Source organism: Ochotona princeps, chromosome 2 (genome assembly GCF_030435755.1).
Source record: "Ochotona princeps isolate mOchPri1 chromosome 2, mOchPri1.hap1, whole genome shotgun sequence".
Taxonomy (NCBI): Eukaryota; Metazoa; Chordata; class Mammalia; order Lagomorpha; family Ochotonidae; genus Ochotona; species Ochotona princeps.
The window spans coordinates 76,261,002-76,332,389 of NC_080833.1; the positions used below are offsets into that span (position 1 = coordinate 76,261,002).

A 71,388-nucleotide genomic window follows, 5' to 3' on the forward strand; every position below is an offset into this window, starting at 1 on the left:
AGAGAATGCAAAACAGACGCTTTCTGTTAATAAAGATACAGGGAACCTTCCCTTAACACAATCATTTTTGGGATCAGTGCTGTGGTTCAAGAGGTTAAACCGCTACCTGCAAAGCCAGCATCCCATATGCATGCCAGTTCAAATTCTGGCTGTTCCACTTTCTATCCAGCTTTCTGTTAATGCACTTAGGAAGGTAGCAGAAGACAGTTCAAGTGCTTGGGGCCCTGTCACCCATGGGGAAGATCCAGATGAAAATCTTGGCTCCTGACTTCAGCTTGGCTCAGCCCCTACTGTTGCAGGCATTTAAAGGGTGGACGGGCAGGTGAAAGATCTTTCTCTTTCTGTCTCTTCCTCTCTCTCTAAATTTGTCTTTAAAATAAGTGAGAGAGGTCCATTGTTAAACCTAATGAACATGTTTTAAAACATTACCATCACTTAAAGTGCACACCTGACCCACATTTCTTTAGTTGTTACATAATGTCTTTCTATTTCAGGATACCACACCACATTTAAGTATCATGTCTTACCATATTCCTTTTGGTTGTAACAGTTTCTCAAACATTTCTTATGTTTGATGATTTTGACATTTTGAGGAATACTGGTTATGCATTTGGTGGACTCTCACTTGGGATTTGTCTGCTATTTTCCTTACAATTAGGCTGGTTTTGTAGAGGACTACAAGGGTGAAGTGCTATTTTTAAGGGTATGTAGGAGCAACCTGACTTCTTGTTGATAATGACCTTGCTCATTTGATTCAGCTAATGCTTGCCAGATTTCTCTAATATAAAGTTATGTTGTCCCCGCCCTTCCTTCTTACACTCTTTAGAAGAAAGTATACAGGTTTTACTTTTAAAGTAAACCTAGAGACTAATTTTCATGATTGAAGCATACAATTCAACTAATGATACTTTTTTAGTAAAGTGTAGCTTATTAAAATGGAAAGGGCAACAGGGACAACATTGTGGCATAGTAAGTAAAGCTGCTGCCTGCAATGCTCTCATCCCATATTGGTGCCGGTTCGAGTCTGCCTGCCTTTCTTTCTTTTTTTTTTTTTTTTAAAGATTTATTTATTTTTATTACAAAGTCAGATATACAGAGAGGAGGAGAGACAGAGAGGAAGATCTTCCGTCCGATGATTGACTCCCCAAGTGAGCCGCAACGGCTGGTGGTATGCCGATCCAAAGCTGGGAACCAGGAGCTTCCTTCAGGTATCCCACGCGGATGCCGGGTCCCAAGGCTTTGGGCCGTCCTCGACTGTTTTCCCAGGCCACAAGCAGGGAGCTGGATGGGAAGTGGAGCTGCCAGGATTAGAATTGGTGCCCATATGGAATCCCGGGGCACATTCAAGGCGAGGACTTTAGCCGCTAGGCCACACCACCGGGCCCAGGCTGCCTTACTTTCTATCCAGCTCCCTGCTAATGCACCTGGGAAAGCAGTGAAGGATGGCTCATGTGCTTGGGCACTTACACCCACTTGGGAGACTCCGGAAGAAGCCTCCAGCTCCTGATTTCTGACTAGTTCAGCTCTAGCCATTATGACCATTTGAAGAGTGAACCAGCTGTTGAAAGATCTCTCTCTCTCTGCAACTCTGCCTTTTAAATAAATAAAATAAACCTTTATCTTAAAAGTTAGTTTATAGGGGCCTGGCGCGGTAGCCTAGTGATTAAAGTCTTCACCTTGCATGCCCAGGATCCCATGTAGGCACCGGTTCTAACCCCTTGGCTGCATCATTTCCCATCCAGTTCTCTGCTTGTGGCCTGCTAAAGCAGAAGAGTATGGCCCAAAGCTTAGGGACTCTGCACCTGTGTGGGAGACCCAGCAGAAGCTCTTACTTCCTGGCTTCGGATTGACTTAGCTTCAGCTGTTGCGGCCACTTCAGGAGTGAACCAGTGGACTAAAGATCTTACTCTCTGTATCTCCTTCTCTCTGTATATCTGCCTTCCCAATAAAAATAAATGTATCAGGCCCAGTACGGTGGCCTAGTGGCTAAAGTCTCAGATGGGATCCCATATGGGCACCAGTTCTAGTCCCGGTGTCCCCACTTTGGACAAAGGATCTTCCTCTCTGTCTCTTCTCTCTGTATATCTGACTTTGCAATGAAAATAAATAAATCTTTAAAAAATTGAAAAAAAGTATCTATTTTTAAAAAGTTAATTTATGGGCGCGGTGTGGTAGCCTAGCATGCCGGGATCCCATATGGGTACCAGTTCTAATCCCAGAGGCCCTGCTTCCCATCCAGCTCCCTGATTGTGGCCTGGAAAAGCAGTCGAGGATGGCCCAAAGCTTTGGGATCTTGCACGCACATGGGAGACCTGGAAGAGGCTCCCGCTTCAGATTGGCTCCGCTCCAGCTGTTGAGGCCACTTGGGGAGTGAATCACTGGACGTAAGATCTTCCTCTCTTTCTTCCTCTCTGTATATCTGACTTTCCGATAAAAATATGTCTTTTTTAAAAAGTTATTTATGGAAAATGCGTATTGTAAAAACTGTGCTTGAATTTCATTTTTTGAGTTAAATTTTTTAATTTCCATTTTATTTCTACTTTCATTTCCATTTCCACAAATTTTTGACATGCCCTTTATGTGCTTAGTTTGTGAAATCAGCTGATGATGGTAATCTGATGGTAAGCTCAAACTGGTCAGTTGGTAAAGTAAGAAGCGGCACACAGAGTGCAATGAACACCAGACGATTTTATCCTACAGGAAACAATGGTGTCTTCAGACAGACTGCAGATGACTGAGCAAGAGCAAGGGACGGTTCTTGCTTTCTGTTGGGCGTTCTTTTCACTCTGCGATTTATCACGTGCAATATTTATTTGCTTTAAAACAAAAGACAATGGGTGCAGTGGTAAGAGGACTCCTACTGGACCACCTCATGACCTTAGCACTTTTAGCCAACTGCCTCAATTTCTTCTACATTAATCACATGACAACAGTGTATTTTGTTCAAGCCGGAGTCTCCCTTCTAAGACAGTGAAAGGAGTGAATCACCTCAGGTCTTTGATTTGTAAGAAAGGCATTAATAACAACAACAACAACAAAAACGAATTGCTTTTGCTTTCCTTGGTTTAAAGGTGCAGATGATGTCAGTGGCAAAAAAGAAACTGGCTGAAAGATGCATCTAATTGTTTCTGGTTGAAAAGTGTTGTTAATCAGTGAAATCCTGTTTCCTGTGTTTTGCATTTGTACAGTATGTTACAAATTTAAAAGCTCTTTACTGTCATTAGTTAATTATCTCCCAAGGGCAGTAAGGTAGTTAGAGGGAGTACGGGAAGGAAGGCAGCTTTTAGAGTACAAGATGCAGCTGTGTCTACATTAGCCCTGACTCAGGGCGTGGTGGTGACACCATTCCCCTCACGAAAATGTTCAGTTAATGTGTGGCTTTTCAGTTTCTAAAGTTTTCTTTATCTAGTTTTGATATTTTCTCAAAGCATACAAGCTACTGATGCAGAAGAGAACTTATTCCAATCGTGTATCTTGTGTCTTGAAAATAATTAGGCGCTGGTGCTATGGCCTAGTGGGATAAGTTGCTGCTTGCAATGTCTGTATCCCTTATGGTCCCGATTTGAGTCCTGGTTGCTTCATTTATAAACTAATTCCCTATTAAATATGCCTGGGAAATAAGCAGAAGATGGCTGAAGTGTTTGAGCTCCTGTACCCACATGGGAGACCTCAAAGAAGCTCTTGGCTTTTGGCTTTAGCTTGGCTGAGCACTGGCTGTTGCAGCTGTTTAGGGGAGTGCGGGAGGGGTGGTGAAGATCTTCCATCTGATGATTCACTCCCCAAGTGAGCACAACGGTTGGTGCTGTGCCGATCTGGAGCCAGGAGCCAGGAACCTCTTCCGGATTTATATTTCCACTTTATTTCTATGTTTTGTCTTAAAAATTGCATGGACATAATGGTGTCTGATTTTCTATCAGATTATATATCTTAAAAAAAAGACAAATTGTATATCTTGCCTTTTACACTTATCATCCTAAGAAGCATTTTCATTGTTTTGTACTTTAAAAGTCATTGATAAAACTTAGCTCTGGGTATCTCTCTCCTTCTGGGAGATGCCCCATCTCCCGACTTCTGGGAGGTGTCTTTCCCTTCCTATTTCTTTTCATGTTCACTTGTTCACTTCACAAATAAAACTCTATCTGCAAAAACAAAAATAAAAACCAACCCCCCCCCAAAAAAAACCAAACCTAAACGCAACAAAAATCTAATGTAATAAGGCACTGGGGAAAATTTATGATTATGTAAAAATGGAAATAAAGGTACTTACAGGGGACCCTGGGGGAATTTTCTACATTAATTTCCATTTAGAATCTTTCAGATTAACAGAAATTAAAGTTTGTGCTCCAAGTTCATGGCCATGGCTTGATTATCATTGGTTTATGCTGCCCTCTACTGGCTATTTATGGAATCTGCATGTGGTGAACAAGAGCTTCCAGGAAGAATGGTATGTGAGGGTATTTGAATGCTCTGTACCTGCATTTCTCTTTGTAGAAACTGGTATTCTTAAATATGTATTTTTTCTAAATTAAAAAAAATTGATAATGTTTACATAGTTGATCAGGGTGGGAAGGATCAAGGGTTAGGAAAAAGTGGGTGTGATCACTGTATTGAAAATTGCTATTTCTTCTTCCTGTTTCTAGGGAACGGCAGGGAAGGGATAAAGTGAAAAGCCATACCCAGCCTTCCAACAATTCCAGTATCTGGGGATGGGAAGCAGCCATCCGATATCAGCCCAGGGTCCCCATGCGGCACACACTCTGAGGATTCTGCTCAGTGGTTTCAACAGATCTGCAATGCTGTGGATCTTGCTGATCCAAGAATGAGGAAATCCTTCCAATGTCCACTGCCTAACATAATCGATCTTACAATCTCCATTCGACCAGATTGTTACGGTCATTGTTTGGCTGGGGTAGTTGTCCAATTTGTTCTGTTTTCCTTCCTCTGCTATGGTACCACATGTCCTCTGCAGGCCCCAATCGGCTGCCATCCCTCCATGTTAACAGGGCCTGATGTCAACTGTTCCATCTTTTCCACTGAGGAGGAACAATTCTCGCAGGTGAGCGCCAGGACCTGGGCCGGGAGAGCTCAGCCTGGAGGGGTAACCACCCCGCCAAGTCGGATATCACAAGGATTTGACTCCTTGTAGACTTGTATCCTTTTTTATCGAGAAAAATCATTCCCTCCAATGCATCACACAGCTTTGGGAAAGAAGCATGAGGCAGAGCCAGGAAGAAATGCTGTGCTTTTCCAGCAGAATAGATCCATCACATTGATTCTGGCAGTCAGTGGGGCTGACAGCTGTCATAGCCGCCTTGCTCTCAATTAACTTGGTGAATGAAAATCTATGAAGGACTATAATAAATTAACAAGAGAAAATGAATGGCAATAATTTTGAGTCCCAATGAGGAAATAAACTTTATTTTATGGATCAATGTACTTGCATAATATGTCATGAAGGAAGATAACTACTGGATTTTGAAAACATCTTTCTGTTTGGAGCTTTATCTAGTTCTCTTGGTGAAAGAATTCTATCACACTAACTGGTTTTTCTAATCTGAGGAAGACTTGGTGCACAAGGCATTCATGATCAGTTCTTTTTTCTTTTTTAAAGATTTATTTATGTATTTTATTGGACAGTCAGATTTACAGAGAGAAGGAGATACAGAAAGATCTGTCTGCTGGTTTATTCCTCAAGTGGCTGCAATGACTGGAGCTAAGCCACCCCGAAGCCAGGAGCCAGGAGCCTCACTGTGTCCCTCACATGGATGCAGGATCCCAAGGCTTTGGACCTTCTACTGCTTTCCCAGGCCACAAGTAGGGAGCTGGAAGGGAAGTGGAATCAGAACTGAAGTCCAGGGCCTCGCGTAACCTAGGGGTTAAAGTCCTTACCTTGCATGCACTGGAATCTCATATGGGCACCAGTTTGTATCCTGGCTGTTTCACTTCTCAAAGCCTTGGAACCCTGCACCCACATGGGAGACCCAGAAGAAGCTCCTAGCTCCTGGCTTTGGGTCAGCTAGGCTCCAGCCGTTGTGGCTACTTGGGGAGTAAACCAGTGGATGAAAGATCTTTTTTTCTGTTTCTCCTTCACTCTGTAAATCTGACTTTCAAATAAAAATCTATTAATTTTTTTAAAGATTTGTTTATTTTTATTGCAAAGTCAGTCATACAGAGAGAGGAGGAGAGACAGAGAGGAAGATCCTCCACCCAATGATTCACTCCCCAAGCAGCTGTAATGGCTGGTGCTGTGCCAATCTGAAGCCAGGAGCTCCTCTCGGTCTCCCATGCAGGTGCAGGGTCCATAAGTCTCGGGCCCGTCCTCAACTGCCTTCCCAGGCCATAGGCAGGGAGCTGGATGGGAAGTGGAGCTGCCAGGATTAGAACTGGCACTCACATGGGATCCCGGCGCGTTCAAGGTGAGAACTTTAGCCACTAGGACACCGTGCTGGGCCCAAAATTTATTAATTTTTAAAATATATTTTTATTTTGAATTTTGAATTATATGGTACAATTTTGTTTAGACTGGGATTCCTCCCCCAAATTCCTATCCCCGGACAGATTTTCCCCATTTTACTACAATGGTATAGTCCTTCATAAGGAAATATAATTCTATCAGTCTCTTATTTAAGTGTATTCCGGCATTGCTGGTACAGACAATGTCAGACAGCCCAGCATCCCATTGTCTACACATTTCCAACAGTTTCATTGGGAATCATCTTCCGTGTGAAAGCAGAGATGCATGTTCCAATATTCACCCGCATCTGTATATGGTAGACCCCAGTACTCCATCACTATACATTTCCACTGGTATGAATTGGAACAGCCACAACAACAACAACTACAACATCAACAACAAATTACAGCTCCGTGAAAAAATGCGCCACTGAGTGACCAACATATGAGTGAGAAAAAGGAAACACAAAAGTCTCTTTAGAAAATTTGTAAGAAAAGAAAGAAAATGTGACAGTATTTCTTTAAAAAAAAAAAAAAAGAAAGAAAGAAAAGAAAAGAAAAGAAAAGAAAAGAAAAGAAAAGAAAAGAAAAGAAAAGAAAAGAAAAAAGAACTGGTGCCCTGTGTGATCCTGGCCAACGCAAGGTAAAGACTTTAGCTACTAGGCCAAGGCGCTGGGCCTAATCAGTTCTTTTGATATATAGTTTTCTTTGACTAGAGAAAGCATAATTTTGTAAAATCATCTATGATTTAGCAAACTATTTTTTAACCTGAGTATCCTTTTGATATATTTATTGGGTCCAGCACCATGGCATAGCCAGCTTAGCGTCAACCTACAGTGCCAGCATCCTATATTAGTGCCAGTTTGTGTCCCAGCTGTTCCACTTATGATCCAACTCCCGGCTTGTGGCCTGGGAGAGCAACAGAGGATGGCTCAAGTTCTTGGGTCCCTGAACCTGCGTGGGAGATCTGGAGGAGGCTGCTGTCTCCTGACTCCTGCCTTCAGATTGTCTCAGCTCCTGCCATTGCAGTCATTGGGGGGTGGGGGGGGAGTGGAAGAGAGAGTGAACCAATGGGTTCTGTAAATTTTCATTTCAAAAATAAAATTTTAAAAATATATAAAAATTACAAAAAACAGTTATCACAGATTTAGAGCCAGAAACTGCTGGTTGTGTGATCTTGGGTGAGTAACCCAAGTTCTCTTCTAGTTTTTTTTGCTTGTTTGTTTGTTTATTTTTGGGTTTTTTTGTTTTTTGAAACGAGAACAATCTATTTGACTGTGAAGATTAGAAACAAGGCATTTAAGAGTGAAATGGTTATCTTTCCATTTGATAACTGTTCATAATCCTTGCTTATATTTATGCTGAACTTGGGTCTTTTTGCTTGTTGAACTCTTGATTAAATGGAGCACTAAGCCCTTGACTAGAACTTTAAAATATTATTGCCAACACTAAGGAAGGAAGGGAGGGGAGAAGGAAGCAAAGAGCAGAGAGGGAGCGAGGAAGGGAATATCGTACTCTTAGAATTTTGTCTGTAATCTATATTAAAGCTGTTAAAAACTAATAACTTAACACTAGAAAATACTTTTCAAAACAATAAGGCACTCAAAGTGTGAAGAGTGATTTGAACATCTCATCTTGTACCAGTGCAACTTCCTGCTTCCCCATTCCCACAGCTCGCCAAGTTCACACCATCGTGGTTATCCACAAATGAGATGCCAACCTCATACTTTACCTGAGAATCCCACTGCCCAATCTCTTGTGGCCCCTCCTCCTCCCAGTTCCCACCTACCTACCAGTGGCTCAGGTAATCTGAGTCACCAGTCCCTGGGGCCAGCTTGCAGCCCCTCGCCTTGCCCCTCCCACACCTCACAGGCTCACCTGTGTGTGTAAATGAGCCTCCCTTTCTCCAGCCCTTTCCTTTTCTTCTCCTTCCCTTCCCTTTTAGCCTGGTTCTCCTGCATCCTCCATCTTGTCCTGGCAGCCTCCATCCTGCCACCATGGCAGGAGACATGTCCCTTCCACTTTTCTCCCCCTCCACTCCATCTCCTGTTCCTGCCGTGCTAAAATAAAGGACCTACTAAGCAAGCGCCTCGTTGTGTCTGGGGTTTGGCTTGCGGTAAACTTACCATGAAAAGAGGATTTGGCTGCGCGAATTAGCTACACCTAGCAATGTAAGAATTTTATGAATCATAAGAACTTTAAATGCGTTCAAAGCCTAACACAAAAGCTTTCTAGTTAACAAAGTGAAAAAGCAACTAACAGAATGGGAGAAAATTTTTGCACACTACACAAGTGATAGGGGACTAATATCCAGGATTTACAAAGAGCTTCAGAAACCCAGGGACAGAAAAAAAAACCTGAAAAATGAGCAGACATTTTTCAAAATAAATAAATCTAAAAAAATGTATTTTATTTACATGAAAGAGAGAGTGCAACGCAGAGCTGATCTTTCTTTTGCTGGTTCACTGACCAAATAGCTGCCGTGTTTGGGGTTAGGCTAGTCTGAGGTTAGGAACTCCACCTGAGTCTCCCACATGGATAGTAGGGGCTCAAGTACTTGAACCATCTTGGAGCTTAATCAGGAATACTGGGTTGGAAGTGGAGCAGCTAAGACTTGAACTCGTATCCTGACATGGGAAGGTGGCATCATAAGCATTAGCTTAACCCTCAAAACTACAATACTGGCTCCTCTCCATATGTTTAGAATGTGTTCTACTCAACACTTACAAGCTGTCTTTAGCTATTTTCGACTGTGGTAGCCTTGGAACCAGCTCATCTTTTTTTTTTTTAAGATTTTTTTTTATTGGAAAGTCAGATTTACAGAGAGAAGAAGAGACAGATCTTCCAACTGTTGGTTTGTTCCCCAAGAGGCCTCAATAGCAGGAGCTAAGCCAATCCAAAGCCAGGAGCCATGAGTTTCCTCCAGATCTCCCACAGGGTCCCAGGGTCTCTACTGCTCTCCCAGGTTACAAGCAGGGAGCTGGAACGGAAGTGGTGCAGCCAGAATATGAACTGGTGCCCATATAAGATCCCAGGCATGCAAGGAGACAACTTTAGCCACTAGGCTGGCGTACTGGGTCCACCAGCTCATCTTTGATAAGACCATAGAGCCCTCAATATGAATAAGTTTGTTCAAGCTTACTATTTTGCTAAATATTAATTCATAATTTTTTAATATTAAGAACATTTTAAAAATCTTAAATAAAGATTAATTTGAGAGGCAGAGAGAAAAATTAGGTTCCTATTTGCTGGTCTCTCTTGTTCTCTCTCCAGGACCCGACAATGGTCGGTAATGGGCCAAATCAAAGCTGATTATTAGAAACACTATTTGGGACCTGACGTGATGGCTCAATGACTAAATCCTCAGCTTGCAAGTGCTAGGATTCCGTATGGGCACTCCACCTCCCATCCAGCTCCCTGCTTATGGCCTGAGAAAGCAGTAGAGGATATTCCAAGGCCTTGGGCCTCTGCAGCCAAGTGGGAAACCCAGAAGAAGCTCCTGGCTCCTGGCTTTGGATTGGCTCAACTCTGGCTGTTGTAGCCACTTGGGGAGTGAACCAGCAGATGGAAGATCTTTGTCTCTTGTAAATGTGCCTTTCCAATAAAAGTAAATACATCTTTTTTTTTTAAATTTTATTTTGCATTATGTGACAGTTTCATAGGCTCTGGGGTTCCCCCCACCCCTCCCCATGCCCCTCCCCCACGGTGGACCCCCAAAAGTAAATACATCTTAAAAATAGAAGAAAGAAGTACAGTCCAAATATCCTAAATAGGTGTCAGAGACACAACCATTTGAGTACTCACCAGGGACTACATTAGCAGGAAGCTGGAACTTGAAGTGAGCTAGCACTTCTGTTCGTATGGCGTGAGGTGCAGGTGCTCCAACCTGCTTCTTAACTGCTAGGCCCAATTCATGCCCTGTCCTTCTTAGAGCTTGACTCCCTTTTCTTAAGTGTACATGGATTTGTCAAAGAACATGTGAAGTGCAAATGATCTGGAGGTAAACTAGGAAAACACTGTAAAGTCAAGACTCTCCTTTGCAGCTCCACTATTGCTTACTTAGTCTCCAAAATACTTGTAGAGTTAGAATGGCTTTGCACAGATGAAGCTCTATGCACTCACTTATAGCCTGATTAAGTCTTTTCTTCAGTGGTGACAATGTGCGACATTTAGGCCACTGCAAGGGGTCCAAAGAAGGGTTTGCACACCCTGAGTATGAACAACGAGCTAGATCAGGGTAGAACCCACTAATTACAGCAAGAACCCAACTGCGATAACTGCTGAGAAACTTACACAGAGGGAAGGAGTCTCCAGGATGTTACAGGGAGGTTTAGCAACAAGCAACACTAAAGAATGGAAAAAGGAAAGAGGTGGGGGGGGGAGGAGCCACACAGACAATGATTGCACCATCAGCAGAGGCAAGGAAATGTGAAAACACACTGCTGGCTCAGAGCATGGCAGATGCCCAGTGTTGCTGGAGCAGAAGGTACATTGGCGGAACTGAAGTCATGAGGAACAAAGGTGCCTGGTAGTCTACTCACCCAGAGCTTTTCCAATCTGAGTACGACTTCTCTGACACCTGCTTCAGGAGCAGATCTTAGGTGACCTCCGGTTTCCCCTGCAGTCTGCTCTTGACCTCAAGCCCCATTTCGTCCTCCCCTCAGCCTTTTTTTTTTTTTTTTTTCATTTTCCTGTGGACTTTGCCAGTTTGGCATGAATTCACTTGCCCCCTGTTGTAAAATACATAGAATATGAAATGCATAAGATTTCATACAAAGCGTTTGTGCCTTAGGGTTAAAATTTAATTTCAGCCTGCAAAGTAGGAATAGACCAGGTGGTCTGACAGGCTAGGTGGGGAGACAGATAACAATGAAGCAAGACAACAATGCTTGGCACATGGGTGGGGCTCAATTAATATTTTTTGAATACACCAATCAGGAAACAGCCTGATGGACTCAGGCACTGTGAGATATCTATGGGTCGTGGCCCCTGTGCCTGTCAGAGCACTTCCTACTCAGGAGATGGAAGGAAGGGGAGAAGCGATGTGTGTATTGTGGTTCTTCGTGTATCTGCTGAGAGTTCTCTTCTAGATTTTTTAAAGATTGTTTTATTTCTATTTGTTATTATTTTATTTTTAAAAAGCATTTTATTTATTTATTTATTTATTTATTTATTTATATTGGAAAGGCAAATATACAGAAAAAAAGGAGATACAGAGAAAGATCTTCCATCGCATTGCAGCCCCAAGTGGCTGCAATGGCCAGAGCTGAGCCAACCCGAAGCCAGGAGCCAGGAGCTTCTTCCAGGTCTCCCATACAGGTGCAGGGTCCCAAGGCTTTGGGTTGTCTTCTATTTCCCAGACCACAAGCAGGGAGCTGAAAGGGAACTGGAATAGCCAGGATCATAACAGGTGCCTGTATGGGATCCCAGCGTGTGCAAGGCGACGACTTTAGCCACTAGGCTATCATGCTGGGCCCTATTTTATTTTTATTTGAAAGACAGAGTTACAGAGAGTGAAGGAGAGAGAGAGAATCTTTCACTTTCCAAATGGTTGCAACAGTTGGATCAGGAGCTTCTTCCAGATCTCCCACATGGGTGTAGGGGCCCAAGCTGGACTGGAAGTGGATCAGGCAGGACATGAACCATCACCCATACAGAATGCAGGCACTGCAGGAGGCTTAGACCGCTACACCATGGTGATGGTCCCAACTTTTCATTTTTAGAGAAGGAATGGGTTGGAGAAAACACTCTTGGCACACAAGTACAGTGACCCAAATGCAGTTTGTCTTGTCAAAACCTTAAGACCTCTGGTTACAGAATCAGTTCTTTGCTAGAAGCAAAATAGGGAGAAACAGGATAACAAGAAAATTACATTACAAACATTCAGGGAAAGTTCAGGGATTGGCAATAACAAGACTAAGACTTCAGTGCAATCACAAGGAGCTTTTACTGTGGAGAGGTAGCAGGCTCGAGTATGTAATGCATGGTAGCATAGCCTGAGGCCTGGTCGGGCTATCTGTCCCGAGTTGGTCAGAAAGGCAGACTCTGCTGCCCCACCCCAACCGGCCAGGAGGCGAATCTGTCTTAACAGGTCCTAGGTGAGTCACTTGCATTTTCATGATCTACTGACCTAAGGAGTGGGTTGGGATTTGGAAATGTTTCTTGGAAAAAGTCAATTCTGATCTGTTTTGAGGATGAATATTGGCAACCTGGTGGTGAACCAAATACAAGGAAGCATAAACCAAGTTTCGGGAACCTGAACAGACATGGGGGTATTTTGGCAACCAGTATTGTTACATTGGTGAGTAACAAACAGGGAGAGTTTGGATGAGAGGAGGCGGAGTGCAGGCAGAATGGTGGAGGTCTGGCCGATTCCTGCTGCAGGTGCTCCAGGGTAAGGGCATGTGCCTAAATCTAACTGATCATAGAGACACCCAGTGACCAGTGTAGGCTGGGATTTACATCAGTGCAGCTGAAAAACCGGAGGCTGAAAGGGGGGGGGAAGAGAACTAATTACAGTGTTAAACAATTTATAGGAAGAGCTAATGAGTTTGTACACTAAAATATTGGCGGTGGGGATGGAGAGTGGAAGGGTGGGGTGAGTCTTGACTGGATGACTGGCAGGCCTCTGGGTGGGATTAGTGGGTCCAAACTGCCACCTACAGACAGGAAGGAATTCAGGAGCCGCAGCGGGATTAAGGAGGGGAAATTGTTGAGTTTTGCTTTTGACAGGTTCAGGTTAAGTGATTAGAAGGCATATGAAGCAGGTGAAAGAAAAAAAAAAAAAGAAAGAAAAAAGAAGGAAATAAGAAAATGTTGGGGGAGGGAGTGATGCCTAGCTCAGATTTCTGGCTACCCACCCCCACACAGTTAGTGTTTTTCTTCCTAATTGTATTGCCTCCTTAAAGCTTGGTTTCAGCAGCTGGTCGAATCCGGAAGAATAGCAAATAACTTAGTTCATTGTTTCCCGTCAACTCATTGTCGCCACCATTTGCTTTACGAAAAAAAAATTTCTTAACCCCGTAGTTCAAGCCGCTGCAGGGTCAGCATAACCAGAAAGTTTCCTCTTTTTCATATTGCCCATTGTTCCCAGCACTGTCTCAAAAGTGGACACAATGCAAAGCCAGTGCGTGTGTGTGTGCGCCTGTGAACTTGTGTGGCTTTTCATAAACGCCTTCACATTCAGAACCGTGTAATAACCTGTCTTGGACTAAACCCATAACTGTTTCTCATCCAGCGATCCGTTCCCTACTCGGAGTTCTAAGGACGTCCCAGCCTGCCCCGCCTTCACACATGCTCAAGCTTTTTCTGGATCAGTCATCCGCAGCCAATAAAAAGGAAAAGGTCGGCACGTGATTTGATTCGTTTGAGCAGGAGGAAGATAACCCTGCCAGGTTCAAACATGGCGGGCCGCAGCGGCCCTTCTAGAACGTCCGGCTCACTTTCCCTCAGGCGTCGCCACTCGCCGGCGCGCCTTCTTTACCTTGGGTGCCGGCGGCGGCTCCCGAGGGTCAGGGCGGTGGAGCGGGACGCACGCCGGCTTCCCGCCCCCCACGCGAGGCACGCCCCCAGCCCGCTCCAGCCAATCGCGGGTCGCGCTGCGGCGCCCGGCAGGCCCGGCAGGCCCCGCCCCCAGCCTCGCTGTGGCCTGCGGTTCCGGGCCCTTAGCGCCGCTTTCGGTGGAGCCGAGTGCTCGTGAGGAACCGCGCGCGGTGTGGGCGCTCGCCGCCGGCCGAAGCTCAGCCCCCGTCGCCGTCAGCCCCGAGCCTCCGCCATGGACTTCAACGACGGTGAGCGCGGCCTCTCTCAGGGTTCCGCAGCGCGGGGAGTGGAGGCGGGAGGCCTGTGCCGGGGGTCCGCTGACCGTCTCAAGATGGCCGTGTGGGCTTTGTTCTGCGGGCCCGGAGGCCGCCCGCCGCGGGCCCAGCTCCCGGAGCCGGCCTCCTGGCGGGCCCCGCGGGTCCCATTCCCGCCGGGACGTGGGAGCTCGGTGCGGGGAAGGACGGGCCCCGGGGCTCGGGCTGTCCGCTGCCTGGCTTCCGTGCGTGGAAATTGCCCACGCTTGCGTCTTGCCGGTTCCGCCGAACGGGCCAGCGGGGCCTGGCGGCTTGTCGGGCCTCGGCTCTGCTGGGAGGGCGGCGGCCCGGGTCGGTCCGGGGCGTTAAAGCTCGGCCCCTGGCTTCTTCCCGCTGGGGAGCGCTTTCGGAACTTTTTTTTTTTTTTTTTTTAACGCCGTGATTTTGACTGCCTCTAAGATGGGTTTTAAAGGGAAGCCATCGGCGATCGGCGTGCGCGGAAGGCGAGGTATTTCCTGGTAGCACAGCGGGCCTGCCCGGTCGTGGATTCCTCCTTGGAGTTGCTCTCCGAGCGGCAGAGTGCTTGTATTTGGGGCCTTGTGTGTGGACGCGCGTCCCGTGCCCTTCACCTTCAGACCTGTTGTTTTCACTGATGAAATAACACCGTGTTGGAACGGTGCCTTCCAGGCACCCCCGTCTCCAGTGCCTCAGAGTGTTTCACGGGGTTACAAGGTAGAATTCACAGAGGCTTCGTCTTTTCTATCTTCAGCTGTTGCCCAACTTTTAGAGAGATTGGTGTCAAGGGAAAAAAAGGGGTGGTGGTGGTATATGGCGGAGCAGTCGGGAAGCATGGGGAAGGGCTTGATTAATTAAACGGGGTTTAATCCCGGGGAGCCAGGCGTTTCTAACTAAAACCCGTGCACTAAGCAGTTGTTAAAGACTCTTAACGCCACCAACAAGTCGTGTTTGACATTGAGTTGGGTGTGATCTCAGCATATGGATGAATCAGCTTTTGAATTTTGATTGCACAGAGAGTAAAAGCTGCCGAAGGGGACCCCCAATAACCTTTCCATAGATGCTATTCAGTCGGACATAGGAAGTTCAGCTGGTAGGAGTATCTGATGTTTTTGTCTGTTTTGATTGGGCTTTGACTCATTTTGGTATAAATACCTTTAAACCATGAAATGCTTGAAATGGTCAAAGTTTAGGATGGAAATTCAAAAACCTTTTAGTAAGTTTTCAGGCTACCTAGACCCAGGTAGCAGCAGGGGTCAGCAGGTGGAGCTCGGTACAGTAAGGGCTGTTTCCTCCACCCCTCCCCCCAACCATTAATATGACTTCTATATCTGAAAAAAGTTATAAAACTTAAAATTCTTTTTTATTATCCTCATATTCCTACAGGTCTAAGCAATGTTTGTGATAAAATATTTCCCTCTCTGTCCATTCTCGGCTAGCATTTTTTTTTTTTTTTTTTGGGAAATGCAGTTTGACCAACGGTGTATTTGTACAAGTGTACCTACACTTAATGTGTATAGTGTAACACGGTACTGTTGTACACAAACGAGTACTGTATTAAATCCCATTCTTTCAGTATTTGTAAAATTAACTAGGTGAGTTAACATTGGTTAAATTGGTTTAACAAGGAAATTGACAATATGGTTTCCATATCTGGATGGATTTAACCCACACTCATAACCTTACATATATATGCATCTTTTAGATTAGATCTTGAACTTTTAGATAGTGAATTAAGTGTCAAGTATTAACTTTGAAAAAATGTTATATTACATAGAACCACTTCTCAGATGTTTCTGTTTTTTGCTTTTTTTGGCATACAATTGAGTCTCTCCACTTTTCTCCTAGTGCCTCACTAGATCAGTATTAGATCCCCTGTTTTAGCAATTATGGATCAGGTGTTATTAGCTAAACCTTCCATTTCCTTAATTGGATGATGAACCTGCTCTTGGCGAGGATAGTCAAAATAAAGGAGACATGTGTTTTCCCATGTGGAGTACTGTTGATTATTTGTATCTCGATTTTGTGAATAATTGAGTTAATGGCATTTAAGAAACTTTTGAATAGATGCTTATAAAAGTTTGGAAACTTGATGCATTTTACTAATTCTCTGTTAAATGTGTCTTCATAGATTACATACACAATCCTTGCAGGAATACTTTCCAGGGTTTTAATGGTGAGTATCCCCCCCCCCTTTTTTTTTTTTACAATTAGATGGTTTGATTTAGTGTATTTAGATTTCCCCTTATGTGCGTCAGGTTGAATGCAGTTCTACTTCATTTCGGTTGTGGCTTTTGCTCTTGATGTGTTACTTCTCATTGTTTACTGTTATAGCCAATGAAGTATTTGAATTTGGAATCAGAAAATTTTCATATTAATTTGATTTTCTGTTCATTTGGATTATAATTTTAAAATTTCTCACAAACTCTGGGTGACTATAAGTAATGTACACAACACTGAGTTCTGTGTTGAATAAACTCTGGTATTGAGTAATATAGCTTAAGTGGTTATTGGCTTGTTTTTATATAGCTTCTGTTGTAATGCATTTTGACCTTGAGTTGAGGTCGTTTTCTTCAGTGTTTCCAAATATGTTAGTGTATAAAGAACTGGTTAGAGGATTACATGAAAAACTGATTATTGGCATAAACATGACATTGAACTTGTGACTATAGAGTTAGATAAAATCACAAGAGATCCACATCTCTTGGATGTTATCTTGATTGTTATTAGAGCTAAGTCCCTTTCATTGGATAATGACCCGGGGAAAGTGCAGAACAAGTCAAAGAGGTTACAATGGGATTTAAGGGAGTAACATCCCTGATTTCAACAGAAATGCAAAAACCCAGTTACACAGTATAGTATATTCACAAGATAAAACTAACGCAAACTAAGGAAAATGTTTATTTTATGGGAACTATTATCATTTAGTTAATTTTTATGGATCATTTATAAGGATGAAGAGAAACTTGGAATTTGATGTAGGTTAAACTTACAGAAACAGTCAATGCATTTTTAAAAAAATTATTTATTTTCTTAAAGATTCATTTATTCTCACTACAAAGTCAGATATACAGAGAGAGGGGGAGAGACAGGAAGATCTTCCGTCCGATGATTCACTCTCCAAGTGACCACAAGGGCCTGTGTTGTGCCGATCCGAAGCCAGGAACCAGGAACCTCCTTCGGGTCTCCCATGTGGGTGCAGGGTCCCAAAGCCTTGGGCCGTCCTCGACTGTTTTCCCAGGCCACAAGCAGGGAGCTGGATGGGAAGCGGAGCTGCTGGGATTAGAACTGGTGCCCATATGGGATCCCGGGGCATTCAAGGCGAGGACTTTAGCCACCAGGCCACGCTGCCGGGCCTATCAATGCATTTTTTTTTTAAAGATTTATTTATTTTATTACAAAGTCAGATACACAGAGAAGAGGAGAGACAGAGAGGAAGATCTTCTGTCCAATGATTCACTCCCCAAGTGACCACAAGGGCCGGTGTTGTGCCGATCCAAAGCCAGGAACCAGGAACCTCCTTCGGGTCTCCCATGTGGGTGCAGGGTCCCAACGCCTTGGGCCGTCCTCGACTGCCCTCCCAGGCCACAAGCAGGGAGCTAGACGGGAAGGAAGCTGCCGGGATTAGAACTGGCGCCCATATGGGATCCCAGCGCGTTCAAGGCGAGGACTTTAGCTGCCAGGCCGCTGGGCCCAGTCAGTGCATTTTTAAAAAGTATTTTATTAATTTGAAAGGCAGTTAGAATTATACAAACACACGCGTCTTCCATCTACTGATTCACTGCCCATATGGCTGCAACATCTAGTGGGTGGCACTTGGGCCTTGCATTGTTTTCCCAGATGCAGTAACAGGGAGCAGATTGGAATTAGAGTAGGGGGACTCAACTGGTGTGTATATGGGATGCTTAGCAGCATTGCTGAACCAGCTGGGTACAGAGCTGGCTCCAGTTGATGTGCATTGAAAGAGTGCTAGTGCGGGTTCCGTGGCCCTCTGTCTGTGGCACCATCGTTCTAAAGGTATTGGTTTGTGTCCTGGCTCTGGCTGTTCATTTCTGATCTAGTTCCCTGTTTGTGACTTGGGAGAGCAGCAGAAGATGGCCCAAGTCTTCATGCACCTAAACCCTTGAAGAAGCTTATGAGGACGGCTCAGCTCAGCTCTGGTCATTGTGGCCATTTGGGGAGTAAACTATCAGATGGATGAAAGACCTCTCTATTTTTGCAACTCTGCCTCTCAAATAAAAATAAAGGGCTTGGTGCGGTAGCCTAGTCCCTAAAGTCCTCACCTTGCACACACCGGGATCCCATATGGGCGCCAGGTGTAATCCCAGTGGCCCTGCTTCCCATCCAGCTCCTTACTTGTGGCCTGGGAAAGCAGTTGAAGATGGCCTTTCCTGCCTTCCTAACTCAAAGCCTTGGGACTCAGCACCTATGTGGGAGACCCAGAAGAAGCTCCTGGCTTCAGCTTCGGCTGTTGTGGCCACTTGGGGAGTGAATCAGCAGATGGAAGATCTTCCTCTCTGTATATCTGATTTTATAATAAAAATCTTAAAAATACAAATAAAATAGGTCTTTAAGTAAAAAGAATGCTGAAGAATTTTTTAAGGACTTATTTTTATTGGAAAGGCAGCTATACAGAGAGAAGATAGAACGATCTGTCCACTGGTTCACTCCCCCAGTGGCTACACCTTGGTTGGAGCTGAGGTGATCCAAAGCCAGAAACCAGGAGGTTCTTCTGGGTCTCCCACGGGGGTGCAGAGTCCCAAGGCTTTGGGCTGTTCTCAACTGCTTTGCCATGCTCAAGCAGGGAGCTGGATGGGAAGTGGAACAGCTATGATTAGAACTGGCGCATTCTAAGCTAGAATTTAACTACTAGGACATCTCGCTGGGCCCAGAATATATTTTTGATTTGGATAATGACATAGTATAAATTTACCAAAGGAATTATATTGTTTCCATGTGTAGTTTAGGTTGAAAACTGCAAAATTTGGGGCCTGGGCTATGACCCAGTGCTAAATGCTCACCTTGTATCCTCTGGGATCCCATAGGGATATCAGTTGTGTCCTGACTGCTCAACTTCCCATCCAGCTCCCTGTCTGTGACCTGGGAGAGCAGTAAAGGACGGCCCAAAGCCTTGGGACCCTGCACTTGTGTGGGAGACTCAGATGGTTCTAGCTCAGCTCTGGCTGTTGTGGCAGTTGGGGAATGAACCAGTGGACGCAAGATCTTTCTCTTCATTATCTGCTTCTCTGTAAATCTGCCTTTCCAATCAAAATACATTTTTATTTTAAAAAATTGCAAAATTTGCTAGAATGTCATTTTATGAATTTAGAGGAATTTTAAAGCCCAACCCAGAATTGAGAAATGACAAAAGTAATTTTCACGGTAATATTTTCTGATGAAAATTAGCTCAATTTACAGGCAGTCTGGTAATAGGTAGAAAAGTTTTTTTATAGAATATTTTGACAACTATCCTGTAGCAATCTTTTTTAAGATTTATTTTTATTGCTAAGTCTGAGAGACAGAAAAAATCTTCCGTCCGATGATTCCCTCCCCAGGTGACTGCAATGGCTGGAGCTGGGTCGATCCAAAGCCAGGAGCCAGGAGCGTCTTCTGGGTCTCCCACGGGGGTGCAGGGTCCCAAGGCTTTGAGCGGTCCGTAACTGCTTTCCCAGGCCACAAGCAGGGAGCTCAATGGGAAGCATGGCCGCCGGGATTAGAACTGGTACCCATATGGGATCAAGGTGCGTTCAAGGCGAGGACTTTAGCCACTAAGCCACCGTGCCGGGCCCAATAGGTAGAAAATTGAGAGGGTTGAATAAAAATGAATCTAGAGTTTAGACTGGAGTAAGCAGCAGGCAACTATCACCTGCAATGCTGGCATCTGATTTGGGTGCCACTTGAAGTCCTAACTATCCTGCTTCTGATCCAACTCCCTGCTAATGTGCCTGGGAAAGTAGAGGGGAGATGGCCCAAATTCTTGGGTGCTTGGACCCACTTGGACAACCTGGGGAAACATCTGGCTGCTGACTTTAGACTGGCCCATTCCAACTGTTGCAGCCAGTTGGGGAAGGAACCAATTGATAGAAGATCTGTCTCTCCTCTCTCTGTAAATTCTTTCAAATAAATAAATGCACAAAGAAACAACGTAGAAATAGCTGTAGTGAGTAGGACTGGTGCTTTTATCGAAGGAGGGGAGATAGAGAGATTGAGATTGATTTGGAAGAGTAGAAATTCATGATATCTAGTAGAATTTACTGGAAAGTTGGATGTAATGTCTCAATGTAGGACTTGAAATGCAGAATCATTCCTGGCTAAAATTTATTTCGTTATTATATAATATGTTATAAAAAATCTTAGGATTTTTATTTTACTTTTTAAAAGATTTAGTTGGAAGGCAGAGTTAGAGTAATAGAAGATAGCTATGATACGTTGGAGAAATTGTTTCGTCTCTTTGTACTTTGTTTAGTATCTAACTCTAAAATAAGAAGACTGAATGTAGTCATTTAAGTGAGGTTTTAAGTTTCAAGATTCTGAGGAGGTTCTTAGTTATGACTAGGAATGTTAAATGATTGTAAATAAAAATGTTCAAGATTTATAAATTAAGGTATTTGCTCTTAGTATACTTGTATTTGTAAAATTTAGGATGGTAGCAAAAAAAAATTCTCTCTTTTTTTTTTTAAAGATTTTTATTGCAAAGCCAGATATACAGAGAAGAGGAAAGACAGAGAGAAAGATCTGTCCAATTGTTCACTCCCCAAGTAACCTCAACGGTTGGAGCTGAGCCAGTCCAAAGCCAGGATCCGGAGCCTCTTCCGGGTCTCCCATGAGGGGGCGGGGCGGGGAGGGTGCTGCAGGGTCCCAAGGCTTTTGGTCCACCCTCAACTGCTTTCCCAGACCACAAGCAGGGGCCCTATGGGAAGCGGGGCTACCAGAGGTAGAACCAGTGCCCATATGGAATCCCAGTGTGAGCAAGGCAAGGATTTTAGCCTCTAGGCTACTGTGCTGGGCCCAGGAATTTTGTATTTTTAATTCTTTCCTTGTGTAATATGCTGTAGTGCCTAACCCAGGGCCATATAGTAAGCATTTTTCTAATCAAATAAATACTGGTTAACTTACTTACATGAAGTACAGAATTAGAGATATCTGTAGTCTGCCCCTTTACTCCCAAAATGGCCACAATGACCAAGGCTGGGCCAGTCCAAAGCCAGAAACCAGGAGCGTCCCCTGTTTTCCACATGGTAACAGGAGCTTGTCCTCTGCTGCTTTCCCAGGTGCACTAGCAGGGAGCACCATTTGCCCTGAATAAGGTATTTTAACTACATCATCACACAGCACAGCCTCCCTCCTTCCCCACCCCCATGCCCACCCTGGAATTCCTACATATAAGCTTTTATTGACTATGTGTTCTTTTTGAAATATGAGACTTTGTAAGCAAATCTGACATTTTAAATTATTATATTTGTTTTTCTTCTCATGGCTAATGTGATTGAACTTCAGTGTTTGATTTATTAGCATAATTGATATGCAAAATCGTATGTTAAATTTTCTGGATAAATAGGGCTTTTTACTGAGATGTTCTTATTGATTGTCTTTTAGGAATGGATCGTGATTATGGCCCTGGATCTTATGGAGGTCTGATGTACAAGGATATTTATCTAAAATTTATTTTTGAGTACCACTGAAGGTGAGCTTCATTTAATTTTTTTCTGTTTAAACTCTTGTAGGGATGGATCGAGAGTACGCCCATGGATCCTATGGGGGTCAAAGATCCATGGAGTCCTACCTAAACCAGTCATATGGCATGGACAATCACAGTGGTGGTGGTGGGGGTAGCAGGTAAATTGCTTCATCACTTTGCCAAATAATTAAATAACTAAGATTCTGGATATATTTAAGAATTATTTAGGATATGTAATTATACTTGAGCTTCACTGTTTAGTGTTGAATAATTACTTTAAACATTTAAATATGCTAATGGTATAAAAATATTATCTCATGGTCATTGGCAGACATTTTAGGAAAGCTCGTGGTAGCTGTTGTCATTTCATTGTAGTAAGAGTAAAATTTTAGCAGTGAACATTTTTTTTTACTTTTGATTTAACTCCTTTTTGATAAAATGTCCACAACAAATTACCTAAAAGTATTTTATTGGAAATAATTACTTGTATAGGTCATTTAAAAATTTTTTCCTAATATGGGTGTTGTATAAGGCAGCGAAAGCAGTCAACCAGAGTGGATTTAAATGAACCAGTCAAGCAGTGTTTCTAAGAAACATTTAAGAGAGTCTTTTAATTTGAAATAAGTTGAAAGAGCATATAAAAATGTTCTTTAAATCATGTCTGAGGTTATTTATTGCTAATTGGTTCCTAACCCAAAACACTGTGCTCTAAGGTAAGAGCATTGATTCAAGGTCATGGATACAACCCTTTTGACTGTCTCCATTCTTTTTATAGTTCATTTTTGATACTATGTCAACTTTAAACCTACTTAATTTCAGGCTTTTGGATTGACCATATTTCCAGAAAAGGGGGCCTGCTTTTTGATGCACAGAGATTCCTGTTGAACATAAGTAGAGCTAGATAGGAGACATTTGAAACTGTTATCCTTCTTCGTAAAATTGAAGGATCTGGATTCCTTAATAATGGCTTGAATGATGCTTTCCTTTTTTCTGTTTTTAAGTGTGCCTGCCATTAAAATTCTTGGTAGAGAAATATAAAGGAAAATAGTTATATTGGTTTTGCTTCTATGATAGAAATTTTGAAACACATAGTATGATTGCTATGGTTTAGAATTAAATATCTTCTATTTATGAATGATTGAAATGTGACTTGTAAATGTTTTATCAGTTACTGCTGTGTTACATTGTAAATGTGATATGCATAAACTATTTCTATAGATGTTATAATTTGTAATTGTGGGCCTTATATTGTTACAAGATATTTGACTTTTGTAATCCTTGTTTTGGGTTTGTGAGAAGTAAGATAATTTATTTCTTCTGTTAGTTAAAATCTTGAGGAGAATGTGTTTTTCTGTAGAGTAGTTTATATGATCGTTTCCTGACAGGAAACGGTTTTTCTAAAGTAGAGATATTATAAAAATATGTTTTCATCTGCCTTGAAAATTCATATGCAAAGGGTATGCATTGGTGATCTTTTATGTTCTGTTTGATGTGTTTATCCTCTTAGATTTGCTAGTCTATAAGTAAAAAGTTATGTAAGATTGATTATTGACACTGGCTGAAGTTTGGTGTAACTAGAGATAACTTCCTAAATTTTGACTGTGACAGACACAATGAAGCAGTTTTGTGATATAGATTATTGGGGTGCAAATGGATCTCTGTATCACAAATTAGCCTACATCTGTGTAGTCTTCAATTTGAGTTCCAGCTGAAAGCCAAAATACTGTAAATGCTTTGTTATTTTCACTATTAGCAATGAATTCAATAGTTTGTGAACTTTAGCAGATGAACATTTTTCAAGACTAGGGCTGGGCATAGATTATGACAGTCAAATCTTAATAAAATAAGAGCTGCTAACAAGCAGATTTTTAACCTGAGGCTTATAAAATTCAATTTCTGTTTAGAAACTGACTCAGATAGCTTTCTGTCTGGTCTCATGGTGAATTGCCCAGCCCTAATCAAGTGTGAACAAAATTAGAACTGTATAAACCAGAATGATATAAATGAATTTTAGTTGATAAATGTCATCTTATAATTTGTCTTTTGAATTGTCTAACATTAGTAAGCTTACTTTTGTTTTTTCCCTCACTGTGCAACTTTTCCAGGTTTGGACCTTATGAGTCTTACGACTCCAGGTCTTCTCTGGGTGGGCGAGATCTGTACAGATCTGGCTATGGTTTTAATGAACCCGAACAAAGCCGCTTCGGAGGTAGTTATGGTGGTCGATTTGAGAGCTCCTACCGGAATAGCCTTGACTCTTTCGGAGGTAGAAACCAGGGCGGGTCTAGCTGGGAAGCACCTTACTCCCGTTCAAAATTGAGGCCTGGGTTTATGGAGGACAGAGGAAGAGAGAATTACTCTTCCTACAGCAGTTTTTCTTCACCCCATATGAAGCCTGCACCTGTAGGCTCTCGGGGGAGAGGAACGCCTGCTTATCCTGAAAGTACGTTTGGAAGCAGAAACTATGATGCTTTTGGAGGACCATCAACAGGCAGAGGCCGAGGCCGAGGAGTAAGTACAACAGAATCTTTTCAGATTCTTTTCACTAGTCACTCTTTTAAACCCTTTCAAGACCATGTTTTTTTTTTTTTAACTAGCATAAACACTGTTGATCCCAGTGTATTTTAAGCAAAAGCTGACTCATAAACATAATTTTTAGGTTCACTGTAAGTTTTTCTAGCACCTCAGTAAGTGGCAGTTTAAGATGATTGATTATAAAATTGTGCCAAAGCTCCCTTTTTTAAAAAAGGTGAGGATATTAGGTTTGGTCTAAAAGGGGTTAAAAGGAGTTGCATTTTTCCTTGTGAACACTAGCAGTTTTGCTAGTGGGACAGTTTTGGATTATTGTAAAAGCTAACAGCCCTTTTAGAGTTTTTGAGTAGGTTAAAGGTGCAATGTATGATAAAATGTTTATACTTTGCTGCCAAACTCCAGCATGTAGAATTTCTTCATAGCTCCCTGTTTCACATTAAACACAAGTTGGTGATAGAACAGGATAACCTAGCTATGTTTCTGTGGTGAGGGAGTTGATGTGTTTAATAGATTGTAGAAAGAGTTTTGGTCAGTGTAATTTTTCCCAATTCACTCTGTTAAAGTATGTCCTATTGTTGGTTCTTTCATTTTTCCATATGTCACTAGCTTTACTCTTGCAGTGATTTCCTTCTTGGAGAGAGAGTCCTAGGAATTAGTAGTTTGTAAATTGTTGCCAAAATGAATATATATACGAGTCCTCAGGTGCTTCATTTCAGATACAGAGTGTAAAGATTATGCTTTAGGTTTCTAGGTAGCTTGGTTGGTGGGAAATTTTAGCTAATAATTGTATATAGATTGTGGGGTTATGATGTAGTTTGATCACTTGAAGATTATTGTATTATGGCTAGAAGATTTTAAAATTAGTTGCTCACAGTATTCTCTGCCAAGGAAAATACTTTTGTTAAGCAGTGTGGTAGAACACATGTTTTTGACTCATTAACCTTTGCTACACCAGTGCAGTTTGTCAATACTTGTGTAGAAATTTTGCATTTCTAAGTTATTCTTGTATGAAATGCATTGCACCTTTAATGGATAATTAGTGAGGATTTTTCTGCTATGACTTTTAAAATTACCTGGAGACACTAATTTTTTGAAGTCTAGGCTTAATAGGTATTCCTAAGCATAGTATACAAATGTAAGCAACCGAGATGTTGCTTTTCCACCATGCTTCATGATTGTAGATTGATTGAAATTAGTTTGGGGAATAGGCTTTGGGTTTGGAAACTGATGATCCTCTCCAGTTTGAAAATTTGGAATACACTACACATTATCCTGCTGTGTTATTTTTAGGCAAAGGACTTTTTCTTAATGAGACTTCAAATATCACTTTTGTTTTCATGACAGTAAAACATGTTTTCCTATACTACCATTCTATTCTGAATGGATGTTCTTTCTCTCCTTCTGATACTGAAGTAGATGAACCAGTAGGACCTTCATTTTTAATCTTCACTTGTACAATTCCCATTGGGTCCTTCTCTTCAGATTATTCCTCAGTCTTATAAAAGGTTAGCAAGATAAATTTCTATGGACAAGTAGCCTCTTGGTGTAGTGGGTTTTGTTATTCAGAGAAAAGGAAGGGACACAAGAGTCATTTGATTGTATGACTCTTTACCTCTAAACTTTGGCTTGTTGGGCTTCTGGGTCAGAATATGTCTCTGTAGGTAAGAATGTGAATGGAAGGTCAGATGCAATTCTGGATCTGAAGTGTGTCTTGGAAGTTGATGCATGGTAATGCTTTAACTCTCCTATTTCATACTAATGTTCCATCTCGCCTTCTCATTCCCTTTTTCAACAGGGAGACATTCTAAATGATATCTGGATCTTTTTTTACTTCAAACTATAAATATGGTCTTTGTATACATTAGTTTTCAGCCAGTTTTTAGTAAAATAAAGATTTCTTTTAAGGTCTTTTAATGGGAAAACATCAATTAGGAACTCTGAAGAGGAGTTGTCAGTGAGTTGTACAAGTGGTAATATTCTGACAGGCACATATGTTTATCATTTCAAGTATTTTTGAAATGTAAAAATAAAAAAATTAGGAAATATTCATATTTGTTCCACTGGAAATAAAAATATCAATTCACTGGATTTGAGTTCATGTTATAATTCACAACATTTTTCATTGTGTGTTCAGTGTGAACATGTACAATTTAGTTATATTCCAGAGAATTTTCAAGTGACAATTACTAGTTAACTAGAGCATTTTGTGTGAATTCACATCTTTGGACAATATGCTAATATTTCTTGATTTCACAAATTTGCAGCATATGGGTGATTTTGGAAACATTCATAGACCCGGAATTGTTGTTGACTATCAAAACAAACCCACCAATATGACAGTTGCTGCTGCAAGAGGAATAAAGAGAAAAATAGTACAGCCATTTAATAAGCCCGGTGGAACCTTTATCAAGAAAGCCAAGCTAGCAAAGCCGACGGAGAAGGTGAATCTCAGTAAGTCGCCTAGTAAGTGAAGGAAAAAATTACTGTTTCCTGGGTAGAATTTCTTTTTTGTTAAATTCAGTGTGTTTAGATTTTATGTATATATAGAAAAATTGCATAATGATTCCAACTTCAGAAAATCTGCTGTCATTACTAATAGTATATATTCAGTGACTTCATTATTTTAACAAACGGGTTGTTGAGATGAGTGCAAGTGGGCTTTCATTTGCTTGACTAAGTTTAGGGTGACCACGATGGTTTGACTGGGCCAGGCTAAATATCTGGGAACCCAGTTTCTTGGCCATCACTGCTGCCTCTTAGGGTCCACAATAGCAGGAGGGTGGAGTCAGGAAGTGAGACTCACATTCAATCCAGTATCTCTAGTATGGGATGCAGGCATCTTCACTGGTGTTTTAGCTGCTAGGTCAAACACCTCTCCTCCCCCGTGACATTGCGATTTATCATTCATTAGTACTCAAAGGTACTTTTAAATTAACATCTGGTGGTCCATTCTTTCTCCTTGAATCCTGTGTGGTAGTGCTAGAACATCTTAATTTTGTAAAAGGCTAACTCATGATCTTGATTGAGATCCCCTTTCTTGGCTGTTAGATAATATTATAAGTATAGCTGAAAATGTGATTTGTCATAAAATCTTTATTGGGACAAAGTTTCATGATGCCTGATACTTGGGAAACTGTTCTAGGAAATTAACTTGCTTTTTGATTTTCTGGACAAAATCTAGAGATAATCATTTATTGTACTAAAAATGTAGAGTCTGAAAATGAGCTTAAACAATTTCATTTATGATGGCATCAGAAAGATGGTAGTACAAGGGATTACACTTAACAAGAGAAGGTAAAATTATACTTGAAAATTACAAGATGTGGAAAGAAATCAGCAAATCTTCACAGAGTGGCATATTGATGCTGAAAAAATGACAGTGTTCTCTATGCTCAGTGTAATTCCTATCAATTCTTGCCGATTTCTTGCTGATTCCCAAATTCTTAGGGAAGTATAAGGTCCTTGGCATAGCCAAAATCTTTAAAAAGTAGATGGAGTCGTACTTCATGCTTCAGAATTTGTTGTGAAACAAGAGTAGTGAAGACTGTTGACACAAGTACAGACATGGATCAGTGGACTAGAATCGAGGGTCCAAAAATAAGCCCAAACATCTACGATGAATTAATTTTTAACAAGATGTCAAAGACTATTCAATGGATAAAGAATATTCAACAGGTAGTGTGTGGATAATTGGATAGCTACACGCAAAGGCTAAAATGCAAGAGCTGCAACTACAATGCTCTTTGAGGAAAACGGAGCAAGTCTTTAAGGAATTCTTGGATATGGTATGAAAAGCATGAGCAAAAAGTGGAAAAATAAATAGTACTTTATCAAAATTAAAGTTGTGCTTCAAAGAATACCATTAAGAAATAGAATACACACTAAAGAAAATACTTGCCAGTCACATCTCAGAAGGAACTTGTATCTGGAATATATTAAAAGCTCATTCATCCAACCTAGTGAAATACATAACCTAATTAGGAAAAATAATATGAATTGCTATTTCTTCAAAGGGATATAAAAGTGGCCAATGAACACATGATATAGTGCTCAGTAGTTATCAAAGTGTAGCTTTTCATTACTGCAGTGATACACATGAGTCAATTAACTTTCTAGCAGAAAAGATTTATAAAGCTCACAGTTTTGATTGTTCAGTGTCTCTAGATTAGTGGCCCCATTGGTTTCACCCATGTGATGATGGTAGTGGATGGTGATTGTGATGTAGGTGCAAAGAAAGGATGGGTCAGATGAGCCAGGAAGCAGGGACAGTGGCTACTCATCCAGGATTTTATAACCAAAAATATTGAAGGAACTAGCTTCCAAAGACAAATGGGCTGAGCTAAAGACCTTCCACTGTACCCACCCTCCTATAGATCTTTTTTTTTTTTTTAAAGATTTATTTACTTCATTACAAAATCAGATATACAGAGAGGAGGAAAGACAGGAAGATCTTCCGTCTGATGATTCATTCCCCAAGTGAGCCGCAACGGTTGATGTTGTGCTGATCCGAAGCCGGGAACCAGGAACCTCTTCCGGGTCTCCCACATGAGTGCAGTATCCCAATGCATTGGGCCGTCCTCAACTGCTTTCCCAGGCCACAAGCAGGGAGCTGGATGGGAAGTAGAGCTGCTGGGATTAGAACTGGTGCCCATATGGGATCCCAGGGAGTTCAAGGCGAGGACTTCAGCCGCTAGGCCATGCAGCCGGGCCCTCCTATAGATCTTAAATGCATTAAATACTACTTAGGGTCTTTGATGTGTGGGTTTGAGGTTTAAACATCTAAATGAATTTGGTAGCCAAATCATATGCAGACTTGTAGAGCTGAGAAATATAAATCAATTGTTATAAAGTATGTCTTCATATTGCCTAGAAATAAGAAACCCTAGCAAGGGGAGAAAGCATAACGTTAGTGCACTGCTAGGGGAGATGTAAAGTTGGACAGCCACTTTGGAAAACAGTTTGGAAACTCCTCAAACAATTAGAATTGCCATTTGACCTATAATATTTGTCATACCCAAGAAAAATGAACACAGGTTCACACAAAAATGTATATGTGGATGTTTGTTTTAACATTATTTATGGTAGTTGAAGGGTGGAAACAACTCAAATATCCATGAAGGGATGAATAGATAAACTATATGGCATGTCCATACAATGGAATATTTGGTTAACAGAATATAGTAAGATGCTGATAACAGAAATGAATCTGGAAGATTGTACTGAATTAAAGCAATCACGAAAGTTCATATATTTGGACCCAATTGATAATCTGCCTGCAAGTGCCAGCATCCCATATGGTCACTGGTTTATGTCCTGGGGGTTCTACTCCCCATCCAGCTCCTTGCTGATAGCCTGGGAAAGCAGCAGAGGGTGTGGCCCAAAGCGTGGGATACCTGGAAGAAACTCCTGGCTTTTGGCTTCTGATCAACTCCTCTCTGGCCATTGCGGCCGTTTGGAGGGTGAACCAGCAGATGGAAGATCTTTCATTCATCTCTGTTCTCTATAAATCTGCCTTTCCAAAGGAAATGAATATATCTCTAAAAGATAGTTCATATATTTTATAATTCTTTTCATGTGGAAGTACAGAATAGGAAAAATCCATAGAGACAGCAAATAGATTAATGATTCTTTGGGCTCTTGGCTAAGTCTTATGGGAGCCTGACAAGAATCACAGAAAAAATACCTAGTTTTATTTGAAGTGATGAAAATTTCTAAAATTAAAGGCCAGAGTTGTGATACAGTTGGTTAAACTGCTTTATGTAACCTGTACATCCTGGATGGATGCTGGTTTGAATCCTGGCTGTTCCACTTTCCATCCAGCTCCCTTCTAATGTACCTGGGAAATCAGCAGAGGACAACCCAAGTGCTTGGGCCCCTGCACCCATGTGGGAGAGCCAGAAGAGTCTCTTGATTCAAGAATTTGACCTGGTCCTGTTGCCATTTGGGAAGTGAACCGGTAGATAAAACAACTTTTGCCTCTCTCTCACTCTGTCAAATAAAAACTTTTTTTTTTAAAAGATTTATTCATTTTATTACAGCCAGATATACATAGAGGAGGAGATACAGAGAGGAAGATCTTCCGTCCGATGATTCATTCCCCAAGTGAGCCGCAACGGCCCGAGGCGCACCGATCCAAAGCCGGGAACCTGGAACCTCTTCCAGGTCTCCCACGCGGGTGCAGTGTCCCAATGCATTGGGCCGTCCTCAACTGCTTTCCCAGGCCACAAGCAGGGAGCTGGATGGGAAGTGGAGCTGCCGGGATTAGAACTGGTGCCCATATGGGATCCCGGGGCTTTCAAGGCGAGGACTTTAGCCGCTAGGCCACGCCGCCGGGCCCAAATAAAAACTTTTTTAGTAAAAAGAAAATTTCTAAAATTGTGAGGGATATAAACACATATGAAACCACTGGGTTATTATTTTTATTTTTAGATTTATTTTTATTGGAAAGGCAGAGTTACAGATAGAATAAAAAACAAAGATCTTCCGAATAAAAAACAAAGATCTTCCACCTGTTGGTCACTTCCTAGATGGCCAAAATGGCCAGAGGTGAGCCGGTCCAGAGCTGGGTGCTAGGACTTTTTTCAGGTCTCCTGTGTGGGTGTAGGGACCCAAAGCTTTGGGCCATTTTCTGCTGCTTTCTCAGGTACATTAGCAAGAAGCTGGGTGGGAGGTGGAGTACTCAGGACTTGAACCTATGCCTACATAGGATATCAGAGCTGCAAGTGTAAGCTTAGCCAACCACAGTGCCCCAGATGGTGCATTTTAACTGGGTAAATTTTGTAGTGTGTGAATTGTATCAACAAAGCTTGGAAAAAGTTTAGAACCAAATTATATTATTCCTTTAGTGTTGTCCATTGTCTTTATTTGGAAGCTAGGGAGGAGAAAGAGAATGAATTTCCTGTTCTCTGGTTTACTCCCCAAATGCTCACAAGCAGCCAGGTTTGGAGCAGGCTGAAACTAGGAGTCAAGGGATCCAACTGCTTGGCCAATGGCCTGCTGCCTCCCAGTAGCAAGCTGGAATTCAGACTGGAACCTGAGCCATCCCTGCCAGCTGTACATTTTGGATGTGCACTAGCACGTGGAGATCTCTCTAACGGTTTTCAGATAAATTAAGAAAATGTTAAAAAGAGATAAGTAGGGCCCGGCAGGGTGACCTAGTAGGCTAAAGTCCTTGCCTTGAACACGCCGAGATCCCATATGGGTGCCAGTTCTAATCCTGGCAGCTCTACTTCCCATCCGGAAAGCAGTGAAGGACGGCCCAATGCTTTGGGACCCTGCACCTGTGTGGGAGACCTAGAGGAAGTTCCTGGTTCCTGGCTCTGGATCAGCACAGCACTGGCCGTTGCGGTCACTTGGGGAGTGAATCATCGGACGGAAGATCTTCCTCTCTATCTCTCCTCTCTGTATATCTGACTTTGTAATAAAAATAAAATAAATCTTTCCAAAAAAAAGAAAGATAAGTAGATCAAAGCAATGTACTGCATTTGTTCTAAAAAGGGAGTGCTGATGACATGGTACAACATGAATGAACTGTAAAAACAAGCTATCCAAAAAAGGCAGCAGACTGTATCATTCTGTTTGTATGAAATAACTAGAATCTTCAAATCCATAGGAGTAGTACTTTGGAGAGTTTTAGGAGTGTGGCCACTTGTTTAGTGATCATGGGGCTTTATTTGAAGTGTTGGAAGTTCTAGAACTGCATAATGTTAGTGATTGCACACTCTTACTCGGGTCTTAACTGCTAGGCTAAGCCTTTGCGCTTCTTGCAAGGTCAGGTTACTTGAGTGTTTCTCAAAGTGTGTTTGTCTTCAGGATGATTTCCAATGGTAGATCTTACTGTTTAGAATAAGGATAAGAACAAAATGAGTAGGTGTAAAGAGTAATGAGCAAGTAAAATACAACGAAATTCTCAATATTCAAATGAAGTCTCTTCAGTAACAGTTCAGAAATACAGTGGATAGTTTCAAACTCGTTTTTCTGATGAGTAAAATTTAGGTATGCCCATTAAGTGGAGTTTTTTAATGCCTGTACTTTATGAACTTGTTGCTTTGAAGTCAAGAATGGAAGATTGATTTTTAGCTGTGCCCCTTTTGTCTGATATCCTAGCAAAAACTGATCCTAAAAACGAAGAAGAAGAAAAACGACGGATTGAGGCTCGACGAGAGAAGCAAAGGCGCCGAAGAGAAAAAAACAGTGAGAAATACGGAGATGGGTACAGGTTTGTACTTACTGGAATCAGAATATTGGGCTTATTAAAAATAGCTCCCTGCAACAGGCAAATTAATTAGTTGGGAACTGAAAGGATTTTTAAGGGTCAAATGAAAAAGAATTGATTAAAATGTTGGGAGCACTTTTCATTTTTGATGTTTATATATAATTACTCTTTAGAAACCATAAGAAAAAAGGTATATTCAAAATGGCAGTAACAATAGAAAGTATCCAGACTCTCGTGTTCTTAAAAAGAAATATGTATCACTCCCAAGATGGCCTCAATGGTAAGGAATGGGCCAAATTGCAGCCAGGAGGCTGGAGCGTCTAGGTTTCCCATATGGGTATGGGGCCATCTTCCACGGCTTTCTTATGTGCAGTAGCAGGAATCTGGAACCAAAATAGAGCATTTGGGACTTGAACTGGCACTGCTAAGAGATCCCAGCATTGCAGGCAGTGTTATGGTACACTGCCAGCCCCAGAAATGACAGGGAATATTCAGGCAAACCTGAAAAGTACTTTTAAGGTTGCTTCATAAAGGTCATGGAAGATGAAATTAAAGATAAGCTCTAATACAAAAACATTGAGATCCATGAGAAAATTTTTGGTAACATGCATGTTAGGAACTTTTGAGCATTTTTTATATGATTTCAGAATTTTGCATCGCAGTTTAATCTTTTGATTCATTTTGTATGAACTTGTTGAAGTCTGTTAGGCAAAATGTAAACTGTAGCAAGAAAGAGTACTAATAAAGTTTTGAAAAAAGACTAGAATTGCTGTTCATTTTGACTGAATTCCTCCATAGTATTGCTTATACTAGAAGGATAAATATTAGAAAACTTAAAAAGTTTATTTTTTTTTTTTCATTCAAAATACATGTTTACTCTTTAAGAATTGTTTGTCCAGTGTGAAAAGATTTAAGTGTTTTATCTAAGTAAAATATATAGGTAGATGAAACTGTCTTACTGATTTGAAAGACAAGAATGGACAGAGATTAAGTTGCCAGAGATAGAGGCAGCTGTCCCATCTGCTGGGTAGCTCCCCAAATCGCTACAACTGCAGACGTTTTGATGAAGAGCTTTCAGAGTGTACGAGTTTCCTTCCATGTTAAATTAAAATATTCTCAGGCCCAGCACAGTAGCCTAGTGGCTAAATCCTTGTCTTGCATGTACTGAGGTCTCGTATGGGCACTAGTACGTGTTCAGCTGCTCCAGTTCCCATCCAGGTCCCTACCTGTGACCTGGGAAAGCAGTGGAGGATGTCCTAAAGTCTTGGGACCCTGAACCCACTTGGGAAACCCAGAAGAAGCTCTTGACTTTGAATGGACTCAGCTCTGGCCATTGCGGCCACTTGGGGAGTGAACCAGTGGACAGAAAATCTGTCTCTCCCTCTCTATCTGCCTTTCCATAAAAATTAAATCTTTAAGATACTCTCACTTGGTCTTGAGATATACATTGATGTAAACATTTTTTGTTCCAGAATAAAGTTACCTTTTTAAAAAGAAATCTTATTTCAAAGAGTTAGCATGAGGAATTGAGAGATCCCTTCCATTTCCTAGTTCATCTCCCTAATGGCTGAGTTGTCCAAAACTGGGCCAGGCTTAAGCCAGGAGCCAAGAGCAAGGAATTTCCTCCAGCTCTCCCAGATGGGTACAGGGGTCCAAGCACTTGGGACATCCTCCAATGCATTAGCAGGGAGCTCAGTTGGAGGTGGAGTAGCCAGTACTTGACGTGCCTTAACCTGTTAGGCTACAACACAGGCCCCCATAAACTTGGCTTCCATTTCATTTCCGTGAACTTTTGTAATCCTCTCATTTGCATTTTTCCATGCTAGAGCTGTTAGTCACCTACAGTGGTCATTAGGAGCCAGGATTTGATCACCCAGCAGCTCCATAGGAATAAATTATGGTTGTCTGGTGAGCCACCTGACTTTGTATATATGTGGTACATTAGTGGTTGAAAATCTTAAGGGTGAAGCAATGAAATAAGTTGTAAAACTTTGGAATGTGAGAACTTCACAAGGTTTGCTTTTAATGGTCTGGGTTTAGAAGTGTGTTTTAATAGATCCATTGATCCCATTTTTCTTACCGAGAAGCTTGAAGCTGAACCAGAAATACAAAGGTGAAATAATGACTTTTCCACCCAGAGAGATAAAGTAAGAATAGTTTTGCTGACTTAGCTTAACTTCATGTTAATCAAAAAATAGAGGAAAGGAAATCACTTGTGCTGGTAAAAAGTAGTTTCAGTGGTATATTTTTAAAAATCAAGATAATTTTTAAAGAAAAAACTTTTTCATTTCAGAATGGCATTCACATGTTCATTTTGTAAATTTCGAACATTTGAAGAAAAAGACATTGAACTACATCTGGAAAGTTCTTCACATCAGGAAACATTAGATCATATTCAGAAACAAACCAAGTTTGATAAAGTAGTTATGGAGTTTTTGCATGTGAGTAGCATTTTCTAAAGGATATACATTTTATCTGATGTAAATTGCTTCAGTTTTCCTTGTTTCATTGTGTTTCTGGAAATTTAGTTATTTAAAGAATTATTGAAAAGTTAACCCATAGTTAGATGTGAATCCTGATATAATAGAATTTGGATTTATTATTTTATTAGTCATTTTGCAGTTTTCATGGTAATTCTGGAATAGATATCCAGCACATAGATTCTCCTGACCATGATTTAGTGCTGTAGATTCAAATACCATCTATTGAACACCTACTGTATAGGTAGGATGGTAGTGGGTACTTTCATTATTCAGTTGAGCCTCATACCAACTCTTGTTTACCATGAAAGGTCAACGCTCAGAGCAGTAATGTGACAGTATGAGGTCGTCTAAATGGAGATCCTCAAAGTCCAGTGTTTGTTCAGTATCCATATTATCAGTAAGTGATCATCAGCTTAACATTGTTTATTGGATATCTGAGTGATGCTATGCCAGGTACTGGAAACACAGTATCAGCAAACTAAATAATTAGAAATGTAATATATTCACACTTAGATGATTCAGTATAATGGAGATGCCAGGAATATAGAAGTATATATATTAGAAGAATGAGAAAGTGGTAGGAATGCCAAAAGCAGGGACTTGAGCTTGATGGATTGCTAATTGTAAATAACTGAATTTTGGCAGAAGTGATGAGATTACTAGCAAGTTAGAAATAACTGATTATTCAGATCTCAACCCTCTAAATAAAATTCCCTTAAAATTTCTTCTCTGTACTTTCTTACATGCTTTAATCATCATTTGTGACTTAAATACCCAGCTGCCCTGAGCTGTCCTCTGACTTATCTAGCTTTTTCTTGTTAAAGTTGTTTTATTTGAAAGAGTGATTTGGGTGGGTTGAAAAGAGTACAAGCATAAGAACACTTCCATCTGCAGGTTCACGTCTCAGATGGCCACAGTGGCCAGCAGTGGGCCAGGCTGAAGCCAAGAGCCAGAATTTCAGCCAGCACTGAGGTCATCCTTGCTGCCTTCCCAAGTGCATTAGCAGGCGGCTACATCAGACAGTTGGGAGTTAAACCAAAGGCTGTATGGGATGCTGGCCTTTAGACAGTGGCATGCACAAACCTTTGTGCCATAATGCAGGTCCCTATAGTTCTTTCTTTCTTCCTTACTTTTTTTTTTTTTTTTTTAATTGGAAGTCAGATATACAAAGGAGGGAAGACAGAGGAATATCCTCTGTCTGATGATTCACTCCCCAAGCGGTCACAACAGCTGGGGCTGAGCCAGTCAGGAACCAGGAGCCTCTTCTGGGTCTCCCACGTGGGTGCAGCATCCTAAGGCTTTGGGCCATCCTCGACTGCTTTCCCAGGCCACAAACGGAGCTGGATGGGAAGTGGGGCTGCCGGGATTAGAACCAGTGCCCATATGGGATCCTGGCACATTGAAAGCAAGGACTTGAGCTGCTTGGCTATTGTGCCAGGCCCTAGCTCTTTTTTTTTTTTAAGCAATTGAAAAGTGCATGTTAGCCTATGGAATTGTATGATAAGATTAAAAATAGGGGGGAAAGGCATGTAAATTATTTATAAATGTGGGTGGAGGGCCCGACACGGTGGCCTAGTGGCTAAAGTCCTCACCTTGAATGCGCCAGGATCCCATATGGGTGCCAGTTCTAATCCCGGCAGCTCCACTTCCCATCCAGCTCTCTGCCTGTGGCCTAGGAAAGCTGTGAAGTACGGCCCAAAGCCTTGGGACCCTGCACCCATGTGGGAGACCCAGAGGAAGTTCCTGGTTCATGGCTTCTGCCATTGCGGTCACTTGGGGAGTGAATCGTTGGACGGAAGATCTTGCTCTCTGTCTCTCCTCCTCTCTGTGTATCTGACTTTCCAATAAAAATTAAAAAAAAAAATCTCAAAAAAAAAGTGGATGGATAGAGACAGAATATGAGTGCATATCTTACACCTGTTGGTTCACTCCTGAAGTGCCTGCAGCAGCCATGCTAGTCTGTGCTGAAGCCAGGAACTCAAGCCAAGTCTCCCACAGAGATTACTGGAACCCAGTTACTTGATCCATTACTGCCCCTTCTTAGGTGTGTGTTCATAGGAAGCAAGAATTGAAAGCAGAGCAGGGACTTGAAGCTAGATACTCTTAACATGAAATGCAGGGTTCCTAAACTGTGTTTTGATTGCTATGCCAGTAGCCTCTCCTTTTGCAGTTCTCTTTGCTGTCTTTGTATGCCTAGAATACAATTTGAAAACGGAATAATTTTGATAAATTTCTAGTAATCTCTTCAACTAGGTTTAAGATCCTTCAAGACCATGTTTTTCCTTCAGAGGATAAGAATATTGGAAACTGGATTCTGTTTTGTTTTTTAGGAATGCATGGTAAATAAATTCAAGAAAACATCTCTTCGTAAGCAACAGGCAAGTAGTCAACCAGAAATAATCAAAATAATTGAAAAAGATATTATGGAAGGTAAGTGTTTAAGCAAGTTTTAGAAATTTACCTGGACATTTTGTATTTCCCAATAAGTGTTAATCTAAATGATAAACCTTGTGGGTATATGTTACTGTTACACTTGCTGTAGCCCCAAAATTAGTTACTAGAAATGAACCTGTTATTTCCTGTTTTCATATTGCAAATTTATCACTACATACCAATTATCTCCATCACTTCAGTTTAAAGGAAAAATCATCTTTTCCTCTGGGTGAAAAATACTGAACTCTGATTTTCAGTCTTTTTCTTTTCTCTTGACCTATAAACTTGCTTTTATTTGACAAAGCAAAAGTAATGAAACAAAACTATTTACCAGATCTTTACATCTGTTTATAATCTATTTCTTAAGCATTACATTTTTTCAGATCCTTATCTATGTTCATGACAATTGCAATATTTTCCCAGCTCCTTTTTTTTTAACTCCATTCTAACCTCTAATTTTACTCTAGGAGCTTACTGCATGTCAGGGTTCAAATACCTAGGCATAACAGAAAACTATTCATGATGTAGGCCCTCTTTCTCCTTTTTTTTTTTTCAAGGTACTAAGTAATACCCAGCCGTATTGATTCCTTACAATTCCCAGAAAGTACCGTTTTTCTCTCATTCCTTTCCTTTTCATATTTTTGTATCTTTACCTATAATAAACTTGATTAATTTTGTTTTCCTTTGCCATAAATTTATTTACTTAGGGAGCAATACGGAGCAAGAGAGATCTTTCATATTTTGGCTAACACTTCAAATGACTACAGTGGCCAAGGCTGGGCTAAGTCAAAGCCAGCAGCCTGAAATTCCATTTGGATCCCTCTTGGGTAGAGGGGCCCAAGAACTAAGGCCGTTTTCTACTCCTCCCGAGCATAATGGCAGGGAGTTGGATTGAAAGTGGAGCAGCGGAGACTCAAAGCAGCACTCCTGCAGAATGAATGGCTTAACTCCACTATGCCATCATTTTGTGGTACATTTTCAGGATGCTACAGATTAATCGAATATTCTTTATGAATCTGAATGATACCTTTTCCCCTTTGGTTTACAGTATATGTTTATAATCACAGAATTTCCTATTTTATCTAAACAATCAGTATTTGCTTTCCTTTTATCTTATTCTTTTGAAAGGATAATTATAGGCCACAGAACATGTTTATATAACATGATGAAGAAAGACATTTCAATTAGATATTAGAATTTTAAGATACTTGTTTGAGAGGCGGAGTGTATGCATGTGTGCATATGCGCCTGTATTTAATTCACTACATATATACATGCGATGATGGGCCTGCATCAGGTTAAAGCCAGGGGCTAGAAACTCCTAGGTGGGTGTTAGCAACCCAACTACTTGAGCTGTCAGTTGCAGCCTCCCTGTATGCATGTTAGCAGGAAGTGGGAATTGAGAATGGAGTCAGAACTCAGCCACTCAGGCAAAATGTCTGTGTCTTTATGATTTGATTAGTTACACATATATTTTTAAAGCTCTCTATGTAGATTTATTATATGATGGAAAAATTCACATCTATTCTCTGATCCTTTTTTGGAAAAAAGGGTAGAATAATCAAGGAAGCTAGTGAAACCTTGAATCTTATGAATCAGAATATATGGGTCTTTTTTAAAAGAGTGATTGATTTTTTTCAGAATTCTTACTTTCATCAAGTTTAAAGGTCTGACAGCAGAGAAAAATTGTCCATCCTTTGGGTGTCAGAGGTCCAAGCACTTGACATTCCTGGTGCCTCCTAGAATGGTATTGGGACTTGATCTAGCAGTCTGATATGGAATGCAGTCATCCCAGGCAGCAGTTTAAGCCATTGCATCGCACTGCCTGCCCCAGCGCATGCTGCTAACAATTGGATTCTTTTTGAAGGTGTCACTGCAGATGATCACATGATGAAAGTGGAGACTGTTCATTGCAGTGCTTGCAGTGTCTATATTCCTGCGTTACACAGTTCAGTCCAGCAGCATTTGAAGTCTCCTGATCATATCAAGGGGAAACAGGTAACTATTGATTAGTCTTAAGTTGTAAATTGTTGAATTGTCTTTCAATTCTTTTTGTTCTAAGGCCATTGTTTCATGCCTATCTGTAGACAATCTTATTTATCTAAAATATGAATCATTTTAAGTATCTTCAGGCCATATGGTGCAAAAGTTAGGATTGTTGGCTCTGGAGCGAGACTTTGAATTCCCGTTCAGTAGTAAAATGTATTGATTAGCAACTAAGATGCTTTGTCTAAGTTTGCATATCTATAAAAAAGATGGACAGTCATTCTTATGTAATTTTTAAGGTATGGAGGCAACTGTTACACTACTTGGTTTTTTTTCAACAAGTTAATTTTTGATGAAGTTAATATAGTTGTGAAGGATGTATGTCCATGTGGACCACCGATTAGGGTGGGGGGGGCGTGGATGAGACGATGACTTTTTTGCATTTGCATTTACTTTCTTTAAAGTTGGTACAGTATAATTTTTAGAGTATGTGGGTGTTAAAACAAAAAGGAAAGTAAACATTTGATTATAACTTGGTTTTTTTGAAGACTAGGTTAAATAAACTTGAAAACTAGAATTATCAGTTTTAATACTGTTATAGTTAATAAATAGGATATTCTTGATACTTTTACCACCTTCCCCCCCCAAGATTTATTTATTTGAAATAGTAACTGAGAGATGAAAAGGCAGAGAGTTCATCTGTTGACTGTCACTTCCCAAATCGCCTCAGTGACCAGGGCTGGACCAGGTTAAAGCTGGGAACCCTGGAACTCCACCAGGATCTTCCACAGGGGTTCCTTGAGCCCACATAACTTTCAGTCTTCCTCTGCTTTCCTAGGTGCATTAGTAGGTAGCTGAATTTGAAGTCAGTCAGCCACTGGCTCTCAGATAGGATACCAGTTTTGTGTGTGGTTGTTTAACCCACTGTGGCAGTAGTGGACTGTTTTATTAACATATTTCTGCTTCTGTGTTAGCTAGTTTTACTTAGTCAATTCTAAAAATTATTGTTATTATTATTATTGCGAAGTCAGATATACAGAGGGGGAGAGAGAGAGAGAAAGATCTTCTGTTCACTGGTTTACTCCCTAAGTGACCGCAATGGCCAGAGCTGAGCTGATCTTAAGCCAGGAGCCGGAAACCTCTTTACGGGGTCTGCTATGTGGGTGCAGGGTCCTACTGCTTTAGGCCACCCTCGACTGGGTTCCCAGGCCACAAACAGGGAAGTGGGGCCACTGGGACATGAACTGGTGCCTGTATGGGATCCTGGGCGTGCAAGGCGGGGACTTTAGCCACTAGACTACTGTGCCGGGCCGTCGTCAGATTTGTTTTAAACAATACAAATTTGTGTTGTGAGAAACTTGTTCTTTTGAAAAGCAAATTGAAAAATTCAACTGTTTGAAAAGCAAATTGACATTCTCAGATTAGGTAGAGTATGCTGAAATAGATATTTTGTATAGAGTGAACCTCATTTTAACCTATGACTCCTTTAAGTACTTTTTTTATAGTCTTGTGTCTTAAAAATTCCTCTCTGACACCTTTTTGGCAATCACATTTCATTTTGCTGTCTTTATATAATACACTCTGGCAGTAACAGCAATCCAGAGAAAGACTGGTAACTTATGGCATAAAAAAGTTTTTGATAACATGAAAATCAGTGATTGAGGACTGATGCAGGTGGCCCACTTAGTTAACTACTCTTCACTCCTGCAACACCAGCATCCTCTGTGAGTTGAGTGCTGGTTCTTGTCACGGTTGGCTCCACTTCCAGTTTAGCTCTGTGCCAGTTGCCTGAGAAGGCAGCAGAAGCTATTGAAGTTCTCAGGCCCCTGCACCCATGGAGACCCAAAAGAAGCTCCTGGCTCCAGATCATATCAGCTGCAGCTATTTGGGAAATGAACATCAGATCTAATCTCTTTCTTTTCTCTCTTGTGTGTAAATCTGCCTTTCAAATAGAAAAAAAAATCTTTGAAAAATTTCAGTAATTGGAAGAGGAGAAAGTAGATGAGTGAAAAGGAAGAGTATACAGTATTTAGTGTGTGGATTAAATATTTTTCATTAAAGCTGGTCAGCTTATTGAATGTGCCTTATTTTAATCCATTAGTGATTTAGATTATGTCACAGTATCTACCTATTATTGCTCTTTACCTTGGTTTGTTAGAAGATCATGGCATGTCTTTCATTTATTCTTATTGTGCTTTGTTTTTTTATAGGCTTATAAGGAACAAATAAAAAGAGAGAGTGTCTTAACTGCTACAAGCATTTTAAATAATCCTATAGTGAAAGCACGCTATGAACGTTTTGTTAAGGTAAGGTTTAAGGACAGAAGATTTTTAGTTAGTATTGCCATATTTGAATGGTCATAGTAAGTAGTAATAAACCTTTATGAAATTCAAATACATCACATGAGCAATTTTACTCAGTACCTTCCCTGTAAGTAAAGACCTTTTCCCCGTAATGGTTGGAATTTCTTGCTCTCAGTGCAGGGATTGAGACAAAAGATAAAATGTTGCTTAAAATCATTGTGGGACCAGTACATAAGTGTATTTTGAGAGTTTCTTGGGAAATTGTAAGGATAGGTCTTAGATAGTGCTGCCATCTAACTTCCAATTGTATCATCTATTTGAAATTGCCAGTGACCCAATTATCACATCTGAGGGTCCTTAAAGAATTGAGCATTATTATTTTAAACATAAACAAGTCAGATGGTACAGTCTCCAAGAAGCCTCATGCAGCTTTAATAATGACATATTTTTCAATCCTGTTTCCATCATATGACACTGTTTATAGCTTCTTTTTGAAGCAGTTTTAATAGATGGTATTTTACTATCCTGGTTTTCCTCCTGCACCAAGTGTCTCCTCTTTTTTTCTGCCCCCAAGTGTAGACATTTTCAGTTTTATCCTCAGCCCTGTTTTCTGCTTTTTCAGTCCTTCTTCAGAGCTATCCTATTTATATTTTTTTCCTGTGCGCTTTATATGTGCAAGTCTTGGGATTTTCTTTGTATCATGGCTGCCTGGTAAACTTTTAGATGTCTGTAATTCTAAATATATTTTTAACATTCACCTACATTCCCTTTCCTAATTTCAATTTTTGTACTCTGTTAATGCTGGCACCACATGTTTAACACATCTCTCTTCAGGGCTTTTAGGGTAGTCCTTCAGTAGTAGTTCTTTACTTACCACTCTGCTTCATCCTACACATTCTGTCTGCTTCACCCTATGGTGTAAAATCAGTTGCAGTTCTTTCTTTCTTTTTTTTTAAAGATTTATTGTTTTTTTATTGCAAAGTCAGATATACAGAGAGGAGGAGAGACAGGAGAAGATCTTCTGTCCGATGATTCACTCCCCAGGTGAGCCGCAACGGCCATTGCACGCCGATCCGATGCCAGGAACCTGGAACCTCTTCCGGGTCTCCCACACGGGTGCAGGTTCCCAAAGCATTGGGCCGTCCTCGACTGCTTTCCCAGGCCACAAGCAAGGAGCTGGACTGGAAGTGTGACCGCCGGGATTAGAATTGGCGCCCATATGGGATCCCGGGGCTTTCAAGGCGAGGACTTCAGCTTCTAGGCCATGCCGCTGGACCCACAGTTCTTTCTTAATAGGCCTTGCTGCCTCTTCATTTCTTAATGCATTAAGAAACTGCTCTGATGGTCAGTCGTATATAAAATTTGTTCTGGGTGTGGAACTTGAATGTTAAAATGTTGTACCTGTTAATGTTTACACTGAATTAATGATTTGTCTGTTTTTGTTTGCTTATTTTTAATTAGAAGTAAGGCATGGTATCTAGTAGGTAAGACAAGGTACTTGATTTTCATTTCCATTTAATGCATGATTTCAGAACTTCAGTTAAGGAAATATAGACTTTTAAGACCTCCAGTTTATAGAATATAATGACTTACATTGTAGGTAAGTAGGCACTCAGTAAATATTTAATGGAAGAGTCTGTTCAAATAATTATTTTCCATGGTACAACAAGGAAAAATTCTATGGATGCAAAATAGATATTCTGGTTTTAAAAGCTATTTCTTATGTTTTTAGGGTGAGAATCCTTTTGAAATTCAAGACCATTCTCAAGATCAGCAAGGAGATGATGAAGATGAAGAAAAGATAGATGAACCTGTGGAAGAGGAGGATGAAGAAGAGGAAGAAGCAGAGGAAGAAGCAGAGGACGTGGAGGAAGCCGAAGCTGCAGAGGATGTGGGAGAAGCTGAACCAGTAGAGGAAGTTGGAGCAGTGGGGGCAGCGTGGGAAGAGGAGGGAGGGGGGGAAGAGGAGGGAGGGGAAGAAGCAAAGGAAGAGCCTATTGACTTCACTGTTGAATAGCTTGAAGAAAATTAAATGTAAAGCATTAGATTTAAAAAGAGCTTTAAATCAGTGCTAATATGGAAAAGGGTAAGAATTTAATATTTTAAAATGAGTTAATATTCATGTTGCATGCATTCCACACATTAAAATTTGTTTTATATCATTTCTAAATGTTTGACATTTGTTTAATAAAATGAAGGTAAGACTATTTTAGTTTAGTTTTTATAGCTACCAAACAGATCTGATAAATTGTTTGTATAATTTTTAAGCTTGATTTTTATTACTTTATTGATGTTAAGATGAATCTAGATACGTATTGTTAGTGTATCTGTTCTAATCATTTGAACTCAAAAGCTGCTCTTGGGAGTGAATATTCAAGTGTGCATTAATTTTTTGAATACTTACCCTAGAAGAGAGAAATTGGGCAAGTATTTTGTGCTCTGATTGTGTATTTTTTTACTGCATTGGACATTGAATAGTAATTTGCGTTAAGATACGCTTAAAGGCTTTTTGTGACCATGTTTCCCTTTGTAGCAATAAAATGTTTTTTATGAAAACTTTCTCCCTGGATTAGCAATTTAAATGAAACAGTTCATCAATTAAATGACTATTTACAAATCAAGATTTGCCTTAATGTATGAATTCAGTTCAAAAGTATTAATAATCGAAGACTTGAAGAAATTTTCTTGGTCATCATATTTTTTAAAACTATGGCTAAATATTTTTTTTAAGCATTTCAAATGGAGGTCAGTCTGTAAACTGACCTTGTTTATACTTGTTTCATTTGTTCCTTTTCTCTGTGCCTGTGTCAAATCTTGAAATCTTCCTGAAAATACATTTGAATACAAATAAGCTTTTTGCAGTTGTGTTAGTTCTTTGTCATGTTTTTAAAAATGTAGCCTTTAAAAACAGATTCCATTTGTTTGAGAATGAGACAAAGATGTCCCGTCAACTGATTCGCTACCTAAAAGCCTAAAAAGGCTGTGTTATGCTGTGCTGGCTGGGCTGAAGGCAGGAGCTGTAATCCCAGTCCACCTTGGCAGAAGAGTCATCACTGCTGCCCACGGGTCTGCGTTAGCAGGGGATTGGAGTCAGGAACCAGATCGGGGAGTCCGACTCAGACACTGCTGTGTGATGCAGGCGTTCTGCGTGGCCAGGTGTGTTTTTTAGACTAGAGTCAAGAAGTAAGCTTTTTAAAATTCTCTGTTTTTAAAATTGTGTTTTATATTAATGGTTGATAAAACTACGCATTCAAAATAGAGTATAAAATTAGCAGATGATGATTTAAAAATTGATTTTATTTGTATTGAAAAGGCAGATTTATAGAGAGACAGAGAAGGCTCTTCCATCTGCTGGCTCATTCCCCAAGTGGCTGCAATGGCCAGAGATGAACTGACCTGAAGCCAGCAGCTTCCTCTAGGTCCCCCACATGGGTGCAGGGTCCCAAGGCTTTGGCATCCTCTACTGCTTTCCCAGGCTACAAGCAGGGAGCTGGAAGGGAAGTGGAGCAGTCGTGACGTGAACTGGCTAGCCCTGCCTGTAGCTCTGTTAAATAAAATTTAATGCAGAAGTGGAAGAGGTGGAGCCCGGCACGGTAGCCTAGTGGATAAATCCTGGTGTTACATATGCTGGGATCCTGTGTGGGTGACAGTTCATGTCCTATTGGCGCCACTTCCCGTCCAGTGCCCTGCTTGTGGCCTGGGAAAGCAGTGAAGGGTGGCCCCAGAGCCTTGGGACCTGCACCCACGTGGGAGACCCAAAAGTTCCCAGATGGAGCTTAGTTCTGGGCGTTGCAACCACTTGGGCGTGAATTACAAGATGAAAGATTCTCCTCTCCTTCTGTCTGTGTATCTGACTTTCCAATAAAAATAACTAAACCTTAAAAAAAATAGAGCTACACAAAGGGAGAGACAGAGATCTTCCATCTGCTGATTCACACCCCAGATGACGATAGTTCCCAGGACTGCACCAGGGCGAAGCCGTGAGCTGAAAACCCTCAAGATGGCCCGTACGGGAGACAGGGTCCCAGGTACTTGATGTTATTTGCTGCTTTCACAGGCACATTGGCAGGGAGCTGGATCACAAGTGGAGCAACGAAAGTTTGAACTAGAGCTCTGGTAAAGCGCATCAGTGTCTCATCTATCATGATGCCAATCCAAGGTCATTTATTCGCCAAAGGCTAGCTCCATCACTGAAAGGCAATGCTCTTGTTTATTTCAGTTTCTACTTTGGTCTCTTGAGGAAGGGGAGTTAGGGAATGTGTTGTATTTCGGTCAATTGAGTCACAATTTTGAGGCATGAAGTGGATGACTATGGGTATTTAGGAAATAACGCATTAGTGGTTGAATATATGCACATATGCAATTATGAATGGCTTGTCTTTGTGGAAAACAAGGCTTTTAAAGCTAGATTTTCGGGCTTACTACAGTTTTCTGTTGGAACATTTCCTTACATTTAAATGGGAAAAATCTGATAGTCAAACTCACTGTAGCAATTTGGAATTAAGTAATGGGAGGAAATTGGAATCTAGAGAATTTGGATCCTCTAGAGAATTTGAATGTTCTGTGGGGAATTTTAAGAATAATAGGATTTGATCAACCTTGTGTATTCTTTATTTTAAAAGATTTATGGGAGGACTAAGATAAATTTTCTCTGGGTGATGATTAGTAGTTGTTTTTTTGACACCACTTACAGGTTTGTTTTTTTTTTTAAATGGGCTGTTCCTGGTAATCTTGTTTAAGATAGGAAACTTTTGTAGGAATCCAGTGTTAACAATTTCTAGGTGAATGTATTAGAGTGGAAGATAGGAAAGAACATTTTTTATAAGAGATTTATTTTTATTGGAAAGGCAGATTTACAGAGGAGAGACAAATTCTTCATCACTGGTTCACTCCCCAAATGACCGCAATGACCAGAGCTGAGCCAATCTGAAACCAGGAGCTTCCCCAAGGTCTCCCACGCAGTACAGGGTCCCAAGGCTTTGGGCCCCCCTCAGCGACTTTCCCAGGCCACAAGCAGGGAGCTTATGTCAACAATTGAGGCACAGAACAGTTTTAGGAGGGGTGTGCAGAGATATCTTCAATACCTTAGTGAGGAGTAACTAATCTTTGTGTCCTACCTAGTAAGGTATACGTGAGTCCAAGCTGACCGTTTCCTGTCTGGTTCTAAGCTTTCCTTATTGGTCTCTATCTAATTTGGGGGAGGGGGGACTTCGGGGCACTTGAAGTGGCAGCTCTACCAGCTCCAGCCCTGGGGCCAACCTCTGCCTCCAGATTTTGAGGCAGTTGTGACGGGATGTCTGGTTGCTAAGCCAGATTGTATTGCTGTCTCAGGCCAGTGCTGCCGCTCACAGAACTGCTTTAAGCTGAAGCACATAACACAGCTTGCTGTTTGCCAAAATCAAGATAAGCGTGTATTGCAGAGTGTAAATATATGGGTTGCCAAAGTATGGTAGTGTTTCAAGGGTAACTTGCATACCACATGTGACTTTTTTTTTTTAAAGATTTACTTATTTTTATTACAAAGTCAGATATACAGAGAGGAGGAGAGACAGAGAAGATCTTCCGTCTGATGATTCACTCCCCAAGTGAGCCGCAACGGCCTGTGCTGTGCCGATCCGAAGCTGGGAACCAGGAACCTTTTCCAGGTCTCCCATGTGGGTGCAGGGTCCCAAAGCTTTGGGCCGTCCTCAACTGCTTTCCCAGGCCACAAGCAGGGAGCTGGATGGGAAGTGGAGCTGCCAGGATTAGAACCGGCGCCCATATGGGGTCCCGGGGCTTTCAAGGTGAGGACTTTAGCTGCTAGGCCACGCCGCCGGGCCCCACACGTGACTTTGATTCCTTACACTCAGAAGACAGGCAAAGAAACCTGCTGTCAGTCTCCCACTTTTCCTATTGATTGGTCATCCGTCCTTAGGAATTTTTCACGCCAAGTGACTAAATAGGAGCTGATAGTGTAGTGTGGTAGGCTAAGCCTCTGCCAGTAGCACCAGCATCCCAAATAGGTGCTGGTTTCTGTCCTGATTGCTGAACTTCTGGCCTGGGAAAGCAGTGGAGGATGGCCCAAGTTCTTTGGACCACTGTACTCACATCGGAGACACGGAGGAAGCTCTGGGTTCCTGGCTTTGGATCAACTCAGTCCTTGCTGTTGCAGCCATTTGAGGAGTGAATCAGCAGATGGAAGATCTGTTTCTCCATCTCTCTAACTTTCAAATAAAAATAAAACTAAAATATAAGCCTTAGATGATTGATTTGAGAGTCAACCAAGAAACAGCAAGCGTTTAAGGGAAGGAACAACATGAAAGGTAGCAAACTTTAATTTTTTAAGATTTGTTTTATTTGATATGAAAGAGATGAGGGCTGGATAGGAAGCAGAGTATCTGTGACACAAACTGGGGCCCATCTGGGACGCCAGCCTTGCAGGCAGTAGCTTCACCAGCTTAGCCACAACATCAGTATGAATAGCCAATCTATTTTTAAAATTATTCATTAAAATGAAACATTAAAACATTTAAGCATTTATTAAGACATTAAAATGAAGTAGAAGAAGACCTTGAAAAATGGAGAAACTTACTATGTTCCTGCATTGGCAGGATCAACATCATCAAAATGATCATATCACCAAAAGTAAGATATAGATTCAACGCAATCCAAATCAAATTCCAACAACATTCTTCTCAGAAATAGAAAAGATAATACAAAAGTTCACCTGGAATCACAAAAGACCACAAATAGCCAAAACTATCCTGAAAAAATAGAAATCAAGCTGGAGGAATCACAATTCCAGACCTCCTGACATACTACGGAGCATTGGTCATCAAAACAGTCTGGTACTGGTATAAAACAGAAAAGAAGACCAATGGAACAGAACAGAAACACCAGAAGGGAGCCCACACATATATAGTCAATTAATCTTTGATAAGAAAATGAAAACAGTCCAGGCTCCTCAGTCATCAGAGATACACAAATGAAAACCACGATGAGGTACCACCTAACTCCGGTGAGACTGGCCTACATTCAGAACTCAACAACACCTACTAGTGTGGATGTGGGGAAAAAGGCACCCTCCTTCACTGCTGGTGGGTGTGTAGGCTAGTACAACCACTGTGGAAATCAACATGGATAGTGATTGGAAAATTGCAAATAAACCTGCCATACGACCCAGCTATCCCGCTCCTAGGAATATACCCAATAGAAGTGAAATCTGGGGCCCGGCGGCATGGCCTAGCGGCTAAAGTCCTCGCCTTGAACACGCTGGGATCCCATATGGGCGCCGGTTCTAATCCTGGCAGCTCCACTTCCCATCCAGCTCCCTGCTTGTGGCCTGGGAAAGCAGTTGAGGACTGCCCCCAATGCATTGGGACACTGTACCCGCGTGGGAGACCTGGAAGAGGTTCCTGGCTCCTGGCTTCGGATTGGCGCGCATCGGGCCGTTGCGGCTCACTTGGGGAGTGAATCATCAGATGGAAGATCTTCCTCTCTGTCTCTCCTCCTCGCTGTATATCCGGCTTTCCACTAATAGTAAAATCTTTAAAAAGCACACGAGAAGAGGATCTGTAATCCTGTATTTACAGCAGCACAATCTATAATAGCAAACACATGGAAACAATCCAGATGTGCATTCAAAGAAGAGTGATTAAAGAAACTGGTAATCTGCTCCATGGAATATTATTCAGCTTTAAGCAGAATGAAATTATACTATTTACAACTAGGTGGTCCCAAATAGAGACCATTATGCTCAGTGAAATGAGTGAATCAGAAAAGAACAAATACCATATGTTCTCTCTTATACAAGGAAACCAGCATAGAAAATGTAACTTCAATAATTCGATCCATACTGTTTTTTTTTTCTTTTTGGCTATATCCCATGTGTTTTGATGTTTTTTATTTCGGTTTTGTTTATTCCAAATACTTTCTTTTCTTGAATTCATTGCTGGCTCATGGATTACACAGTGGCATTATTTTTTCCAGGAGACTTTTGTGTTTCCTTTTTGTCACTCATGTGTTGGTTACTCAGTGGCGCGTTTTTTCATGGTGCTGTAATTTGTTGTTGATGTTGTGGTTTATGTTCTAACTCATACCAGTTGTTGACCTTGTTTCATAGCTTCTCAGTTATGGAAATGTATAGTGATGGGGGTACTGGGGTCAACCATATCCAGATATGCAACATGCATCCCTGCTTCCAGACGAAAGATGGACTCCCATTGAAACTGTTGGACATGTGTAGACAATGGGATGCTGGGCTGTCTGACAGTGTCTGTACCAGCAATGTTGAGGCACACTTAAATAAGAGACTAATGGAATTATAATTCTTTTTTTCTAAGATTTATTTATTTTATTGGAAAGGCAGATGTACAGAGAGGAGGAGAGACAGAGAGAAAGATCTTCCATCCGATGATTCACTCCCCAAGTGGCCACAATAGCCGGTGCTGCACCAATCTGAAGCCAGGAGCCAGGAACTTCTTTCTGGATCTCCCAATGGGTGCAGGGTCCCAAGACTTTGGGCCATCCTTGACTGCTTTCCCCGGCCACAAGCAGGGAGCTGGATGAGAAATGGAGCTTCCAGGATTAGGACCGGCGCCCATATGGGATCCCAGCGTGTTCAAGGCGAGGACTTTAACCATTATGCTATTGCGCCGGGCCCGGAATTATAATTCCTTATGAAGGACTGTACTATTGTAGTAAAATGGGGAAAATCTGTTGGGGGGGTTGGAGTTTGGGGGGGAATCCCAGTCTATAGAAAATTGTACCACATAATTCAAAATTCGAAATAAAAAATATAAAAAATTATTTATTTTTATTTGAAAGGCAGATATACAGAGATGGGGAGATACAGAGATGTTTTGTATGCTGGTTCACTCTCCAAGTGGCCACAACGACTGGAGCTGAGCAGATCTGAAGCCATTAACTGCTTCCAGGTCTCCCACATGGGTGGCAGGTTCTCAAGGCTTTGGGCCGTCCTCGACTGTGTTCCCAGGCCACAAGCAGGGAGCTGGAAGGGAAGCAGAGCAGCTGGGACATGTATTGGTGCCCAACTGGCAGGCAATTTTTTTTTTTTTAATTTTCAAATAATTACATGTTTGATCAGGGTGGGAAGGATTGAGGTTTAGGGAAAATTGAGTGAATTCATTGCTTCCAAATTAGCTATTTCTTCTTGTCATTCCTGGGGAAAGGGGAGAAACAAAGGGGGGAACCAAACCCAGGGATGAGGAACCTCCACCTCATATCAACCCAGAGTCTCAATGTGTACATATTCCGAGGGCTCTTCCAAGCGCCTTGGATAGTTCTGAAATGCTGCCAGTTTCACTGATCTGAGGATGATGGCACCCTCCCAATGTCCATTGGTTCCATTCACTGAAATTTTTTGCTGTCGTCATTCATTTGGCGTAGTTGTCCAGTTAGTCGTGTTCTTCTGCTACAGCACCAAATGTGTTGCAATAGTCTCCTTTTACAACAGGGCCTGTGTCCACTGCTCCACCTTTTTCATTAAGTAGGGCATGTTCTTGCAGGCGAGTCCAAGAAGCTGGGCCAGGTGTCCCAAGCATGGCCGGATACCCCATCCCTAGGGCTCTCCTGCAGGTGCTGTTTCCCAATGAAGGAGCTTCCCAAGCTCCTCCATCAAGTCTCCTCCCAGTGCAGCAGGCAACAACAGGCAGAAAGACTTCCTGGGAAAGGAAGACTGCCCGAAAAATAAGCCTTACAGTAACTAGAATAGGTTGCAATTCGATGAAATAATAGTATTAATTGTACTAGTCTTGGTGTGTAATGCTCATACACAGTATAATGCCCTTCTAAAGAGATTTTTTAAAATTACTACACTAAAATTCAGATGGCTGTGAAAAAGAACTTGGTAGTAAATATGTAGTTGCAAAAAATAGCCACTATTTTTTTGTCTTAAGTTTTATTTTATTTTTATTGCAGATATACAGAGAGGAGGAGAGACAGAGAGGAAGATCTTCCATCCGATGATTCACACCCCAAGTGACCCCAACCACCAATCCAAAGCCAGGAGCCAGGAACCTCTTCCAGGTCTCCCACGCGGGTGCAGGGTCCCAAGGCTTTGGGCCGTCCTCGACTGCTTTCCCAGGCCACAAGCAGGGATCTGGATGGGAACTGGAGCTGCCGGGATTAGAACTGGTGCCCATATGGGATCCCAGCGCGTTCAAGGCGAGGACTTTAGCCGCTCGACCACTGTGCCAGGCCCAAAAAGAGCCACTATTTTAAGCTTATTGGTTGAGTACACAGGGCTGAGAATCAAATTTTGAATTGAAAGATACTTATAATATTAAATCGAAATCATGAGAGGGACATTGATGACACGCGTCAAAGACAGATGATCTGGAGAGCAGTACTAAGTTTCCTTGGAGCAGGAACCAGATGTTTAAATTCACTGACTGTGCTATGTATGTTAGTGCCAGGCAATAGACTGTGTTAAGCAAGGATTTTTTATTGAACAAATGCATGCACACATAGTACCATATATATTGGAGTTCTAGAAAGTAAGAAAAGAAAAGTTGAGAAGAAATGAATGGGAAAAAGCCCACTTCTGACGACAGACTCAGCAGGTCCACAAGTTGAAACTGACATTGCGGTACAGTGACTTAAGCTACCACCTGCGGGGCTACCATCCCATATCTGAGCACTGACTGGAGTCCCATCTACTCTGCTTCCCATCCTGCTCCCTGTGATGTGCCTGGGAAGGCAACAGAAGATGGCTCAAGTGCTTGTGCCCCTGCCACCCACATGGAAGACCCAAATGGAGCTCCAGACTTTAGTCTGGTCCAGCCTTGGCTATTTTGGGCAATCAGGAGTGAATCAGTATGTGGAAAGTCAATCTTTCCCTGCTTCTTATTGGCACTCTGCCTTTCAAATTAATTAGTTAATTAATTTCAAAAATGAGACCAAAGTGCTGCATAATTCTAAACAAAAACAAGAATAAACAAACATTCCAGAATAAACAGAAAAATTTCAGATGTTCAGAGAGATATTTATCTGTAAGAGGAACAGAATTAATCTTGTGGAAGACTTGTCATCTGTACCAGGTCGTAGAATATACTATTTTTGAAGATTTTTAATTTTCTTTTCAATATTGACATATTTTAGAGGCTGCACACCTGTATGGGCCTGTGACTAGGGTGGCAAGGTTCTGGAAGGTGGGTAGGGCAGATGTTTCAGTTCTTTTTCCTTGTGTTTGCAGGGGAGGATGGGTGGAGGCCACTCCTTGCTGTCAAACTACATCAGCATCTGGGGATGGGGTATGGTCACTTGATGATGACTTAGAGACCATGATGTGGGGAACAGTGTTCCAAGGGTAATACTTGAATGTTTTTGGTAATTCTGAGAAATCATTGATTTTGTTGCTCCAGGTTTGGGAGAATCTTTCCAAGCTCTATTGATTGAACAAGTCTACCTTACTGTATCCACACACCCAGGAATATGCTTCAAAGCTTGGCTAGGAGAGTTGATCAGATTGTTCTGTTTTGTATCATCTACTGAGGCAGTTGATGTCCCCTGCTAGCCTAGAAGACCTGGCCGTCATGTCCCCCATATGCATCTGGACATGCTGTTCACCGCACAGGCATCAGCAACTGAGAAGACCCAGTCCCAACTCATGCACGAGGTTAGACCACACATTCTGTGATTTTTCGCTGTGACCAGGGTTTGAGTCCAGTGATCAAAAGCTGAAGGAGGCCCCTAAAGAAACCTTATCTGAGATGACCTTAGGCTTGAGTCTTATATGTGCCGACCAGTGCAGGATCAGGTTTGGTCTGTCGCTTGGCACCAGCCAATGCACATACTGGTGGCTGCAGCTGCCAGGGTAATTCTACCCAAGCCCCATATCTCATGTGAACCAATGAATGCTAGGGCCCAGCCCAGCCCAGCCCATCACAGAGCCAGTCCTCACACATACTCCCAGTGCCAATTTTTGGGGACAACCCCCATAAATCCCCACCAGGACTGCTCCCAGTGCCAATTTTTGCACGTGCCAGCCTCTGCTGTGGCCTGACCTGGCCCAGCCCACATCTCATCTAGCTCTTATGCACACCCCTGAGTACTGTGGCTTAGTTCAACCCGACCTGCCCTCCCCCACACCCGGCCCTCAAGTATGTTGACAGTTGCACTCCTTATCCAGCTTGGCCTGCCCTCCATCCTGGTTTTTGTGCTTACCAGCATTATGTAAAGCCTAGTGGGGAAGTGCCAATAGTTCCCCTGCCAGGCATGTTCCCAGCTCCAGATCTTACACCTTTCAGAAAATACTGGGGTCCTGCTTGACATGACTTGTCCGCAGGCCTGACATTTTCCAGCTGGTGCTATGGCCTAGCCTGGCTGGCTCACACCCACTCTGGCTCTCACGTGCACCAGTGGATATGAAAGTCTAGCCTAGTCTGGCCTACCTCCAGACCAGTCCACCCCCAATCCCTGCTCTCATCATTGGAAAAAGCAATCCAGCAAGGAGTCCCCAAAGTTCCCCTACCTGGCCTTCTCTCAGGCCTGGGTCTTGTGTGTGCCAGCAGGTGCTGTAGCCCAGTCTGAAGTGACCTGCCCCAGTCTTAGCATTCACAAGCAGATGCTAAAGCCTGTCTTAGCTGGGTCTGCCTCCAGTTCCACCTCCTGCCAGGAACTACAGCAACCTGGCCCAGCCTGGCTTATCCCCAGCCTCATGAGAGCTGGTTGGGGTTGCAGTTCAACTGAGCCTGGCCTGCACCATGTCCTGACTCTTCCTCATGCTAGTGTATACAGTGGATTGATCCTGCCTGTCATTCCCCCGGACCCAGCTCATAGGTGTGACAACAGGTGCTGTGGCCCAGCCTGGTCTAACCTGCTCCCAGCCTCAGTTCAACAAGTAGCAGCTGCTGCCTGTCAAGGAAATTCCCCAAGTTTTCCTACAGGCCCACTCCTAGCCCCAGATCTCGCATGTGCCAGTGGGTGCTGTTACCTGCAAGTTTACCTCACCGGTTCCTGGGGAGGAGATGTGACCGAAAAGAATTGGGAGGCTAATGCTCTCTTGGGCAACTGACAAAGTTTATTTCCAGGGTTATAGTTCTTATTCAGTTAGTAAAACAATAGGTCATGTCTGTAAGCAGGGAGTTCAAGGAAAGTTTAGGTGCCTTGGTCAAAGCACTGTTGAAACAGGGAATAGATAAGGAATACTGTTTGTCTTTGGTTAGGTGACTAGACAGCACAGATGTTTGCTTATCATCAAGGAGAGCATGAAAACACATCCAAGGTTCACTGGGGGCAAAAGTGCACTCTGGGTGAGAGGCCCTCCACCTCCTCTTCCTGGAGCCTCTTCTCAACAGGATCCCACAGGCCTCTGATATCCCAGCTATCCTGTTGGATATATTCTGACACTACCCAGTTTCCAGTCCTGGCAATCACCAGTTGGTATGGCAGCCTAGCCTGACTGGCACATACCCATTCCAGCTCTCACCAATGGGTGCTACATCCTAGCCAAGCCTGGTCCACCCCCAGCCCCAGCTCTCATGTGAACTGGTGGGTACTATGGCCTAACCTGATCTGTCCCATACCCATCCTGGCTCTTATGATCAACAGCAGGTACTGGAGCCTGGCCCAAATTTGCCTGCCCACAGACCCAGACCATATGCATGCAAATGGGTGCTACAGCCTTGCTCAGCCTGATCTACCCACAGTCTCAGCTCTCGCATGTATCAGTAGCGGAGTTCCCAGCGTTCCTCTGTCAGACCCATTTCCAGACTTGGGTCTTGTGCATGTTGGCAGGTGCTTTGACCCAGCCTGTCCTGGCCCACCGACAGTCTCAGCTCTTTCTGGCAGATGTTGCAGCCCAGCCCATCTGGGAGTGGTCCAGACCTTGTTCTGGCTCTTGTATTTGTCATCTGATACTGAAGGCTGGGCCAGTTCAGCCTGTCACAAGACCCAGCTCACACAAATGCTGGCAAGTGCTGCAGACTTGCCTGAACTGGCCTTTCCCCATTTCTGGCTCTAATACTCCCTATTAGTGGAGTTTCCTAAGTTATCCCAGCAGGTGTGCTTCCAGTCCTGGACTTCACACATGCCAAAGGAGGCAGTGGCCCTGCTTGGCAAGGTCGGCTACCTGCTTGGTATGTTCTGCCCCCAGTCCCAGCCCTTGCATGTGTCATCAGGTGCTCCAGCCTCTTCCTTGCCCCAACTCCCATGAGTGTCAGGTGGATTCCCGTCAGATGAGGTCTGTGGTCCAGCCTATCTTGGCCTGTCACTGCCCCAGCTCTCACCACACACGTTTGCTACAGTCTCATAGGTGAACACACAATTCCCCTACCAAACCTGTCCCCAGATCTGGTTCTCCCACATTCTGGTGGGTGCTGCAACTCAGCCTAACATGGCCCATGACCTGCTCTGACATTTACAAGTGGTATTGTGACCTAACTCAGCCAGGCATGTCCCTCAGCCTCAGCTTTTGCATGTGTCAGCAGGTGGCAGGTGATGCTATTTAGTTCAGCCCAGGTATCCCACAAGTATGGGTCCTTGGCCTGACCTAGACATGCCCTCTGGTTTTCCCCCTCTAAATCTGTCTCAGCTCATTTGCCTACCTGCAGGTGCAGTGGGCCAGTTTATGGAAGACCCTGGAAGTCATTCCTCCCCCTTCAAACATCCCTCCTCCATTCTCACCCAAGTACATCCCCAGACTCCCTGGCATTCTCCATATTCCCCACTTATGTTTAAAAAAGAGGAAGAAACAAAAATGAATAAGCAGCTGCATTGGCATACTGGTATAGTCAACACAAGTTTGGCATTAACTGGGTCCAGAATGCCCATCAGCTACTGGCTTCCGCAGTGTAACAGTTGCCTAGGTACAAGGCAAACTAGGCAGTTACCTACAGCTGAGGAATATAGTTCTATTTTTGAAGTTATGAGGGAAAATAATTTTTTACAAAAGATTTGTATATTTGAAAGAACTGGAGAAAGAGAGAGGGTGAGTGAGCTTCCATGCACACAATCACTGGCCCCATGACCCCAAAGCTCAGGCTGGGCCAGGCTGGAGTGGAAGCCAGGAGCTGCTTCTGGGTCTCTCTTCTGAGTGATAGGAGTCTAAATATTTGGGCCATCTTCTGCTTTCTCAAGCCATTAGCAGGGAGCCAGCTTAAAAGTGGAACAGCTAGTACTCAAACTGAAGTTTAAATGCAATGTTAGCATTGCAGGCAGCAACTTTATTTGCTAACCAACACCAGACCTTCCCCTTCTCCCCCAGGAAAATAATTTTGAATTTGGAGTTCTGTCTTATCTCAAGCTATTGAGAGTGAGGGCACGTTAAGGTAATTTTAGCAATTGTGAAACATGCAAGGATTCAGAAATTAATTGTGAAACTTTACTAGATAGCATAATACCAAAGTGTGGAGACAAACTTACGGGTCAGTTGAAAAAAAATCTTGACAGACTTGCAGTACTGAGTAAGTAATTGAACATAGCTCTCAGTAATCCAGGAGAAGAGTTCAAAACTGAAGAAAGATTTCACAAGTTTAAATAGGGTATTTCTAAATAACACACAGACACACACACACACGACCATTAAACAAGGTACCAAAAAGTAACTTTAGTTAAGCAGAAATCATTCAGGCTCCATTTTGTCATCACAATGTGATAAAATTAGAAGTTGATAAGTAAATAGAAATAAAACAACTAATAAATAGCAAGCAAATTAATCAGGTATAAAACACTATTCTGGGTAATGCTTGATTGAAACGGAAATGAAAATGAAATTGTAAGAAACAAAGACTACCGGCACTGGGGACTAATTCTGTCGAGTCAAATCACAGGACCACCTAAAGAGTGCATAAACCGGGACAGAGAGACCTGGGAGGGAAAAAGTGGGTTCCCCCTTCTTGGGTCACTATTCCCGTGGGAGGGCATGAAAACTAGGACGGGGGCTGGGATGGCTAGACAGAGGCACTCAACAACATCTGTGAGGGCTGGATGGTTGAGTCGATTAGATAGAACTAAGCTTTAATACCCATTGACAAGTACCAGAGCCAAATGGGATGGGGGACAGACTGGTCTTCTGCTACACAAATTGGCAAACCAGGGTAGGGGGCAGGCTTGGTGGGGGTTATTGTGGGTCGCCCCGACTAGGCTGCAGCTCCCACTGGTTGATGTAAGGGCCGAACCAGACTGGACTGCAACACCCATTGGTTCCAGTGCAACTCGGGACTGAAAACAGAACCAACACAGCAATTGCAACCACCAGCTGATCAGGGTGATGGACTGTGCCGGGCCCTGTGCTTGCTAGAACATACAAGAATCTGGTCTGGGAATACCTCAAAGTATCTTTGGAGATCTCCCCACTTGAACTGCTGGACTCAGAATTCTAACCAAGAAAAGACAGAAGACAGAATAGGACAATCATTCATCTCAGCTACATGTTGGCAGTGAAATATGGGACAAATGGAGACTTCATGATGGACCATATCAATCAGTGGACCACCTCATCGAGCGAAACTGGCAGTGACTCATAACTGGAGAACTATTAACTCCACTTGAGCACATATCTCAGAGCATGCCCCACATATGGGACTTGGGGTGGGCGGGAAACCGGGTGGGGCTTCTCCCTCAATATCCCCTTTTACCTCAGATACATGATGGAAACAATATGGACATAATAGCATTGCCCACCTCCCTATCCCCCTGAACCTTTTTTTTTTTTTTTCCTTCTCTTTCTTGATTTTCCTTCAACTATAGTTAACTATGTAAAGATTGTCAACAACAATACAATAAAATGGATTATACATAAAAAAAAAAAAAAAAAAAAAAAAAAAAGAAACAAAGACTACCTATTTAAAAACACTAAACATTGTTCTGTAAATGTAGAAAAGAAATTACAATTTTGGGCCCAGTTTGATGGCTTGATTTACTAATCTTCATCATGCAAGTGCTGGGATCCCATATGAGTGCCAGTTCGTGACCTAGCTGCTTCACTCCAACCCAGCTCTCTGCTTGTGGCCTGGGAAAGCAGTAGAAGATGGCCCAAGCCTTGGGACCCTGCAGCCACCTGGGAGACCTGGAAGAAACTCCTGGCTCCCCTGATTTTGGATCAGCTCAGCTCTGGCCGTTGCGGCTATTTGGGGAGTGAACCAGCAGATGGAAAATCTTTCTCTTTGTTTCTCCTTCTTTGTATAAATATGATCTGCCTTGCCAATAAAAATAAGCAAATCCCTTTTAAAAAGAAAAAATTTACAGTTTTGTGGTGGAGGTCCTGTCTAAGCCTGATATAAACAATTGAAGTGATAGGAGAAAAGTTTGACCAATTGAGTTCAGGAAAAGCAGAAAGAGAGCTGCAGACTGCAGAACACCTGAACACATAGGGAAGCAGAGCATCAGGAGAGCAGACACTGGCGATACGTGTAAAAGATAAAAGCAGAGTCACAAGGGCTCCAGGCTACCAACCATGCCTGTAACAAATATTAGGAGCTCTGGGCTATCCCTCTTGATGAGGAAAACAAACTCTTTCCGAGATGAACAATGTCTGTATAAGTTACTTAACCTTATTTGGAGGACCATTTAGAAGCATCCAGCAAAATGTAAAATCCATGGTTCCTTATTTTACTTAAATTAAAATATATTGGAGTATAGATTTAAAAAAAATTACACGAAAGGGTTTTAAAAAGGGTTTTCACACAACAAATAAATGCCACTGACTTACAGTGATGGCAGCATGTTGTCAGTGGCAAAACCTGTTAGAATCAATGAAATGGGGCTGGCGTTTTGATGCAGTGGATTAGGCAGTCACCATGATGCCTACACTGCGTGTCAGAGCACAGATTTGAGTCCCAGCTGCTCTGCTTCTGACTCAGCTCCTTCCTAATATACTGAGAAGACAGGATAGCCCAAATACCTGGACCTCTGCCACCCACAAGGGAGACCCACAAAGAGTTCCAGCTCTAACCATTGCAGTCACATGGGGAGTGAAGTAGCACACGGAAGATCAGTTTCTCCCTTTCTGTCACTCTTTTATATCCATAAGATAAACCTCAAAAAACTTGTGAAATAGGCTGAATCTATACAAATAATATTTGTAGTACTATTTATGAAGACATTGGGAACACTAAGTATTCAGCAGTACAGGGAATGATTGTGGCTCAGCTGAATGCCACGGGGAAGAGCGAGATGTGGATGTTCTGACTGGGAAAATCACCAAGATGCATTGTTAGGAAGATAACAGCAGCTTACAATATGATATACGTATTAGAGTTTCACACAGGAACATATATGTAAACACAAATTCCATGTATTTACACAGAATACATAAATACAAATATACAGAAAATTGAAAGTATACGTGAACAGTATTTACATATGAGGAGGGAAATTGCATTGGAAAGGTACCTATTTCTATTTTTGCTTTTATTTTAAAAAATACATATTTTTAAGATTTTATTTATCTGAGGGCTGAGTGTGGTAGCCTAGCAACTGAAGTTCTCACCTTGCATGTGCTGGGATCCCATATGGGTGCCAGTTTGTATCCTGGCTGCTCCTCTTTCCTTCCAGCTCTCAGCTTGTGACCTGGGAAAGCTAGTAGAGAACTTGGGATCCCGCACCAGCATGGGAGACCTGGAAGAAGCTTCTGGCTCCTGGCTTTGGGTCAGCTCAGCTCCCATCATTGCAGCCACTTGAGGAGTGAGCCAGTGAATGGAAGATCTTTGCTCTCCTTCTGCCTGTAAATCTGACTTTCCAATAAAAAAAAAATCTTAAAAAATACTTACTTATAAAAATACTTATTTGAAAGCAAGAGTTAGCGAGAGACAGGAAGAGACAGAGATGTTCCTGCTGCTGGTTCACTCCCTAGATGACTACAACGCCCAGGGTTGGGTCAGGCCAAAACCAGGAGCCTATTTAAAAAAAAAATTTTTTTAAAGATTATTTATTTTTATTGGAAAGGCAGATATACAGAGAGAAGAAGAGACAGAGAGGAAGATCTTCTGTTTGATGATTCACTTCCCAAGTGGCCACAATGGCTGATGCTGAGCCAGTCTGAAGCCAGGAGCCTCCTCTGGGTCTCCAACGCGGGTGCAGGGTCTCAAAGCTTTGGGCTGTCCTCGACTGCTTTCCCAGGCCACAAGCAGGGAGCTGGACGGGAAGCAGGGCCTCTGGGATTAGAACCGGCGCCCATATGGGATCCTGGCGTGTTTAAGGCGAGGATTTTAACTGCTACACTATCACGCCAGGCCCCAGGAGCCTCTTCTAAGTCTCTCGTGTGCGTGGCAGAAGGGTAAACACAAAGGCTGTCTTTCTTCTGCAGGTTTCCCCAGTTCATTGGCAGGGAGCTGGATCTGAAGTGGAATAGCCAGAGCATGAGTGTGTGCCCATATGTGATGCTGGTGTCTCAGGCAGTTTTACCAACTATGCCACAATGCCAACCTGTTTTCTACTTATGAAATCAAGATCTGCTCCAGCTGTAGTCAATGGCTTAGGTTACTTGGTTCTCATGCATGTGTTACACTATTAGGAGGAAAGCAGCCAAGGGCTAGTAGGCACTATGGGCCTGGTAAATGCCAAGTCTATATTAACTATACCAGTGTGCCAGCATAGTTGCCTATTCTATTTTTTTTTCTATTTCTTTTTAAAGTTCTGGGAGTGGGGGGAGGGGAAAAGGGATACAGTGCCTACCATGTCACCATGGTCACACACAAGCTGAGGCCACTCTACTGCCATTGCTGCCAAGAGTGTGTAGGTTGGGAGTGCATTGCTAGAGAGTAGGGGACTAAGGATAGGTCAGAATGGACTCCATTGAGGGCTTAGTTGACATATATGAAAGGATTTCCGGGGATTCTCATAGACCTAGTCACCACACCTACAGGTAATCAGGGTACTGAGATGGAGTGAAGTAGAAGGGAGAAACAGGAGAGCCTCTCTGGGCCAGGCAAAAGCACCCTCCAGCGTGCACAAGGGCTGGGGCGTGGGATGGACTGGGGCAGGCCAGATGGCAGCGCTTGCTGGAGCTCACAAAAGCTACAGGTGCAGGTTTGGCAGGGTTCATTGAGGTAACTCCAATTAGGCCACAGCATGTGTCAGGGCTGGAGGTCAGCTAGCTCATTTGGGCTACAGCATCTGCTAGCATGTGCAAGAACCAGGGCTGGGAGTGGACCTGGTAGGGAATCTTTGGGGACATCCCTGCCAGACCACAGCTCCCGTCGCAGTGCATGAGCACTGGGCTGGGCACAGACTAGGCCAAGTTAGGCCATTACACCTGCCCACTCGTGTGAGATTGGAGACTTGGCGTGGGAGAGGCCCAGCTAGGTTGCAGCACACACTAGCAAATGTGAGAGCTGAGTCAGGGCAGGGCACGTGAGGATCCTCAAGAGTCTTTCTGATCAGGCCACCTCACCTGCTAGTGTAAGTAAAAGCCAGATTTTGGGCCAGGCTACACCAAGAGAGGATGCAGCAACCATCAGCAAACATGTGCCAGGTCTGGGAGCAGACTTGGAAGGGGACCTCAGGAATTTCTTCAACTAAGCAAGAGTAACCGGTGGTACATGAAAAAGGTAGTTACAGATACAGGCTGGTCCAGGTCACAGCACTCACTGGTTCATGCAGGATCAAGGGCTGGGGGCTGACTAGGCTGGACTGGGCTGCAGCACCCATTGGCATGTGCTGGTCCAGATCTGGGCACTGGATTAGTTGAGATTCTGGGTTTCACACTGACCGGGCCACAGCATCTACCAGCATGCCCAAACTGGGGTTCGACGCAAGCTGGGCTGGTCTAGACTGCAGCACTTTAGAGCCAGTTCTGGAGATGGACTTAGAAGTGGTCCTTTGGGATCTCCCAACTAGCTGCAGCACCTGCTGGTACAAGTAAGGATTGGGTCTGGGGGTGGGCAGGGCTGGCCACAGTACCCTCTGATGTATACAGGGACAAGGTCCAGGCACAGGCCTGGTTGAGATTCTTGGAAGTTACCCCCATAAAGCCACAAAACATGATGCTGGCTGTTGGACCAACTCTGTAGGGGCTCTTAGGAGTCAAGCCGATCAGTCCAAGATAACCAATCCCCAACCTCAAGGAACTCCACATGGACAGCTGATCTAGCCTCAAGACCACATGTTGGGGGACTGGGCAGCTCCCATTGCTAACTCTTTGTAAGGAAAAGCAACATGCTAGACTGCACATGAAAGATGGGACAGCGGCCTTGCTGATTCAGCAGAGGACCTTGAGGGCCTCACTGGAAGATGGAAAGAAGAGCGGGTTAGATAATGCTACAGGCCAATTCTCCACTAACCATCCAAGGCCATGGACATATGGAAATGTAAGACAGCCAGTAAGTTTGGGAAGTGATATCTCATACTTGGCAGAATGGAACCAACACTATTCAAGTAACACGTTTATAGGATGCTCCTCTCCCCATCAAGGTCCCTGGGAAAAATCAGGGAGAACTCCTCTGTCCCTGAGAGCTGTTGTGATCTGGCAGTAAGAAGCTGTACAACATCTCCTCCTCCTCCCCAACTCCTCAGAGTCACAGGTGGGAGGACTGGATCTTTATCCTCATCTACCTTTCCCCCCATCCCTTCCCATTCCATCCAGAGACCTGCATGGGTTTGCAATCCCCTCATTGATGTAACAAATATTTTAAAATACAGAAATTTAAATAAAAAACAAGAATCTAACCATATGTTACAATGTAAGCATTAAAATATATAGAAAATATGGGAAGTGTAAAAAATTAAAAGTGTAATGAGCAGACATTTGGTGTAGGAGACCCACATCCCATATCAGAATGTCTGGATTCAAGTCTTGGCTCCACTCCCGACTCCCAGCTCCCTGTTAATGCAGACTTGTGGAGGCAGCAGGTGATGGCTCAACTGGTTAGGTACCTGCCATTCATGTGAGAAGCCTGGCTTGAGTTCCTTTGGCCTTGCAGAGCCCCAGGTGTTGCAGGCAGCTGGGGAATGAATCAAATGATAGGAGATCTCTCTCTCTCTTTTTTATAACAAGTAAATACAAATTAAACAGAAAATCTGGAATCTCAGTTGCCCAGGTCATAACATTATTTATAATTTTTGCATGTTTCCTTATGACCTATTTTCTTTGAGATGAAGTATTGATATTGTTCATTAGGTAGATGAAAATAGGAGGAAGGGCAGTCTTAGGTGAGGAAAATGCTAAATCAATTTGGGGACATTTCCTGTGGGACACTGAACTGGTGCTATCAAATATGCCATTGGATTTATGGTACAGTGCTTAGGGGAGTTTATGATGAGCTCACAGTATTAATGATTTCTCTTTCAAGTGGGGAATTTTAATATTCATGTGTCTGACACAAATAGAAATGTAATTTCTTGTGGCAGCCTGGTGTAACACAGCATACTTGCTTTGGGATTCAACGTTATCTTCCTTTCCTGTGGTTCCCCACCACTATGTTCTGCACCATTTTCTAGTCTTGTCCATGTTACGGAAATAATGCTACCTTCCTTGTAAGGTTGTTGCAAATATTAGTGAAAGGAAACAGCACAGTGTGAGGCCTTAACTTGATTTAAAAAACCAGAGTGTATTCATTCATTTTTGTTTTTAGATGAAGAAGAAGAAAAAGAAGCATTGGCTTATTAAATCTACAAATAAAGTCAATACATGAACTTAGGCTTTTCCCCCCTCCAATTTATTCTAACCTAATTTTGATCTTTTATGGCTTGCTTTTCTTTTAATAATACAAGCCTGTGGGGTACAGTGTGATACCTGATAACCCTTAAACAAGGACAACAGAGTAAATCAGGGTCCTAGGTGCTTCCTTTTGCTTGTTATTTTGTGTTTTTAAAGTCTTTGAGTTCCCTTTTCTATTTGAGTACCAAATATATAAGATGTTCTTTTGAAGATCTAATTATGTTACTTAATTTCAAGCTTTGCACAGATCTTTGGTCAAAATGAACAAAACCATAACTTGATGATTTGACAGAGTTAAACAAAATGAGTGCCTCATCTAGTAGAATTAAGCATGGTTACTGTCAATAATTATTTTTCTTTTGGCATGAAATGTCTTCAATCAACATGGTTATTAGCAATCTGCTACTAGTAGAGCTCTACTGGCAGCTAAGTCTGAAGAGTTAAACCACTCAGCTCAGCTGAGATTTGAATTGCTTGTCAGTACTGAGGTCACCATCACTGTTAAATGACAGATGTTTCCCTGAAAATCCCCATCTCCCTTCTGGTGACATAAAGTTCAGTGTCTGCAACAACAGGGTGGTGTTCTTTAATAACTGTTAAATTTATTCTTCAGAGATTTAACAAAGATGTCCTATTGCTTCCTCAGGACTCCCTTGACACCCAACTCTGCATTTTCTTTTTGCATAATGCCTAAAATTTAGAACTACCAGGCTCCCTGTTGTACAGCTCTTGGGTCCTTGGTTCAGTATAACCAAAATAGTCGTAAATCTCCTTGTCCGCCTGTAGCTTTCTGCAGCAGCTGGGGTATGGCAGTGATGTCCCTGATCTGCAATTCCACACAGCCCCAGGGTGAACTGATAGGCCAATCCAAAGCCACTACGTCAGAGAAAGTAATATTGCTTGCACAGCTCAGTGTCCTCAAGAGGCAGTCAAGCCATACTCCCAATTTGTATTCTGCATAAAATTCCTTTTACAAGTTATAAACCTCCTATAGGGAATAAACACATCAAGTTGGAGGATGCTGAACATATGACTGTAAATGTAATTCTTAATTCAAGAAATGGGCTAAACCCTTTCCAAACATTCTAGAAACTGGAAACTATTTTTTAAAATCTCTGTCAATTTCTGCTTACGTGTGGCAATCTCCGATTTGGAATTCTTTTTAAGATTTATATTTATTTTTATTGGAAAGGCAGATGTACAGAGAGAAGCAGACACAGAGAGGAAGATCTTTCATCCACTGCTTCACTCTCCACGAGGCCACAATGACCGGAGCTAAGCTCTGTCTGGGTCTCCCATGCCGGTGCAGGGTCCCAAGGCTTTTAGCCATCCTCTACTGTTTCTCAGGACACAGCAGGGAGCTGGATTGGAAGTGGAACAGCCAAAACATGAACCGGTACCCACATGGGATCCCAGTATATGCAAGGTGAGGATTTAGCCACTAGTTTATTGTGCTGGGCCCTGGAATTCTTTTTTTTTAAAAAGGATTTATTTATTTTTTTTTATTGGAAAGGCAGATTTAGAGACAGAAGGAGAGACAGAGAGAAAGCTCTTCCATCTACTGGCCACTCTCCAAGTGGCTGCAACAGTTGGAGATGAGAGGATCTGAAGTCAGAAACCAGCAGCTTCCTTCAGGTCTCCCATGGGGGTATAGTGGCCCAAAGAATTGGGCCATCCTCCACTGCTTTCCCAGGTCACAATCAAGGAGCTGGAAGGAAAGTGGAACAGCCGGGATATGAACCGGTGCCCATGTGAGATCCCAGTGCATGCAAGGCAAGGACTTTGGTCACTAGGCTTACCATAGTGGGCCCTGGTCCTGGAATTCTTAAAGATGTAATATTTTCCTGAAATCCAGAATTTGATATATAGGGTTATGAATATGAATTATTAGTATAAATATCTGTATTTTAAAACTAAAATGCTTTACTCATAGTCATCACAAAAATCCGATTATTTTGTTTGTACTTTACTTTTAGTTGAGACAAATAAGTAAATTATTCCTACGCTTCTGTTAATTGCATTGCAGAAGCATTGACTAAACGATGTCTTTGCACTTTGTTTCCATGATACTCCCCAATTTCCCCTCTTATTTTAGGCTAGAGAGTCTTAGTCTTGGAATTATTAATTTATTTTTACACTTTGTGTTTATTTTGAGAGAAAAGATCTCCTGTCCTCTAATTGACTCTCCAAATATCTGTAACACTTGGGGCTGGTTCAGCGTCAAGTCAGGAGCCAGGAATTCAATCCAGGTCTCTCATTGTATGACAGGGACTCAATTACTTAAACCATCACTTGCTGCCTCCAAATGGTGCTGATTAGCACGAAGCTAGAATCAGGAGCGAGTCAGAACTTGAACCTCCACATTTTGATGCAGGATGCAGGCATCTTGAATTATGTCTTAACCATTGCAAAAAATAAATGTCTTCCCCAAAGTTGTTTTGGATTGGGTAAGTCTTCATTGTGGGAGGCTGTTCTGTGCATTGTAGGTCGTTAGCAGCGTTTCTGCCTCTACCTGAAAGGTCACAGTAGCTAGCAGACAGAGGACAGCTGTGACAATCCAAAATGTTCCCAGGTATTGCCTCATGCTTCCCAGCAAATCTCCTATTTGCAAACCACCGGTTTAGATATTTGAGGGATCAACAAAATGTTCATGAAAAGTGTTTATTTTTAAATTTTGTATCAAAATAAATTGATATTTTAAATTGTTTATTTGCATCTACTTGAAAGGCAGAGAGAGAGAGAGATTGATCTTCCATCTGTGGGTTTACTTCCTGAATGCCTGCAACAAACCAGGATTGAACCAGGCTGAACCCAGTCGCCCAGAACTCCACCTGGGTTTGCTCCATGGGTGGCAGGGATCGATGCATTTGGACCATCTTCCACTACTTTCCCTGGATATATTAGCAAGAAGCTACAATGGGTTGTTGAGGTACCAGGGCTGAAATCCACACTCTGATGTGGCATTCAGTTGTCCCGATGTGTCAGTTAACCCACTGTTTCACAACATTGTTTCCTAAATATAGGCTTTACACAAACAAATGTTTATTTATTTATTGCCTATTTTAAAGGCAGAGTTACAGAGAGAGGGAAAGGTGGAGAAAAAGAGAGAGCTTCCATTCTCTGGTTCATTCCCAAATGCCTGCAACGTTTAAGGTTGCGCCAGGCAGAAGACAGGAGACAAGAGCTTCTTCCAGGTCTTCCCCATGAGTGAAAGCACTTGGAGCATCTTCCACTACTGCTTTTCCGTGTACATTAGCAGGGAGCTTAAGTGAAGTGGAGCAGTTGGAACACAAAGTGGTGCCTGTATTGGTTGCTGCTATATATATCATACTATACCATGCTTAACCTGCTGGCCTCTAAACATACCCTTTAATTTAATTTTTCCATGAACATTTGAAAATATTCTCATACAAAAGGACATTAGGTGTGGAATTTGAACTCTGAACATTCTGCCTAATCAAACTAGGATTTACTTGAGACAAAGCAAAATATAAAAAACTTAGATTAGACCCGTCCTGGCTGCTGAGGGGGCTCATTCTTGAGTTCTCCTCAACTTCTCTTCCCTCCATTCATCATCAGCCCCCTGTGCACTGCCACTCCTTGCCCCTGCCCCCTGTGGCTTCCTTCTCAGAGTCTGCACAAAACCCTGCGCTGCAGGATCTGCTTTCCAGAAAAGTCTGTGTCTTAGTCTTTTTTTTTTTTTTTTTTCTATCTCCAGGATCTGGAAGAGTGCCATACATGGTAGATGCATTAAGAGAATGTGGAAACAATGGTCTTACCCACTTTCCTGTAGCCCTTGACCCTGTGCACCCTAATCAACTATGTAAAGAACATCAAAATAAAGAAATAATCAAAGGCATGGATTTGTTGGATTAAAAAAGTTACATTTTCCCTTGAGATTTATGTGTGTGTGTGTATGTATATAAATATCAATTATAATATGTATAATCTTTTAAAGAAATATGTTTAGCTATTGTGTTATTGCTTTAATTTTACAAGCCTATAATACTTGCTTTTTTTTTTTTTAATTATGTATGTATAAAGCAGAATGACAGAGAGGGAGGGGCAGAGAGAGATCTTTCATGTATTGATACATGATACTTCCAAACGGTTAGAACAGTGAGGTCAGGTCAAACTGAAGGGTCTGGAGCTCCATCCAGGCCTCACAGGGGGGGCAGTGGCCCAAGCACTGGGCTTTAACTGCTTTATCAGTTGCTTTATCAGATGCATTAACAGGAAAATGGGCCAGAAACAGAGTAGCTAGGACTTGAATGTGTGTGGCAAGCAGTAGCTTAACCTGCTAAAACAATACTGGGAAATACTTGATTTTCTTGAAGCATTATTTATTCACTGCATGCATATTAAATGCTTATTACATGCCAGACACTAATGCTGGGAGATAAGAATGAGGTTATGAACAAAGTAGACATAATCCTTGGCCTTAAGAATCTTAAATACAATTTAAGAGGCGGTTATGATTCCGTAATGACCCTCTTACCCAGATCTGTCTGACAACACTGGCTTCCAAACAAGACTAATTACATAAGGCCTAAAAGCAGCCTCAAGATAAACATCACATTAAAAGAGAGATGTGCCCTGTAGGCCCCATGGGCTTTCCATAGGCTTCAGAGGTCTTAGATGGTCTTGTTGAGTCTTCCTGCACTTCAAAACTCAACTGGTGTGGTGGTTATGACACTTTAGGCCAAGTCCCCACTTGGGATGCCTGTGTGCTGTGTTGGAGAGCCTGGTTTGCCTCCAACTTGTGCTTCCGTTCAGCTCTCTGATTGTGCACCTTGGAGGCCACAGTTGATGGCTCAGGTACTTGAGTCCCTGTCATTCAATGTGGGAGATGCTGCTCTTGACTTCTGGCCTCAGTTGGGCAAAACCCTGGCTGTTCTGGAAATGTGGGGAATGAATCACTGTTCATTAGATCCTCTTTGTCTTTCTTTCCTTTCCTTTTTAATTTTTAATTTAAATGTATTTATTTTCTAAAGTTTGTTATATAGGTGAGGAGATTGCAGTACCATGCGGGTCTCTGGATGGGATAGGAAGGGATTGAAGGGGAAGGTAGGTGAACATAAATACCCCACCCTCCCTCCTGTGACCCTGGGGGTGGGTGGGGAGGGAGATGTCGTACTGTTCCTTGCTGCCAGATCACAATAGCACCAGGGGACAGAGATGGTTTCCTGATTTTGCCCCAGGAACCTGGAAGAGGGGAAGAACGTCCTGAGGGTGTCAGATGTTTTGATATGGTGCTGGCTCTGTTGCACAATGTGTGAGATGCCACTTTCCATCCTTGCTGGGCTGGCTGTCTTCTATGTTTCAGTCCGTCCATGGCCTTGGATGGTTGGTGGACAATTCGGTCTATAGTGTTGGCTAACTTGCCCTTCCTTCTATCTTCTGGTGAGGCATTCTGGGTACTCTGTTGAGTCAGCAAGGTTGCTGTCCCATCTTCCATGTGCAGCCCTGTATGTTGTCTTTTCTTACACAGGATCAGCAATGGGGGCTGCCCAGTCCCCCAACATGTGCTCTTGAGGCTAGATCAGATGTCCATGGGGAGTTCCTTGAGTGTGGGGATTGGGTATCTTGGACTCATTGGGCTCATTCTTAAGAACCCCAACTTTTATGTGTGCCTGCAGGCACTGGAGCCCAGTCCAGCCTGGCCTGTGCCCGGACCCAGCCTTGTGTGTACCAGCAGATTCTGCAGTATATTTTGAGTGGCCCTCAAGCACTCCAACCAGGCCTGTGTCCAGACCTGAACTCCTCACATGCCAGCAGGTGCTGTTGCCTGGCCCTATCAGCCCCCAGACCCAATCCTTACTTGTGCTAATTGGTGCTGTGCTCTACTCAGGAGGATCGCTGAGGACCCCTACCTGTCCTGCCCCCAGACTTGGCTCTCACATTTGCCAATGGGTGCTGCAACCTATCCCAGCCCAGACTACCCCTAGTCCCAGATCTCACATGTGCTGCAACTAAACTCAGCCTAGTTTAACCCCAGCTGCAGCTCTTGTGTACACCAGTGGTGTTACAACTTAGCAGAGGCAACCCCAACCTGTACCCCCCCAACCAGGCCTTCTCTTAGCCTCAATTCCCATGTGTGCTGGCAGACCCTGCGGTTCAGCCTGGTATGGTATGCCCCCAGCTCTAACATTAACAGTGGGTGTTGAGACTTTGCCTTGCCTTGTCTACTCCCAGGCCTGGTTCTTGTGTGTGTGTGTTTTGGCCTGACCCAGGGAGGCTCTCTAGATTTCCCCTCTCTGATCCACCCTGTCATAGCTACCTTGTTAACCTGCGGGTGCTGTGGCCTGGTCTGTGGAAACCCCCAGAAATCATTGTGTATATGTTAAACAAGCCCTCAGTAGCTCCCTTTGTAACCTGTTTCCAGTATCCCAGCCCCTAAAAATGCACATCCCTTCTCCCCACCCTGCCATTGTGTTTATGGCAGTGGAAGTGGGATGGTCCCAGCTGGGGTGTGCCAATGGCTGCGTGGCAGATGCTCTTCCCCCTCCCTATCCCCAGATTTTAAAAAACAAATCAAACAGGCAACTATGCTGGCACACTTGTACAGTTAACACAGAGTTGGCATTAACCAGGTCCATAATGCCCAGCAGTCGTTGGCTGTTTTTCTCCCAGCAGTGTAACCTTCACCTAGATGTAAAGCAATCAAGGCAGTTGCCTATAGTTGGGATCGCTCCTTTTCAAATCAATCAGCCAATTCAAATCAATCAGCCAATCTTAAATGATAAGAAGCCTTCTCAAGAGGAAGTTTGGAGTCACTGGTAATGGTATAATGATTAGGTGGGGCTCTGTTCTTCAATTGGCCTTTTTTTTCCCCCCAATAAGAGGCCTCCAGGAACCTAAGGAGACAACAGTCTGAGAAAGTAGAACCTGGATGAG

The 71,388-nt window shown here is 42.5% G+C and overlaps 2 protein-coding genes across 4 annotated transcripts; both read left to right on the forward strand.

Annotated features, from left to right (window-relative positions):
• Positions 1-14,108: 14,108 nt before the first annotated feature.
• Positions 14,109-22,104, forward strand: LOC101526795 (DBIRD complex subunit ZNF326). Its single transcript, XM_004582064.2, has 4 exons — positions 14,109-14,243; positions 16,396-16,440; positions 21,861-21,896; positions 21,989-22,104. The coding sequence occupies exons 1-4, from the start codon at positions 14,228-14,230 to the stop codon at positions 22,102-22,104; spliced, it is 213 nt and encodes a 70-aa protein (XP_004582121.1). The 5' UTR covers positions 14,109-14,227.
• On the forward strand, positions 14,176-44,746 carry LOC101521942 (DBIRD complex subunit ZNF326-like). 3 transcript variants are annotated; one of them, XM_058659055.1, is made up of 10 exons: positions 14,176-14,243; positions 16,396-16,440; positions 21,861-21,948; positions 26,739-26,937; positions 32,581-32,692; positions 34,983-35,130; positions 37,503-37,602; positions 39,473-39,603; positions 41,802-41,897; positions 43,627-44,746. In XM_058659055.1, exons 4-10 carry the CDS (start codon positions 26,742-26,744, stop codon positions 43,909-43,911), a joined length of 1,068 nt encoding a protein of 355 aa, XP_058515038.1. In that variant the 5' UTR covers positions 14,176-14,243; positions 16,396-16,440; positions 21,861-21,948; positions 26,739-26,741; the 3' UTR covers positions 43,912-44,746. The 3 variants fall into 3 exon arrangements, with proteins under 3 accessions (XP_058515038.1, XP_036350164.2, XP_058515036.1); XM_058659053.1 differs by lacking the exons at positions 14,176-14,243; positions 16,396-16,440; positions 21,861-21,948 and adding exons at positions 23,286-24,208; positions 24,337-24,453; XM_036494271.2 differs by lacking the exons at positions 14,176-14,243; positions 16,396-16,440; positions 21,861-21,948 and adding an exon at positions 21,990-22,100.
• The last annotated feature ends 26,642 nt before the right edge of the window (positions 44,747-71,388 follow it).

Excerpts from the sequence above, each read along its gene's own strand:
- LOC101526795 (XM_004582064.2), top strand. Across the intron at positions 16,441-21,860 it reads TACTTTCCAGGGTTTTAATG|GAATGGATCGTGATTATGGC; the intron begins GTGAGTATCCCC and ends ATTGTCTTTTAG. Across the intron at positions 21,897-21,988 it reads TGGCCCTGGATCTTATGGAG|GGATGGATCGAGAGTACGCC; the intron begins GTCTGATGTACA and ends AAACTCTTGTAG.
- LOC101521942 (XM_058659053.1), top strand. The coding sequence starts at position 24,059 with ATGAGTCTTACGACTCCAGGTCTTCTCTGGGTGGGCGAGATCTGTACA. Across the intron at positions 24,209-24,336 it reads TAGCCTTGACTCTTTCGGAG|CCTGCACCTGTAGGCTCTCG; the intron begins GTAGAAACCAGG and ends CCCCATATGAAG. Across the intron at positions 24,454-26,738 it reads GCAGAGGCCGAGGCCGAGGA|CATATGGGTGATTTTGGAAA; the intron begins GTAAGTACAACA and ends ACAAATTTGCAG.